The sequence below is a fragment of the Cryptomeria japonica genome, chromosome 11 (assembly GCF_030272615.1).
Source record: "Cryptomeria japonica chromosome 11, Sugi_1.0, whole genome shotgun sequence".
Lineage (NCBI taxonomy): Eukaryota > Viridiplantae > Streptophyta > Pinopsida > Cupressales > Cupressaceae > Cryptomeria > Cryptomeria japonica.
In genome coordinates this window covers 177,569,769-177,641,857 of record NC_081415.1, presented here as the reverse complement: position 1 = coordinate 177,641,857, position 72,089 = coordinate 177,569,769, and positions in this window count along the sequence as shown.

Below are 72,089 nucleotides of genomic sequence, written 5' to 3'. Positions count from 1 at the left end.
CATGAGTCAGTGGCTATTTCTCTAGAGTGTGGGAACCTATAGATTTGAGTACCAACACTCAGTTTATTGTAGATCAATAATAGATATCATTTTTTGTTCTGATCTCATTTTGTTGTCCATTTGTTATATGAGTTTCATATGATTACACCATTTTCAACTTGTCTTTTCAAATGAAAATGTATGTGTGTTGATGGGTTTCATTTGTAGCAAATGAACTAAATTCCGTCAATAACATAGTAGCATAATGTGTATGAGTTAATTGATCATTCTATTGATAAATTGAATTGTTTTAACACTTAATTGTTGTTGCAATATCAATTGTATAAGAAAATGATTATTACTTCTATATTTAATTAACTTTTCCTTCTCTGTGTATAAGTTGAATGTCCCTTTGTCTGAAACCTAATATCCTCCCGAGAAGAAGTCATGGTCTTATGGATTCATACATGTAACATCTGCCCTTTTAAATGAGTTTTGTTATGGTTACAATGAACGTACTTTACAAGTCAGTGGGCATTCAAATTTTTAAGAACAGGGCATCCTCATTTTTATCAATTAATATGCATTAGTAATGGCATTGTATCACATAAATAAAATCTTATTTTAAGGATATCAATGTCACATCGAGTTTGTTAATGACACCACATCTCATCAAAATTTTCATTATAACATGTTGTAAAGGAAAGATAGAAATAAATAATATAACATGTCGCGTTATTGTGATTTATGTAATTTAACATATCATGTTAGTGTAATGTATGTAATATAGCTATCGTGTTACTCTGATGTATGCAATATAGGGACCAATGGTGTGGTCTCTCTATTGATATTATTTTTGATATACATGGAATGATTTTTAAATTTATATTAATAATGTAGGATACATTGAAATTTGACATGTAGGTTGCACATGCAAGAAAACAAAATAAAAATGGACCAATCTCACTATAAATAAATAGTCATTCATAAAAACTATACGAAAATACCAAAAATATAAATTTTGTCCACAAAAATATACCATCATGTCCCTCTATAAACATAAATTTCAATGGTTTTATTAAAAACCATAGTCATACAACCAAGAAAGATAAAGATACGGTGTGTAAAAATATACCATCATGTCCCTCATTGCTTTGTAGAAGGCAAACAAATATCTAAAATAGCACTTGCTGAGAAAGATACGATGTGTAAAAACATTGGGGACAATAATACAAAGCATTACAATAATATTACAACAAACAAATCTAGTCCATATTACTAAACATGTTGAAAGATAAAAAGCTAAATATTGAGCTAAGAAAAATGTAATACGAAGGTAATGAATGGCACATGATTTAAAATACGATACGAATCAACACATCCCACACAAAGCGAAATAAAAAAATTTCACACTCAAAGCAGCATAACGCGATGTGTTATTTGTTGCAAAAAAATGTATCAAGAGACCTGTATAACACATCTTAGCTTTTGACACGAATATGAAAATGTCATGTAGTCGTCTGTAGATATGGAAGGTATACATAAATAATGCATATCCAAATCTGAATGAATAATACCAATGTTGTGTTAGCGAGGGACATTTTGTGATCCTTGTCTGGATTGAGCAAATTCAAAAGCCAATCGTCGACGAGGACTCCTTTGCCTAGATGTTGAGGGTGTAGTGAACATTGTCACACTTGTCTGTGGTCCACTTTCACCAACTACGAAACAAAACCACTAAGTAAGCATGCACACCATTGACATGTTTGGAAACCGCTTAAACATGACACACTTGTGTACCAACCTATATTGACCATTTTGTCTTAAACATGGCAGATTATTGACCATTTTGTCTTGAACATAGCATATTATTGACTTTTTTCATCTTAAAGTACATGGTAGATTATTGACCATTTTCGTATTAAACATGGTAGATTATTGACCTTTTTCATCTTCAACATGGTAGATTATTGACCACCTTGTCTTACACATGGCAGATTATTGACATATTTGGAAACCACTTAAATGTGACACAATTATGTACCAACCTATATTAGATACAATAGATCATGTGGTAAGGATGTGCAGTTCCAGTGCTTCATCAAATAGCCTCTTGCCCTTCTGCCTCCTAGTAGTCTCTGAGGGGAACTCAAAGGCCTCAGGGTCCATAACATCATTAAAGATCTCAATGCTCGTATTCTTCCTAGATTGCCTCTGAATCCAACCACGATCCCTACTTGCACTAAACCAAGGTTGCATTCGAACGGTGCTTGTAGCGGCTGGATCGATATGGGGACTAAAATCAAATGTCATGGCACCAAAATTGTCAAGATAAACCATGAACCTCTCCACACAACCTACAAATGTCATTATTTTTTCACATGACTGTGGCATTGTTCGCGACACCATCTTCAAATTTGTTCTCGCTTCATTCCACATCATGATGTCAACATCCTCTATATGTTCTTTTGCACTAGAAATCGTATCGACAACCAACAGAGGTGTTGGGTATTCATTAATGTTATTAGGTATTAGAGTTTACATAGGAATAGATTCTCCACAAAACAATATCTTAGAGTGAAGTGCAGATCTTTTAAATCACCATACATAAACATTGATGAACCAAACAAGTTGAGTTGCACTTGACATCGACTTACCTGAGAGATGCGAATCATTAAATGAGTTTTCGACCATTGTAACAACCTTCAAAGCATGCTTGCACATGTTTCCTTGCAAACTCCACATACAGTCACATATGTACAAGTGAGCACCGCATTTCGTAATCACGTACCAATTGCAAGAGGACTGCCTTTTCACTCGATACGAACTAGGATTCATCTCATCTGGAACAAAATTAGCATCAAGAATTTCCTTTGCCCTCTCCATTGTAGTTCATAAATGTGACAACCTATAGTTTCTAATGAATCCACAATGTTGCAACAATCGCTTTTTATTGTAGAATGGTTCCACTTTACAGGAAAGCTTGTGATACAGATTGTGCATCCTCCTTGTGCACATCTTCTTATTGTCTCTTAGGTGTAGCACCTTCACTTTTCCATGGTATGATTCGATGGCATTATTTGTGTCCTGGTTAGCATGAGGGAAATTCCTGAAGTTTTTCACCCACATTGCTACCCAAAAGACAAAAAAAAGGAAGATGTCAACGAACAAACGAATGCAACAACTGTCGCAATGAAAGAGTTAACAAGTCAGGGAGGGAGAATCTAAGGTAACATAAAACTCACCAATACGACCATCTCGACACCATGTATTGTGGAATTACTCTGGAAAACGTTGATGATCAATGAATTCAACAAAGAAATTGTGCACTTGCTGAGTAGTGCACTCTTCACTTTCATGCATTGCCATCATTATTTTCCCTAAACGACGAAAAATATCCATTGCTCTTTCCTTTGTCACATACTTGTAGACATTATTCAACCATGCTCGCCGCACGTGCTAGATACAAAGCATCACACGACATTGAAAAATGGTTCTATTTCGAAGTCAAGGGTTAATTGTGCCCGATCAATATACAAAAAACGGTAGAGAAACATATCTTATTATTTGATCTGAAGTAGACTAACAATTGAAACATGCATGTACTGTACCACTTGAATCTCTGCACTTGCATCATCTGTGATGAATGCATTGATCCTCCAATTAGGCCTCTTTTCCTTTGCTCGTCTTTGCAACTCCACCAACCACACCTCAAGGTCCTTGATCTTGTTCCTTAATGTCACTGCCCATGCAATGAGCACCCCCAATTGCTGCTCATCAAACATGAGCAACAAATACAATTGGCACTATTTTTAGTAACAAAAACGATAATTATTTCCATCTACAATTAAATGCAATGGGCAACTTCAAAATATGAGGAAGACTCATTACAAGGAGTTTAATGAGACTTGCCCCAAATATTGCAAATGTGGAATCCATCAAGATGGTTGACTCATGTGACTATTGAACCATCATGTCAAGCATCCAAGGCATTTGTATTCCCATAATGAAAGGTGTATCAGCACCTTCTGACTGCTGAAAAAAAAAAAAAGATTAGATGCTTGTGGCATTGTTTGCATGCTTTTGTGATTGAATGGAGCGGACCTTGCCGCTGCATTCATAACGTCCTTCCATGTTAGGAATGAATCTCTCTTCCTCAACATGCTACAAAAAATAGGATCATCAAGGTGTCTATCCATTATAGCATTGACACTGGCGTCCATCGCCAACAAGCTCTTTATATATGCTTTGCATTCGTCGAACATATTTGGTGCAAATTGTGAGTGCAACTCGTTGCTGGTATCATGTACACCATGAAAGAATGCACCATTGTTTCCTACATGCAATAGTTGCTTGTATATCAAGATGGCCACGTCTGACCTACCATATAACACCTTGACAATGGAATGGCATGTACAAACTTATTTTTTCTGATACACATGATTCTGCTTCAGAGGCGGTGACTTATTCCTATTGTCTTTTGGTCCGTAAGAACACCAATACCTTAAACATAAAAACGGTCATATTTTCAGCAAGAGTCGATATGTCATTAAACATAGACAAAGCATACCAAAGAATGTGACTACTAACCGGCTATACACCTTTGTCATATGGTTGTCATGCACACTACTATTATCATCTTCAGTATACCTCTTTTGGAAAAAAATGTTTTCAAAACCTTCAACCAATGATTCCCCCTTGATGAATGCATCCAATCTAGCAAGTGGAATCGCCACACAAAAGTCTTTAGTCAAACCATCGTCAATGCAAATTTCAGCCCACCAAATATCCCGTGAAGAGAAGTGATGGAGACCTTCACCACCATCTTGCACTTCCAATCCCAACATTTGCTGCCATTTTTGGTGAATCGATATCCTAGTGAACTACATATCAACATACAAATAGTCAGTTCATACTCAAAGTCATAGACACCGTAAGAACTGTAAAGAGACAAATTCGGTCCATGGCAACAGACAACATGGATGCACATACAATGCAAACAAAAACCTCTAATAATAATATTGAATTTTGATGTTGACATCATTGTGTTTGTGACTAATCACAAACCATTTATACACAAATAACTCATGCAAAGTCTTTCAATTTATAAAAGGTTTGGGGGATAAAGCACAATGGACAATATAGTTAAAAAAATAGAATTTTCTCCTGATTTATGCTTCTATCGGCATAACTTTGAATGAGATAATTGGACTTTGTTAAATTTTAGGATCATATTAGGGTAAGCATATAATTTAAATTTTTTATTTCACTATTTGCACTTAGATATAAGTTATATATTAATTCAATTATGAGAGGTATGAATTCAATCCGTAGTGTGTATATTGAATTCACAATGAGTGCATATAATGAACTATTGTATGAATATGAATTGTTGTATTTTTATTCAGTATGCCACATAATACATAAATGATCCAATCTACAAAGTTCATGTATGTCCATGACTTCTTTATTAAGACAAACTATTGTATTTAATTGACTTCCTCCAAGTTCGTGGTAATCAACTAACTGCTATATGTGCATGGATTGTAGTATATTTTTCTCTATCTTATTATATCTACCGACTGCTGCATAGAATTGCCAATCCCTCCTAGTTTGTAATAATTATGGATTGCTTATACACAGAATGCTATATATAAATTTCCTATATTATCACTATTACTTATCAACCTTCCAAGGGAAATGTACATTGCTAATATACAACAACCGATAGCGAAGTATACAATGTGACTCTAGAGAATTGAAAGGTGTCTTATAACCTTAACTGGTCACAAACTGATTCATAACACAAATTGTATTATAAGAAAAACAAAAACAATATGATCGGTTATGTAGAATAGATAAACTAAATCAATCATGCCATAATAATCGATGATTAATACAATCAGTTTCATAACCGATATTAACAAATCATATTTTGTTGTTCATGAATGGACTCGAATATAAATGAACGAATTGAAAAGGAAATACTATTGATTATGTATAATCAGTGATAACAAATAAACATTAACATATCATAATGCACATGTTAATGTTGGGTATAAAAAACATTATAATCAATAATCATGACAAGTACTCTGCTTTGATTTCAGTCAATAACATGCAGTCCAAAAAGGTGTTCTAAAATGTGCATTATTGAGTTTTCCAAAAATTTCCAAAAAATCACATCCATAGCTAAATTTGGGTTGTACCTAAAGTGGTTCCCAAAAGGTGCGTCAATAACACAATTTTTTTTTAAAATTACAGATCGTTAATCATGACCATCAAATTTAATTGTGGTTTTGATTTTTATCACGATCTGTAATTTTTGAAAATTTTTGTGTTATTGACTTTGTGTGTATTTTGTGTTATTGACTTTGCATGTTATTGACATACCTTTTTGGAGCCACTTTGCATGTCATTTCATGTTATTGATTGTGCATGTTATTGACATGTCTTTTTGGACCCACTTTGCATGTTATTTCGTGTTATTGACTTTGCATGTATTTTGTGTTATTGCCTTCATTTCTCTATTGACATCTTCTTGTTTTTTTTCAATAATGTCATTAACCAAATGGAAGATGGGAATTTGGTTTATGGCAACCGATGCTCTAGTTCTGGTAGTTGTTCATTTGTTTCAATGATCCAAACACGTTCCTTGCAAGTATTGTGTGATGACTAGCTTTTGAAATCAATGATCATTCAATTCTTTTATGTTAATACCAACCTATTAACTTAATTTTAACAGATTATAAGATAAATACGTCAAAACACACACTATCTAATCCAATTTGTATGCAACATAAACAATGCCTGTTAATCGCAGAGACCAATTAACCAAATAGTTGATTTAGATGGCTTAAAAAATTAGCCTTTAATCACAACAATTATTTATGCCGTTTGTTTGTTTGTTTCAATGATCCAAACGCGATGACCCGATTTTGCAAAATGACACACACAAATACAAACCCACAAATACATCCAAAACGTGTATTTAAACAAATGCATAAATAAAAACTCATGGGTTTTAACATACACATCAATAAAAACCAAAGCCGACCATGAGAACGCATACCTTTCATAGATCCAATGTAACCCTAGCTTGTGTTGTTGTTGCCACTCCTATAATCGACATTTTTAACTTCCTCTTCAAACCCTCTTGCCCCCTGCTGTTCCTGATGCTCCTATAACGTGCGTCTAGTCTTTGATTTCCAACCCTCTACACGAAAAAGCCAAAGGGAAAACGTATGGATAGAAGTTGCAAAGGAAAATTAAATGAACACATAAGGAAAAGGAAAATCCTATGAAAAATTTTCTTTGCATACTTGGTAGCTTTGACAACATCCAAGCCCTCACCCATGCTGCTGCTGCTGATCACGATCGTATAACATGCATTTAACCTTTCTAGATATCTTCTTAGCTCTTGTTTTTCTCTTCCTTGCCTTGCAAGTTAATGACTTTGCATGTTATTGACCACAAGTATATGATTTCTCTTTCTCACCTTCCAGGTTAATGGTTTGGCATGTTATTGACCGCAACATATGAAGAGATATATTAAATGCATTGTCATTGACCTGACCTAAGTCTCTAAGTTATTTTCCCCAATTACCTGCGTGTTATAGTATGATATTGTGTGTGTGAAAAGTGGACCTATATCTGTAATACACAACACTTCAATCAAGTCATTACATGCATGGTTAGACAGATATAAACATGAATATGAAAACCATAACAAATCGACCCATTGCCTTCTAAAAGATGCGAGTATAAGATTGCTCTCAGAATTGTATAAGCAATCTAGTGACTAGACAACACTAAGACGAAGGATTTTAATCTATATGAGCATGGATTTAAGCTAGATGAATGCAAGATTAATCTAACATGATTTAAGCAATAAATGAGCTAAGTGACTTAAACAATATGAAATAAATAATATGCAATATCTCAATGCAAATTCTCAATGAACCTAGAGCGAAAATGGCATAATAACAATATATTCTCCAGGATTTTTGAATGATAGATGAGAGCCTGAATTTATAGAAAATCCAGAAAGAAACCAAAGGCTAAGATCAAATGATGATGAGCGGTCAAGATTTTCCAAGAGGAAGCACAATCCAGTTGAATTGATGTGATTGGATGCTTTTCTCAGTTTTAAAGGAAATTGAACTAAAATTAAGATAAAATCAGAAAAAATTGATTTATTCTCTATTTCATTCAATTTTAATATTTAATTGTTTTAATTGCTTTCCTTGAGATTATCAATTTTTAATTTGTTTTTCAAGATTATCTCTGTAGACATATAAAAATGACCATATTCCTAAATGAATATTTTATGTTCATTCCTCTATTTAATTAAATCCAATTTAATTAAATCACTCACATTCCTCTATTTAAATTAAGTAAATTACTCAATTTATTTAAATTAAATTCACTAAACCTCTTTTACCATTTAATGGGATAAATCATTTTATTCAATTAAATCCCTTCTATCCACTTTTTAATTAAATTCAAATTTAATTAAATAGTTTACCCTAAATTGAATAAATCTAATTTATTCAATTTCCCCAATTGCAACCAAATTGAATTAAATTAACTTTATTTCAATTAAATCCTATTATCTCTCCATCCACTTGCAAAATCCTACATCTCCCACTTGCCTCCTAAACCCTATTCCTAACCCCCTTCTAGACTCTTCTAATCACTTCTAAATTAGCCTAACCCATCTTCTAAATATTGTCACATCCCTAAGCAAGGGGAAGTCACTTCTCAAACCCTCAAAGTCTTTGAAAACCATTAAAGGCTTCAACAACTTAACTTTGAAAGTCTTCCAAACCATTAATGGTTAACTCAACCCTCCAGCATGATTAAAGACTTTCTCTAAACTCAACCTCCATTTAACCCAAGGGTCTCATCAAGCATTTATTACTTTGCCCATGGTTATTCCTTAATCCTTTGCACAAGAGTTTATCCTTTGGGTAAAAGATTTATCCAATGGGTAATCCTAACCTAACCTTAACCCTTACCCCTTAAGGTAACCATGAGGTCTTCTCAAGCATTTAATGCTTCCTACCTCTCTTCTCAACCCAACCTTATGTTGACAATTGTCACCATTTCATTGGTGAAAATTGTGAACATGGATTGAGCAACTTTCAAACTCAACCCTTGATTAACTCTTTCAATCCTGGCCATCCATTGTCCTATTTTTGCTATAAATAGAGCTCTCATTCCTCCATTTTCATATATGCAAGCTCTTAGTATCATACTTATGCTCAATTTTATCACATTTAGTCTCTCTCTTTGCAAATAAGAATTAATCTAATAATCATTTTAGATTGTTTCTTTTATCAATAGCTTAAATACATAACTAGTATATCATGTTAGGATAGTATCACTACTAATCTTGTCATCTTATAATATAGTTCATTTCATTTGTAGGATCATGCATAGATAGTTAGCATTCTCATGTTAAAATCAACCAAAGCATCCCTCGTTCTTGCATTTGTCATCTCTAAACCACTTTGCTCAGTGATCTGAGAGCAAAGACATTGGTTTGAGGGACCTTGTGAGATAGAGAACCATGGCACCAACCTTGGGAAGCTGAGTCATCCTTCATGACTCCATAGCTTGCACCAAGAAGTCCTGTGGGTGTGTGGGCAAGCCTCTTGGAGCTTCATTTTTCACATTTTTAGTTCTATTGACTCGCTTTTCCCGCATACAATCTCCAATTGATTTCTTTTTCTCAATTTTTAATTCTTTCTTGGTCAATTAATTCCTTTTTTTGATTTATTTCCTTTTTTGAAGATTTGATGGCAAATTGATTTATTTAATTAAATATGCTAGGATATTTAATAAAATAAATAAGATAATTATTTTAAAAATGATTTACTTGGAATGATTTAATTAATTAAATAAATATTTAATTAATATTGAGTGATTAATTTGCCATGTGACATTTGATGATTAAAGAATTAGTTGTGCGCTCAAGATTTATTTAATTGCCTTTGGTTAGGACCTTGGTGACATTGTTGAGATTAGGGGCCCTTGGTTTAGATGACCATTTTTAGGGTATTACATTTGCCCCTCTTTGAATTGATGTGTGAGAAACGTGTTGGTTCAAAGAAAATTTGATGTCTAGGAGATACCAGTTCTGAACTTGATTGATGATGAACTAGATGAAAGCAAGGTGTTTAGCTTGATTCGAAGCGACAAAGCTGAATGAAGTCTGATTAAAGCGATACCGATCCCGAACTTTATTGAACTAGGAACGATAGAAAACAAAAGATACCAAACTTGAACTTGATTGATCAAGAAGTGGATCTTACTGATCTAGAACTTGATTGATCTAGACACAATGAGTGATGATAAAAATCGATCTTGAACTTGATTGATCAAGATACGATGAGTAAAGATAAACTATCCAACTTGATCAAGAAATGATGAAACTGAACACCTGCTTAGATTTAGCATGATCAAAGAAACTCTTTAAACCCTTGATTGAGTTTAAACGAATAATCAGCTTGATGAAAAGCGATGAAACTGATTAATGTTAAGAGATTGATTCAGATAAAAGACAAATATCAACTTGATTTGAAGCGATGAAACTGATATGCCCCTAGAGATTGATTCGATTCAGATGATTGAGAAATCTCAACTTGATATAAAGCGATGAAGTTGAGATGCCCCTAGTGATGAGGTCTTATTTGATTGATTTTCTTTGGTTGAAAAAGATTTTTTGCTCGACTTTCGATGAAGATTTGAAAATTTTCTCGACATTGAAGAATGTAAGGTCATAAGGTCACGAGTATGACCCCTCGAGAGCGAAATCAAAAAATAGTGAGGGTACATAATGATTATAGTTAAATTCAGATTCAACGTTGAAATTGAGCGCAAAGTTAAAGAAAGAGCATTTGATGAAAAGTGCTAAGTGGTCCAAATTCTAAAATTGACTAGCAAAATGATCTTGAATTTTGATTTCGATCCTGAAAATGGAATCAGAATGGTCAAATTAGCTAAGGGTACAATTTTTGTGTCCATCAGAGCAAGTTGAAAAATTAGGTTTTTGGCTATATATGGGACAATCAATTCATTTTAACCCTCCAAGTTTGAAAATTCAAAAAGTCTTTTGTGAAGAAAATGGTGGTCCCTACTCATCAGCATTGATTCAAGCACCAGAGGAGACATAATCGACCCCGAAACTATGAGCCAGCAGTAAGTGATCGATCTTAAGCCTGTTTATGTTTTCAATTTTGATTTTTTTTTTCATTTTGCAAGTTTTTCGCATGTTTGGGGTCGAGCATCACGGTTTATCATGCGAGACAAGATTCTGTCTCATATGAGTAACTAGCATAATTTCTTTTGTCATTTAAACCCATTAGATTTGTCATTCAGGATGCACCCTTGTATCATACGACAGGTTTGTTAAAAGACCATTTTGTCATGCAAAAGCCAATAGTATGCCGTTTGGGATTGTTTTGTCGTGCGAAAGCTAATCTTGGCTCGTATGAGGTTCTTCTTCTCTGTGTTTTTTCGTTTGAGAGACAGTGACCATTTTTGAAGGTCTAAATATGAAATTTTGATTTTGCATTTGACTTAGTTGGATTCACGTGATGTTTTGCTTCTCTTGTAGGCTCATGTGGAATGTTTTCTGATGCTTTGTTGTTGGGTTTTTGCAGGTTCAATTACCTCTTATGTTGTTTAGATGCATTTATCCTCCTACTATGGCATTAGTTTGACATTTATCTGAGGTTGAATAGGCTCATATTGACTTGTGCGGCTTGACCCATCTATTGAGATTACCTGATATCCGTGTGAACCACGGAATGCTCACGACATTAGTTGAGCATTTTCATTCAGAGCATAACACATTTCATCTACTGGTGGGGGAGTTGACTATCACTCTCGAGGATGTATATAGGATCCTCTGTATCCCTTTTGCTGGGGATAAGGTGGATTATGATTCAGGGCACCTTCCAGGATTACAAGCAGTGAGGCATGTCTTCAGTGATCTTGACATTTTGACTAGTTCCATGAGTTGGGACATACTGATGAGCAGGTACAACGAGGAGTTTCCTTTAGCATGTGTTCTAGCAGGGTTTATAGGTTGTTTTCTGATGCTAGACAGAGGGCAGTAGGGCTTCCAGTGTGGATGGGGTTGGATGTTAGAGAGATTGATAGAGACCCCTCAGAGACTTGGCTCGGGTTCATGTTTATTGGCCCACATTTATCAAGAGATGCATGAGATTGTGTATAGAGATGGGCGGAGCATGGCCGTTGGTGTATATATTTTGCAAGTGTGGGCTTGGGAGCACCTTCCTGTTTGTCGGCCCATAGTAGATGATAGTACAAAGCTCAGGCAGCTGATTATATATAGGTATGTCGGATACATTACACAGCCCCATCTGGGCAAGACATATTTTTAGAGACGGCAACTAGATGACCTAATAGCCATTGTATGGAGACTGTACAGAGATTTAGAGTCATGGGATGACTAACGGCTAGTTCGTAGGGACCTTTTTGTTACATGCCCACTAATCAGGAGATCACAGACTATTGTGGAGGGATTCGTCATTTCTCGAGTGATGAGGCAGTATGGCCAGCCTCAGGGGATCTTGCAGGAGTACACAACTTATGCTCGTTACGCAGATGAGGAGAGATAGGGATGGTCTCCACGGTTGTCCTATGCTTTGGCGATATAGGAGCTGACTGGTTTACATCGCTTGAGGTGGGATTATATGGATGATGTAGCAAATACAGGAGTATTGCCCCAGTATAGAGATTATTTTCAGTAGCATCCGTTCCCTCGCTTCATGGATCTGAGTGAGCAGGCTCCTCATATTGAGTATGTTGAGGATGATGCCTCCATACTGGCACATGGACAAGGACACAAGCAGGGATAGACATAGAGAGCTGAGGCTCGAATAGGTGGTGATCCTGGTGCTAGCAGCAGTAGGGTGCCAGCTGATGTTAGACAGCTGAGGGGTGAGGGCAGATCCCTAGGGCATGTAGGAGTGAGATTGGGTGGGACTGAGGAGGAGCGAGCAGCTTCGAGACATGTCCAGCAATGATGGGATGAGCAGGGTGGATCCATAGGTGGAGATGGGGGTGGAGAGCCTACGAGAGAGCAGGGGATTGATGCAGGGCGGTCGATGAGAGCACATCTTGCAGAGCTGCAGTCACAATTGACTATGGCTCTGACTGAGCTGGCAGAGTGAGACCAACAGCTTACCGAGGTGCGGGTCGAGTGTGATCACCAGATCACATCATTGAGGGCAAAGTTGAGAGCAGAGATAAAGGCTTTATGATAGGAGGTCCTTCTCCAGAGTAGTAGGGCAGCTTATTATGTGGCAGCATATAGTGTTGTAGTTCCTATTGCACAGCAGGTGATACCCTATTCATAGTATATGGCACGATTAGAGGGAGCGTGGGTGCCTCGTCAGGATCCCAGTCATCAGGCTCCTCCTCCTCCACCAGGCGATGAGGGAGAGGGTGCTAGCTAGATTATTTCTTTTTGTAGCTTGGATATTTTTTATAGACACACCCATTTTTTTGTAGCCTATATGATTCTTGCTCCGATGGGAGTTTGTATATGTCATTCGACATCATTTTGTACCTTAGACTTGACATGATATATATATACAAGATCCGATTGGACTTCATCATACTTGTGTTGATTTGTTTATGAGATGTCTTTATATGCTTTATTCTATATGTATGCATTTGTTTTCGGCATGAATGTATGAATGCAAATGAATATGGATGTCTATTTTTGTTTCTTTTCATATGCAAATAAAATGAATGAAAATGAGTGTCTAGTAATGCAATTTTTTATATTTTTCAATGCAATAAGATGAATGCAAATGAATGATAGTGAATGTATGAATCTATATAAGATGCTCATGTATGTAGCTAACATCTCAAAACACAAGTACTTGATCGGAGAAATGATGAAAAGAGACCACTTAGTGAAGAAATGATGAAGCTTCCAACTCTCATTTAGACGATACAAAGATTAGTGTTACCATGCCAAAATCATTCTAAATTCACAAGATGCAGAATGAAATGCAAGATGATATGCAAAATGCAACCTAAACCTAGTCACTGGACCTTGAAAAGCTTAATTTTCATCATTGAGTGTTTTACAATTATAGCAGGCAGATTAGAGTTCCTTGCTTTTCATGTGCAATATTAATTATCTTGTCCGCAATGACCCTTTTTTCGTTCATATCCTTGGACAGATTTCGTAGGGACCTGGATTGCATAATAAAGAAATTTCCTCAAAATAGATAAAGAAATGATATGGAACCTTCCTATAGCATTCAAATAAGTGAAGTTGAGGTATGTGAGGCGATTTCACCTTGATGTGAAGGCTCTTATCACAGACATTTAGCTAATTTAGATGTTTCCAGATCATTGGGATAATTCCTTCAAGCAGAAAACAAAGAAGATATTATGCCCCCAATCCTTGCTCCTCTTAGTCAAGATAGACTTCCTCGAGTTACTCAGAGGGAATAATAAGTGAAGGCCAATGTAAAAGACATCATACAAAGAAAATTTTCATGCATATCTCAAATAGTTAGTGATTGTTTTCAGTCTTTGTTGTTTTGCTTGTTAACTTAGTGATAAAACTCTTCAGTAGTCAGGAGACAGGTAACTGACTCGGAGTGGACAACCAAGTTTCACTGACGTAAGATTGACTTGGTTGACACTAATTAGGACATGTAATGTGCTCTTGTTGACTACCTAAGACTAGAATATTGATCGATTTCAAGCCACGAGGGTTCCAACAAACCAGGATGTCACAATAGTGACTGAAATATGTACAAGCGAAAGCAAATATGTAGGAAAGCGGGAATGCCAATGTTGCATTGATAGATGGAGCGCTTGAGTACAAGAGGTGCCTATTTACCAGGTTTTCACCTGCTTGGCAGAGATTCTTTTTTTTTTCCCAAGGTGCCTGTTTACCAGGTTTTCACCGAGGCATTTTTCTCTCTTTTTTCTTTTTTTTCTTCTGTTTTTCTTTTTCTTTTCTTTTTCTTTTTTTTTTTTGAATTTCTTCAGGACTTTTTCTAATTTTAAGGATTTCTTCAAGACTTTTTCTGATTTTTTAGAATTTTTTTTAAAGGAATTTTTCATTGTATAGGTTGCTGGAGCAGAGAAAATTTAAGTGAAGAATTTCTTTAGATTGATGGTGTTGATCTATTCGTGGAGCTGTTCTCCTTTCAATGTTGAGAGTTGATAGGCACCAGAGCCAAAAGTTGCAGTAACGATATAGGGACCCAACAAGTTGGATTCAAACTTCCCTTTGTTGTCTCGAAACTGTTGATTTTTAGGATTTTCTCTCAGAACTAGGTCACCAACCTGAAATTCTTGATGTCAAACCTTCTTGTTATATCCTTTGGATATTCTCTTTTGATACACTCTGAGATGATCAAATGCCACTTGTCGATGCTCATCCAATAATTCAAGCTCTTGCAATCTAGATATTCTATATTCTTTATCAGTAATGAGACCTTGCAAAGAAACTCTTAGAGATGGTATTTCCACCTCAATAGGTAATACTGCTTCAGACCCATACACCAAAGAAAAAGGTGTAGCCCTAGTAGGTGTTCTGATACTTGTTCTATAAGCCCATAGTGCAGGATTGAGTTGCAGATGCCAATCCTTCCCAGATTTGTTCACTGTTCTGTGCAAGATAGTCAATAGGTTTTTGTTAGATGCCTCTGCTTGTCCATTACCTTGACAGTAATATACTGAGGACCAGTGTTGTTTTATTTTGAATTTCTCACAGAGTTCATCTAGATCTTTGTTCTTGAACTGTCCTCTATTATCAGTTATAATGGATGAAGGCATACCATACCTGCAGATGATATAATTAAGAATAAAGAGAGCTACTTGTTTTCCGGTTGCCTTAATGAGAGGAACCGCTTCTACCCACTTAGTGAAGTACTTAGTGGCAGTGATAATGATTTTGTGTCCATTAGATGATGTAGGATATATTTGGCCAATTAGATCAAACGCCCACTATTGAAAGGGCTAATGTGTCACAAAGGGTATAAGATCGCTTGCTGGAGCGTGTATAAGGTGCCCATGCAACTAACACTTTTCACAGGTTTTAGCAAATTTTATAGCTTCTTTCTCCATGTCTGGCCAGTAGTAGCCAACCCTTAGTAGTTTTTGTGCTAAAGTTAGACCATTCGAATGGGATCCATAAACACCTTCATGAACCTCAGATAATGCGCATTGGGACTCCTCAGTTTCTAGCCATCTAAGCAAAGCATTATCTAAACCTCGTCTGAATAGGTCATTAGCAATGATGACATACCATGACGCATTTCAGATTAGGTTCCTTTTTTCATTTCAGGAAATATTAGCAGTGACAACTTGGTCACGCAAGTAAGAATAAATGTGGCTATAACGAGATGAGTCATGTCCAATAATAGAACAGACCATCTGGGACTCTGGGGAGTCATAGGCAAGATAATGTAACTCCTCCACCAAGAATTCAAAGCGAAAATTAGATTCTTGTAGCTGTGGTATAGAAGCTAAAGTGGCCATTGCATCTTCTGAAATGATACAAACGTAAAGTATTTCTTGAGATCATCCACCATTCTCTTATAAGGCATCCGTTTCTCATCTCTTGTCTGACATAGATCATTGATTTGGTTGATAATGAGTTGAGAATCTCCATAGATGTGTAATTCAACAATCTTCCACTTGATGGCCAGCTTGATCCCATTTACCAAAGCTTCATATTCTGCAATGTTGTTTGTACAAGGGAAGAGAATCTTGTAAGCTTTTGGAATTGAATATTTCTGAGGAGTAATAAAAAGTATTCTGGCACCAGAACCATGTTGAGTGAAAGACCCATCAAAGAGAATCTTCCATGATTGTTTAGTAAGGTGCATGATTGATTCATCTAGGAATTCTATATGCAGAGGTTGACTATCTTCAAGTGGAGCATCAGTAAGTTGGTCTGCAATAACCTATCCTTTGATGGCTTTACATTCCATATATTCGATATCAAATTCTGTAAGAACCATGACCCATTTAGCCAATCTTCCTGTAAGCATTGCTTTACTGAGAAGATATTTGAGCGGATCAATCTTGGCTACCAGCTTAATAGAGTGTGCCAACATATAGTGTCTTAATTTTTGTGATACAAAGATCAATGCTAAGCATTATTTCTCTATTATAGTGTAGTTCATTTCATACAACACCAATGTTCTGCTGATGTAATAGATAGCTCATTCCTTTTTATTGTCACCCTGTTGTGCCAGAAGTGCCCCCAGTGAAGTATCTATAGCTGATATGTATAGGATCAATGGCTTACCTTCAATTGTTGGCATTAATATGGGTGGATTAGAAAGATATTCTTTGATTTGTTGTAAATGTAGTTCACAATCTTTATCCTAGTTGTATTGAATCCCTTTCCTTAATACCTTCGTGAAGGGTTGAGCTTTGTCTGCTAGTTGAGATATAAAACACCTTATTGACTGAAGACGGCCTTGTAAACTTCTCATTTGACTGATATTCTTGGGTGTAGGCATTTCCATTATAGCTTGGACCTTTTCAGGGTCAACCTCAATTCCTTTTTTTGAAATTATGTAACCAAGCAATTTTCCTGATGTTACTCCAAATGCACACTTTTTAGGATTTAATCAGAGCTTGAATCTTTCCATTCTATCTAGTATGAGGCCTAGCTCTTGAATATGCATAGATCTCTTCATAGTCTTTACTAGAGTGTCATCAACATAATCTTCCATGTTTTTATGCATCATATCATGGAAGATAGTGGTTACTGCTCTTTGGTAAGTTGCGCCTGCATTCTTTAGACCAAACGACATAACATTCCAGCAGAAGGTTCCCCATGCACATGTGAAAGTTGTCTTTTCTTGATCTTCAGGTGCTATCTTTATCTGATTGTAACTAGAGAATCCATCCATTAATCAATACATCTCATATCCAACAGTCATATCTACTATCATGTCAATGTTGGGTAATGAAAAATCATCTTTCGTACATGCCTTGTTGAGATCCCTGAAGTCTGTGCAAACTCTAATAGATTTGTCCACTTTTGATACAGGTACTATATTTGATATCCATTCTGCATAGTCTAGAGCTTTGATAAATCCAACTTTTAGAAACTTCTCTAGTTTGGCCTTGACTAGCAGTGTCACATGAGGATGTATCTTATGAAGTTTTTGCTTAACTGGTTTAACTCCTAGTGTAATAGAGAGATGATGCATGATGAGATCAGGATCTAGTCCTGGCATATCTAAGTATGTCCATGCAAAGTTGATCTTCTTTTCTAAAAATAAGTTGCTGAAATCTTTTAACTCTTTTGCTGATAGTGATTGAGCTAAATGAATGATGTGTGGTGTCTCTTGACTCCCAATGTTCACTGGCTGAGTTGGCTCAATCAATATGGAAGATCTCTCCTAGAAGTGACTTGGTAGTATATCAAGTATCTCACCTTCAGGTACCTCAGAGAGGTTTTTCCCTTTAGGTACGTCCTTTATTTTCTCTTTTTTAGATTCTAACACCTCCACAATGTGGTTTTCGCCATCAGATCTTTTATTTTTATTTTTCTTGTTTTTGCAACTAAGATACTTGATATCCACTTTAGTCATGTTTTCATTTTGTTCGCTGGGGGAAGAGTACATGGGTTCAACTGCATTGAGATAGTGGGCTAATGTATAGTCATTGGCAAAAGTAGGTACATTCAAGGGTTGGTTATAAAGAGTGCAATTGATCAGTTCCGGATGCATTAAGGATAAGGTTGGAACAAGCTCAAGGGAGTTCACAGTACTATCATCATGGCTTCAGACCGACCAATCGAGTTTTAGAAGACTACCTTGTGTATGTGTCTCGAGACCAAGAAGAGTTAGGACACGATTATCAAAATTCATGTTAGTATTTGTTGGACCTAACCCAACCAACCTACTTCTAGCGTCATCACCTACTTCAGGCTGGACTACATACCGTGGTGTGACAGTAGATAGTATCTCATCATTCATGACAGAGTAGTCATAATGCATTGTTGAATAGTTGTTGTTATAAATAGAGCTCCTGTCTGAGTCCTTAGAGTCATAGGATGAAGTTGCTGACTCATCTTCAAGTAGCTTAGTAAAGTTATATATAGTATCAACACCCACATTTTTTATGTTGCAAGTTCCTTCGTGATTTGGTTCATTGATTGCTTGCATTTGACACACTTGTGGACATGACTTTGACGGTTCTGTTAATCCCCGTCATCTATTCTATTCAGCTTCCTCTGGACTGATGACTAGTTCTGTTTCTATAGCTTCTAGTTCTTCTTTTGTAGTTCTGTACTTGATTTGCCCTATCTCATTAGAGGTAGAGTTAGTAGGTGAAGAAATTGCTTGTGTCCTTTCTTCCTCCATCTGTCGTTCATAGTCTTCTTGTCTTTTTAGTTTGATTTATTCCATTTCTTTTTGCATTTTTAGGCGTATCAGCTCTTGTGCATCATCTGTGATATCACTGGATTCTTCAGGGGTTTCTGTAGTAGATGTATCTAAGAGATGGTCAGGACCCCATTCATACTCATTTGAATTAGTTTTTGAATCATCTACTTGTTGTTTGCAAATGTATATGACTGGAATGTTCAGCGGTGCAAACAATTCTCTGATTTTGGATACTTCATCTCTCATATCCTCTGAGACTTCTGCTCCCTGTGGTATTATAGCTGATTTAACTGGAACTTGATTACCATCTATTTCCTCTCTCTAGGCAGGAAATTCTTTTTGTTCATCGTCACACTCTTCCTGAGTTTGTTGAGTATTAATTTCTTGTGTTGTTAAAGGTAGTACCTTTTTCTTCCACTTACATTGATGGTGGGACATGTACTTCTGATCTGATTGCTTTCTTGGATCATATCCCAGTCCAACTTTATCATTGACAGACTTAGTTTGTAACTGAATAGGTTCAACAATACCTTTTTGATGTTTGCCTAGAGGACCAGTGCCTGAATATCCCATGCGTTGAAGTATCTTATAGCCTGGACCATATTGTGTCGGAGAAATCTCACAATGTCATATTTCTTTATTTGCATTGTCTTCTTTGAAAAGTGACTTGAGAACATCATCCTGTTCTATTTAACTTGCAAGAGAAGTAGAGGACTGTATAAAGACACCATCGTAAATGACTTTTGGAGTTGAAGTTTGTGGCTTCATAGCCTCTGATGGTTTTCTCGACTGTCTTGGTGATGGAGGAAGAGACATTAGTGAGAGTATAGGCTCTATTTTGTAGCCATCTATGCTAGTGTTTTGTGATTTTCAATTTCTTTTGTAAATATTTCAACAAAGATTCTGAACTTTCAGTTGTGGAGGCCACTCTATTATGAGGAACAAAAGCATCAACACTCCGTGTTAATGCATTGTAGGTATAACTTGTATTGGCAGGAATACTGACTTCAACTCCATTATAAGGAAACTTTAGGCATTGATGATATGTAGATGGTACTACATTCATTTCATGAATCCATGGCCTGCCTAGTAAGATGTTGTATGACAGATGAAGATCAAGGACTTGAAAAATGACATCTCTTTCTATAGGTCCTACCCTGATTGGTAATCACACCAAACCCTTAGAGGTTCTTTCTTCTTCATCATAAGCCTTGATTGTTATTTTCTTTGTTGGATCAATAACATTTGTAGAAAATCCCAGCTGTGTCAGTAGATTGTATGTAGAGATATTCAACCCAGTGCCTCCATCTATCAAAACACGTTTAACTCAGTGTTTATGGATCATGGCTTCAATGTGTAATGGCTGATTATGTGGGTGACTCAGTGAGTTGTCATCTTCTTCAGAGAAAGTGAGATAATGAGGTGAAGTCAAGTGACCCACCATAGATTGAAACTGATCTATGTCTAAATATTTAGGGACACTGGTGGTAAGTAGAGTCTTGTCCAGGACCTCTCTACGAGCAGAAGAAATCTTAAGCAGTTCCAAAATGGAGATTTGAGCATTGGTTCTCTTTAATTGTTCGACAATACTATAACCAGGAGAAGACGATGAAGCCAGTTTCTTTGATTTAGCCATGATTGTGTCTATTTGTCTATTTGGTAGATTTGATGTTGTTTGATTGAAAGTTGAGGAACTAGCTCCTAGGAGAGTAATCTTCCTTTGAGCGCGAGTCATGGCATTAGCAGCTTGTGCTTGATTTTGGTGATCTAGGACTATGATCACATTGCAATATTCAACTTGAGCAGATTCAATCATGTTGATCACCTTATCATTGTTAGTGTAAGTATAATTGACTCTAGCTCTTCCCTTGGATTTTGAGGAATCTCCTTGTTCATAAGTGGGTAAGGGATCTTTAAAAGCCTTATGATCAGCATTAGTTGCGTGATTTACAACAACGATCTTGCCTGCGTCAATGAGATCTTGAATTTCATGTCAGAGTTTCATGCAGTTGTTTATGTTATGTCCCTTGTTCCGATTGTAGTCACAGTATTCGTTTTCTCTCCACCATTTGGGTCTAATTTTTGGGTCATATGGTCTAGAATTGTCTGGCAATGTTATCAAATTATTTGCCAATAAATTTTTAAAAGCCGATTCATATGATTCATCTAGAGGAGTAAAATCACGCTTAGGCTTTGAAAGCCAAGGTTTTTCTTTAAACCATTCTCTTGTTTTCTTTGGGGGATTCTCTATTGTAGTTTCAGCTGCCTTGAGTGCTTGCGTGCCACTAGCCAAGTTAAATATTGTGGATTTTGTTTTTACTTGGATAGTATCTACCACTCCATCATTAACGACATTCTTGTTGCCATCCTTTCCATATTTCCAGTATTTACTCTTTTCTTTAGAGCTAGAACCTTGCACTGTTTCTTCCCAAAGTGATACATCTCCCTTTTTGATAAGCACGTCTTCCATTCTGAGGGCGTTATCTACCATTTTATTGAATGAAGGGTGTACTTGCATCTGGACACTGTACTTCAATTCAGGGACTAAGTTGTTGACAAAGATATCCATTTTCTCAAGATCTGGGATAGTCTGTGATTATCTAGAGAACATCTTTCTCCATCATTGGAGGAAAGTGAGAAAGGGTTCTCCTGCCTTTTGTCTGGTATTGCAAAGCTCTATCATAGTGACTAGGTGATGAATGTTGTATGAGTATTGTTGTAAAAATAGTTGGATTAGTTCTTAAAATGTTTTTATCCCTTTGGGTAGGCTTGCGAACCATTCCATTGCTTGACCCCCTAAAATCCTTGGGAAAAGGTGCATGAGGTACGTTTGATCGTGCATGAACTCCATACAAGCGGCAAAAAATTCTCTAATATGATCTTGAGGATCTGAGGTACCTCAACTCATGAAGGAAATGGAGACATGTAAAGGTTTTTATCAAATGGGAATGGGCATATTATGTCCAGAGAATATTATTTTGGCATTTTATCTTTGTCTTCTATTCTTGTGACCGCAATTTGTAATGCTTGCATTTGTTTGCTTATTTTTCCCCATGGTGTCTCTTCCTCTTTAGCGACGAGGGCCTCCACATTATAACCAGTAGGGAGTTTGGCACCTTGCTTTGCTAATTCTAGGAAATCGTCTTCTTTTCCCCTAGCCATGATGAACTTCATCAGTTTTCAAAATTGTTTATCATTCTGACATCTATGTACTTCAGCTTCAGGAGGTTCAGGAAGCTCAGATTCAGTCAATGAGGAATCACTATTAGTGGCATGATTGCTAAAGTCATCGTCAGTGTCTCATTTATTAGCTTCTCTTTCTTGTCTTTCCCCAGTCATGGTGGGAGATAGGGGCTGACCAAAGATTAGTATGTTGTAAATTGGTATCTATGATGAGGACGGTTTATTGTAAAAGGGGTCTTCCACAAAGAATGGATTGTCTTTTGACACAAAGGGCATTTCTTTTTCTTTGTCCCTTTTGCTATGAGAATTTCTGGTTTGAACAAGCATTTGTAACCGACAGGATCGAGAGCCAAATGTTTTGCAGAAGTCAAAATCAAATTGTAGCTAGTAGTTCATTTAACATAGTGATTGAGAGAACTAACTAAGATCTGGTCTGGTTTCAGGAATGATCTATCTTGTGTAAGAGGTTATCTAAGTTAACTTAGGTTTGATAAGATATTTGTTTGAACTAGCTTAAAGATGATTGACAAAATCGTGCAACACAACAACAGAGGTACACTATCAAGGTTGTTTATGCTCGGGATGATGATAACCAAATTTAGGCTCATTGTAGACTATTTTAGATAGGTTTGACTATTCTGGACTGGCAAAATCAGAGACTCATATGATAGAATTTTTGAAACCGTATGACAGTATAATAGGTTCAGGATGATGACAGTTCTATTTCGTATGCGTTGCTGCTTAGTATCGTATGACAAATGGGTAGGTCCCGAATGACAAATAATTCTGAGCAGCTATGTTTCGTACAACACAGGATTTAGCTTGAAACGACATACTTTTGGGTTTTGTACGATAGATAATTGAGCTTTGCACAATAATTTAGTAGACTCATATGACATAGAATATGGTGTAGGACGAAAAATGACTAGGCTCGTACGACTGTTAATAGGACAGAGACAAAATTCTGAGTTTTTTAATGGCTGGGTATGACAATTAAGCATGACCAATTTTGAGATGGACTAATTTTTGACCAGGATAGACTAGTTTGTGACACGGACAGAGTTTTGATCACTGAGTTTGTTGATTTTTTTTCTTCAGTTTTAGTATTCCAATTTTAGTTTGAGGAATGAAAACATAGAAAACACACAGTATGAATAGTAACTCCAATCACAGGATGCAAACCCTATGGAAGTTGGCTTAGAGAAGAAAACATTTTCTTGCTGACTTAGGTACACACCCAATAGCTAATCAGAATATGGCCGCTGAGTCTCACACAATGGATTCTCAACACCGTATTAGCCGACTCCAAATGCTAATGGGGGCACGATATGGCAAGTGTTTTGGGAGAGTTAGTATCTCTCTTGCAGAAAGATTATCAACCTTTTAGAGGTGAATCAGGTAGCTTCTAATTTTAATTGGATCTAGTAAGGGTTTCGTTCGGCACGTCGAGGTATAAACTCAATTAAGAGGTCTCCCAACCTTGAAAACCAAGGTTTAATATACCCGAAGGTACTGAGGAGAGCTATTCTCGAGCACTGCCGTTGACTTGATTTTCATCAAATCACGTTTATTTTATAGTGGGTTGGAGTACTTGGCGTTTAGCCATTCCCACTTAGGTCGTTCCCCTCACACCAGCTGTAACGGCTTTAAGAGTTTTTCAACCCCTCGGGAAGGCAGGCCTGCTAAAGATGTACAAATATCAAACAAAGAAAAAGCCTCAAGGGTCTAGATTTCTAATTGTCTTAGAAAGACAAGAGCATACTCTCCTACCTATCAGAATTTTCCAAAAAAGCACAAAAGACAGATTTGTTCATTACCCAGATAGCAAGTTAGGTGCCTAAAAAAAATTAAAGAATATATGATGTTTGATTGATTTCTCTTTAGGCAACCTACAAAAACAATGCATCAGTAGTCATGTTGTTTTTATTCTTTGACAGGTGTATGTTTGATTGATAAATTCTTTGACAAGCGTCCTACAAGAAACTGGTCAGGTTGTGAAAATCTCAGGTAGACAAAACACAATTCAGGGTTAGCGTTAGCATAATCCAAATTTATTTTAAAAAAAACCTCGAAAAGTGAAACTTGCTTTTAATATAACAAAGAACATAATCGTACGACAATTCTCATAAAATAGAACGACAGAAAACTTTTATCGTACGAGTCAGAAATCAATATAGAATGACAGAAGATAATAGAAGAAGTATGTTATACGATAAAATACAGGCTTCAATATAATGTCGTACGATGCAGTGAAACTGCTCGTACTATATTTCGTAGAGACTGTACGGATGAAACCTGCGGGATAAAAAGAATGATTCTGAAGCCGAAAAAGTAGTTTTCTACCCCACGGTGGGCGCCAAAAATGTGTGTGTGAAAAGTGGACCTGTATTTGTAATACACAACACTTCAATCAAGTCATTACATGCATGGTTAAACAGATATAAACATGAATATGAAAACAACAACAAATTGACCCATTGCCTTCTAAAAGATGCAAGTATAAGATTGCTCTTAGATTTGTATAAGCAATCCAATGACTAGACAACACCAAGATGAAGGATTTTAATCTATATGAGCATGGATTTAAGCTAGATGAATGCAAGATTAATCTAACATAATTTAAGCAATAAATGAGCTAAGTGATTTAAACAATATGAAATAATAATATGTAATATCTCAATGCAAATTCTCAATGAACCTAGAGCAAAAATGGCATAATAACAATATATTCTCCAGGATTTTTGAATGAGAGATGAGAGCCTGAATTTATAGAAAATTCAGAAAGAAACCAAAGGCTAAGATCAAATGATGATGAGCGGTCATGATTTTCCAAGAGGAAGCACAATCCAGGTGAATTGATGTGATTGGATGCTTTTCTCAGTTTTAAAGGAAATTGAACTAAAATTAAGATAAAATCAGAAAAAACTTATTTATTCTCTATTTCATTCAAATTTAATATTTAATTGTTTTAATTGCTTTCCTTGAGATTATCAAATTTTAATTTGTTTTTCAAGATTATCTCCAATTGATTTCTTTTTCTCAATTTTTAATTCTTTCTTGGTCAATTAATTCCTTTTTTGAAGATTTGATGGCAAATTGATTTATTTAATTAAATATGCTAGGATATTTAATAAAATAAATAAGATAATTATTTTAAAAATGATTTACTTGGAATGATTTAATTAATTAAATAAATATTTAATTAATATTGAGTGATTAATTTGCCATGTGACATTTGATGATTAAAGAATTAGTTGTGTGCTCAAGATTTATTTAATTTCCTTTGGTTAGGACCTTGGTGACGTTGTCAAGATTAGGGGCCCATGGTTTAGATGACCATATTTAGGGTATTACAGATATCAGTTGTGGGAGACAACTGTCTCCCACTACCTTCCCGACTTCCCAACAAAGCACTATGCAATCTCCTAGCAGTTTGACTAATTGTGTGTTATACGCTCCTCCAAAGCCAGCTACATGACATGCTCTGTGGACATCCTTTTTGGTGAGTCCACGTCATCACAGCCTCAGCCCACACGATGTCTCGCTATGTCTACATCGTCATAGCCCGTGTGGGGGCCTACCTACAACTGGGCATGGGTATGCATGTATGTTATGCATTCCATTAGTCCAACACTAACGTTTTGGAGCCACAATAGTTGCGTCCAGATTAGGCTAATGGTGCAATGTTATAATAGACCATTAAGAAAGATCTTTGAGTAATGATAGTTTTATGGCTGATTTATGAAGGGCAGTACATGTAGATTTGAGTAGAGAATTCTTAGCAGATTGGTAAAGTATTTATAGTAAATCTATAATCAGACTTATAGCAAGATTGAGAGCACATTTGTGAAAAAAATTTCATAGCAGATTAGAGATTAATTAAAGAAGAAAAGGTATAGCATAAGGTGTGAGGATTGGGATCATCCTTGAAAATGTGGAAATCTGAAGGAGAGGTTGGTTCCTCTAACTGAATGAGAGGTTGGTGCCTCTAGAGGACAAGTGCTCACAAATTAGAATGAGGGGTCGGTGCCTCTAGTGGGAAAGTTTCTCACAAACAAAATGAGGGGTTGGTGCCTTTAGTGGGTTGATACTTACAAATTTGTAAAAGAGTTTCTTGTATATAATGAAGCAATTTTGTCATGGTTTTTGTAAGGGTTTCCATGTATATATCTTGTGTTCTACTCATGTTCAAAATAATTAGATCACATGTGAATGCTAATATGCATTGAATATTTTTTGGGATAAAGATATGTATTTATAATATTAAGTTGAGAAAGTAAAAGTTTGTTATACTGATTAACCCCCTCTTTCAGTATAACAACGTTTTCAACAATAATCTATGAGTCTCCTCCTCACTTATTAATTGTTGAAGTGCAATACAATCACTACTTATGTTACTAGACTTTCTTGATGAGTTGGCCAACATCCTTAATATTTTTCCAATCCGTATTTATCGTTGTTTTATAATGGATCACTATCTTTTATAGAATATACAAATTGTTGCTTTTTGATATGTCTTGTATTACTGGATTACTATGGTATAATGACCTGTAATGATCTTGTTCAATCTTGTATTCAATCAACCTGTCCATCAATTAGTGGTCTATGACCTTTTACGATTTCTTTGACATAGGTCTCGTTTGACATCCAATTCCTTCCTTAATGGCTTTGGCACCGATGGTGATTTTTTCTTTAGCATTGTCTTCTTACCTTCTTAACATCAATGAAAATATTTCCAACATTGTTATTATTAGTTGTTATATTATTTATATCTATAAATTTTCAATTAATAACACCTCCACAATACCTATATGTATAGTTTAATTACTACATGTTTAATATATTTCTAATTACTTTATTTGTCTTTGTATTTTGTGGTATACTTTATGAGGTGTTTATTATTAATTGTTATTTTCATATTATTTTCTATTATTTGAGGTATAATTAATTAGCTACTTATTATTAGTTATATATTATTATTAGCTATTACTCATTATGTATACATATTAGTAGAATCTATATTTATTGGTTTCATTAGTCATCATTAGATTCATTATACTATCTAATTTTTTTATTTTTTTTTTGTATTTATTCCCCTCTTCTTTTGTTTTTATTAATTACTCTCATTTCTATCTTCTTCATTTTTATCTATTTTTTTGCACCCCTTTACTTTGAAAGTTGGGTCACACACCCTCTCCCCGCTTATAGGTATTGTGGAGGTGTTATTAATTGAAAATTTATAGATATACATAATATAACAACAAACAATAACACATCTAGATAGTATTATAGACATAAAGGTGACTAATGCTTATAAATAAAGACAATACTAATACATAAGAAACTAGCAAAAACATGAGAAATTATAAATAAGGTGCTAATATAAATAAAATAACATTTAATAATAAAACAAATATATAGTATTAAATTCACAAAGGAATTAAAGATATATAAAGATACAAAAATCCATACTATAGAAAATAATAAATTATACATGTAGTACTTATATTAAGCATAAATATAGATAATACATATTATATTATCTGATGTTTAATTAATATATATCTGAGATACACTTAATTAGCTACTTATTAATAATTGTTTATTATTGTTAGGTATTATTCATATTATGTATTTCTACTATCTGTATATTTATTATTTTAATTAGTTACCATTAGGTTTATTTTACTATATATTTTTATTAATTTCTTTTATAGTTCTTCCTCTCTTCTTTTGTTTTTATTAAATACCCTCTTTTTATCTTTTTTTTTTTGCACCTTTTTGCTTTGAACCTCATGTCACCTCCCCTCTCTCCTCTCCTTTTTAGTTTTGGTCCTTGTCTGTAGCTAGTTATCTTTTGTCTCTGTTAACTCTCTATTGTCCTAATGATGGATCACATAGTGTGATTCAAAACATTGATATAATAACTTATGCACGATTTAATCCACAAACAATAACGACCAAATCATTGATTGTGGAAGTCTAGTATCATTAGTGAGTTGATAAGTCAAACATCACCATTGGACTAGTTCAATCTTGTCCCTTTACCCTTGTAAATGGTATTTAAGTGAGCCTTAAAAGATAATTCCTTCCTAGCACTATTCAAGAAAATATAGTATTATTTTTTCACACATATTGATTGGTTTAATAAATCCATCTAATCCAAGAGGTATAGTTGTGCACTTAATTTTGGGCAGATCCTTTCTAACTTTTTCTTCTCACATATTTATTTTAGTTACAATATGTATATTTTAGCATAATTTTGTTGAGGGAGTTCTTCTTGTAATATATTTTCCTTTATATGATAAACTCAATCCAAGTCACTTACATATTATCAACATCTAACATTAACACATGTTTCTTTCAATATACTAGAAGGCATGACATAATTCTTAACACACTTAGTTGCAAGTTAAATATTTTAACACAATTCTTCCCATGGGATACTTCTTTTGAATTTTCCCTTTCTTTGACATGGTCAATCACTTTCAAATTTGGTTGCTTCATTTTACATTTAAATGCATCTCTCAACTTATTGGTTAAGAGGCATACTAATTTTTCACACTAAAGTACTTGATAACACATTTTTTTGTTGTTGAGTAAATTACTACTATAGGGGTAGCTCCTTTCATTTATTTAAAAGAGAACATACATTTCAAGAGTAGAGAGAGAAAGTAGGATCTTGATGGCCTCTTTGACCTCATGTGATCTCTTAATCTGCTTAGATGGGAACATACTCCCATTTACAACCATCATGTGTTCATATGTCTCTAGATTGTTTTTTTTTAGCCCCTCTTAAAACCATCAAATTATCATATTTTTCTCCATTATCAAGAATCTCCTCCACCTTGAAAGCATCAACAAAAAACCCCATGAGCACTTTGGTGTTCAGTTTTCCTAGATTAGAAACCATCGAATCCTGTAGTTGTTGAGAAACCAAACATCAAATGGCAAATTTGGTAGCCTCATGATCCTTGGAGGTCCTTGGAATATCGTAGAAAAAGTTCTCCAACAACTCTGCATTATGGGTGTGCTAACTAGACAACAACTTCTCTCCTATATTCATTTGAACTACATCTTCTTCCACATCCTCGTTGATCATGAGCCACCATCGAGCATTCATCTGAGTTCTACTGTTGATGGTTGTGTCCCTTTTGGTGGTATGAGATGTGGTCATACCTTAGTTAGACGGTCATCCCAAGAAGTGAATGAGTGATGAAATTTACTTGCCACACAGACATTGACATGCTCACAGATGGTAATCTCCATCTTGCTAATTATAGTGTTCAATTTCATCTCCTTACTCTTAAAAATCTAATAGTATCTCTCCTTCCACAAGTGCTAGATTAGAGTGGCAGAAATAGCATACCATAAACTATTCCAAATTTCCCCTTGTGTAGTGTGGGCTAGCACATAAATATTTCTTCAGTGTAGTGGGCAAAGGACCAAAATAATTGAGTTTATTGAGGAAGAAGTTCCAACATGTCTGATCCACTTTGTACTACAAAAATAGATGATCAATGATATCTTTGTGGAATTTACACATCAGACGCCTGAAAGGGCCATGAAATCCCAATTTTAAAAGTCTCTCTAATTAGAATATGGCTTTGAAAGATCAACCACATGAAGGGCCCAACTTTAGGAAGTATGTGAGTGTCCCAACATAATTTAATTTTCTAGTCGACACACTCCCAATCACCCCTTAATATTTCATAGCCCATTTTTGGTGAATAACTACTTGATTTGGCCAAACACAAAAAAAATTCATCTCTTCCCTCCACCAATATAATGTGCCTCTGTGACAATTCATAATGTAAAGATTTTAAACATCTTTTGTCCAACGCATCCATGATTCTCCATTCAAATGTCAAAACTCCATTATTCTGAGAGACTATCATGTAATCATTGACTTTGTTCCCATACATGGGAACAAAAATATCTATGGCTTTGTCCATCCCTGATAGTACAATTAATGGTATGTAACCATTCCACGAGTCCATCCAATAATCTACTCTGCTACCATCTCTAATCCTCTAGTATAGATGATTGGAAATGATGTCTCTCACTAGTACATTTGGAGTAGTTTTTCGATGACCATTCGTCACAATTCAAACAACTAAACATCAAAATTTTGACGTATTTGTTCGACGCTATTTTTTTGTCAGTGATTCTGATGATAGGTTTCATGTCAAAAATCAGACGACACCATGTCGGAAATTTCTATGCACCAACGGTATGTTTTTTTTTACGAGGATACATAAAACTTCCGACCTCATTGCATCCTTTATCACCATAACCTTTGTCGATGACCATTTATTTATCGTCGTAACCTTTGCCAATGCATTTTTACTTTGGCAGTGTCCATCGGGATAAGTCTTACCAATAGCCTCATCAGCTATCGGCAAGACAAGATTTCTCCATTGTTGCTAGTGTGTGTTCTATCGATGGACCATGTTCAAGGATATGTCAAAATTTTGATGATTAAGACGAAAAATGAGGTTGCATCATGTGACATTTTTGTCATAGCAGGTATGGCAACATCATCGGTTCTCTTGTGGTGTTCATCAGAATTTCGACCTTCCCCAAGATATTAAAAAAAAAATCCAGACTGCTTTTGTCTACACCAATGACCCTTTATCGTCGTAACCTTTGCCGATGTATTTTACTTTTTGCTAGTGTCCATCAGGATAAGTCATACCGATAGGCTCATTGGCTATCGGCAAGACAAGATTTCTCCATTGCCACTAGTGTGTGTTGTGTCGATGGACTTAAACGATGTATGTTATCCCGATCACATGCTTCTACTTGTCAGTGTTATCATCAAGTTGACTTTTGCTGATTACAAAGGATAAAGCGCAGTAGGTACTTCATTATCAGGAAGATAAAGATGAAATAGCTACAAGAATGCATGCAAGAAGACTTATCATAAGGAATCATAATAGTAAATGCCAAAAATGTCTTGTAGCCAGTACATAAAACATTCATAAATAGTCATACAGATAGTCATATTGTTGTTTAAAAATACTATCAAAGGAGGATATTATAAAGATAGAGACCTATAACTTAGTATGCAGTCATGGATAACAATGTAGGGTTAGGTATATTTATAGACCTTGTTTAAAGGGCAACATGTCATAATTCACGTGCCTAAGGAAAACTCTATAAAATAGTGAGCAACAAGACTAGAAAGAACAATATTTCAGTCTAGGCATACACAACTCAAGGAGATAATGATTAACAAAGAAACCATTTGCAAAGATATATCTAGTCATAAAAGATAATCATCTGAGTTGGAGACATGAGAATATTGTAGAACATAAAGTAGACAGTGTCATCATAAGGCATACACTCCATTCCAAGGCCCCAAACTTAAGGGCAATACAAGGAGATTCCATCAATGACAATTGTAGTCCATAAAAGGCTTGTCGCAAAGCAAATCAAAGACAAAGTATAGTCATAGAGAGATAAGAAGATCAAGTCTATCAAAGAAAAAAAAGAACTCAAAGGCATTCAAAGATGTAATAGTCATAAGGCATGCACAGAGGCTCAGTACAATGGTGATACAGTGTTGTAGACCAGCAATGAGGATTGAAGAATAAGGATTGTGATAGAAATTAGGATCTAAATATAGAGGCACATGATAGTAAGTTTGAGATTAGACAATGTAACATGGAGATATGATCACCTTCTATGAGAAATGAAAGTGCAGTCATGATAGTATTTTTTAGTAGATTGGACTACCATAAACATGCACATGGAAATGACTAAAGGGTGGGAGTTTAAGTTAAGTGGACTTCAAGTTAGAATTCAAGTTCTTTGTATCATTCATCAGTTCAGGCATTAGTTTTTAGAGAAAATATGGATTTCTAAGTTCATCATCAGTTTGAGGCCTAAAAAGGTGGAGTTTTGAGTATAATTTCATTAGTTCTACATCAGTTAGAAGCCCCTCATCGGTCATACATGAGACAAGATGGCTTTTAGATAATTTAACAGCTAAGTTACCAATTCAGGTATGCATATAGATACAAAATCGGGTATGGATTCACGAAATTGACAAAAAAAAATCCTTGGGTATGGGTATGTCCGTGCGCACACACACACACATATGACATAAAATCTACTCCAATGATATAAAAGCAGTTGAGAGAAAATATAATCTTGAATTTATTTAGTTTATGATAGATTGAAAAATCAAAGTAAATACTCATATAGTGAATTGCATAGATGCAGAAACTGATTTGATTAATGATGCTCAATTAGGTCTTGAAACCCTCAGAAAAATATTGACAATACCAGATCTAGTCCTCAAGATAGTAGGACGACAAAATCTAGTGATAAATAATGTCACTATAACTATTGGAAGATCTCAGAGCTAATTATGAATCAATATGATAAATAGATGACCAATAAGAAATCACTAATAGAAGTTTCACATCCTTATGACAGTATGAAGAAATCAACAAAAAAAGAAATAAATATCAAATTGTACCAATGATGGCAGGCTATGTATTTATGAGAATTGCAATTTGAATAGGAGTTTGGGTCAGATCACACCCCTTAAAAAATGTTGCAACGTATACGAGATAGCAATTTAAATTGTACACTTTGCAGCCAACACCACTTTATTAATTTTCCCCAAAATTTGGCACAATAAAGGATGAATAATCATTGAGGACCCAACCACGTAAGAAGGACCTTGGAGGAATCCAAGGGGAATCAGGCTCAGACCATGACCCAAGCAGAATCAAAATTAGAATCCAGGGGTTTTAGTGAAGAATCAGTAACTTAGTTTAATAGTCAGTTTCCAACAGTTCCACCTCCTTTTATGCATGCTCTTTCTTCAAATTCGACCCAAAATAAACTCAAAATGAACAATGAATGAACAAAATGAGGTAGTGTGTCTATTCTAAACCAAAATGAACAAATGTTAAGGAATGAATAGAGAAAGTTCTTAGAATCCAAGAACACCGAGAGGGGGGGGGGTGAATTAGTGTTCTACTAGAATGATCAAATTTAACCTTATTAAAAAATGCATACACCAATCGGTATACCGGTACATATAGAATTAAAAGAAGTAAGGCAACCAATAAGCCAACCACATAAATGAATACCATAACACACAAAATTATATGTGGAAAACCTCAAAAAGGAAAAACCATGGTGGGGTTTCTGACCCACAAAATCAATCCACTGGCCATATGAAGAGATATTACAAAATATAGGGGCCTGCACTTGCAGGATGGCTTATAGCCTAGAGCACACTACTCAATCACAAAAGGAGCCTCACTGAATACAGACAAATCTAGACTACAATCCAAAGAAATGATTGAACTACAAAGATAGCATCTTTTATGCCTGAATACAGTTCCACTTAAGCTCTGTCTGTTATGGTCTGAAACCTTTAACCCTATACCAGAATAACCCTTTACAAAAATATCCTCACATACATATTCTCTCTCATATAATTTGCATCTCCTTCGTTATTTCCTTCCTTATACATATTCTCATCCATATCATATTTCAAAATGATCTAACCAACTGACCTATATACTCTTTATAAATTATCACGCCTTATGTTAGCTTACAAAGATAATTACAATATGAATATACATGTTGGCTAGATAACATAAGTACATGAATATAAAAAACAATTGTTGATACCAGATCCAAAAGATGTCGGCCTCCAATACCGATAGCTTGATTCTAAACCATGTTGGTCTGCATTGTCGATAACTGAAGAATTCATTCCAACCTGTCGGTGCCGGTGCCGGTGTTGGTGCCGATGTCGGTGTAGTGTTTGTGAAGTGCCTACCATTACACAACTAACCCAAAAAATGAAGCCGGAATAAATTACCATGTTGCCATCAATGACCACATATTGAAATTAGCCAATTTAGTGTCAATTCCCAACAATCTCCCCATTTGGCATTGATGGCAATACACGTGTGAAAAATGGTCGTGGTTTTCAACTGTCGGTTTCATCCTGAACCTGCTCCCCCTGAGATGAATATCCATCAATACAAAATACTCCATACTTCCATAATTTTCTACATATACTCCCCCTAATGTATACAACTACCTTTTACTTTTCACATCTATATCACTCCCCCTTTGACATCAATGCCATCAAAAAATACCCAAAAGTACCAAAAAGCTAAAAACTGGGATGAAGAATTAAGGACTATACAATGAATATGTCCCAAAATACTTTATCGAAGCTGAATGTATTTGAAAATATCTGGATAGGACTTCTCCAATAGCTCTAGATAAGTATCTCAACCTGATTTGAAAGTGTGGATATAGATACAAGTGCATTTAACATATGGGAAAATGACTCTTTCTCATTAAGCTCTGCTGGTGTGGGCTTACCAACCAGATCTATACACTTCTTATGTACACTAAGTGAATCCAACTAGGGACTCACTAGTCCTCTAAGACTTCTGGCTCTCCTTATGATTTTATCTTTTTCCTTCTCAAGAGCAAAAACTTGGGCTTCCAAAACCAAAATTTGTCCATCTATAGATGTTAATGAATTCAATCCGTCAAAAAAATTGGCTATACCTACAATCTCCTCTTGGATATCCTTAATCTTTTTATATGTCTTAGCTGTGAGAAAACCTATATTACAACATACTCGATAGATATTAGTACACTACCTCAATGCATTATCTATCAATTTCAACTTATCATTAATCTTCTTCCTCTCAGACTCAATCACTTGATCAAATGTAGCTCTTTTTGCCTATGTGAACCTCTCCAGTGCTTGTCGGTTTGATAAATGCTGTAAGGATTGAAAATCCTTTGAAATGTGTTCAGTGATTGTCTTAAGCTTGTCGGATGGGCTTGCTTCTCTGTCAAACTTGCACTTTGAGACTAGTCTATGCAAAACAGTGATAGACTGATCAATAACCCCTTTATCCATAGATCCCTCCTTCAACATTTTTTGCGCAACCATCATCATGAGTTCAGTAGAACTCATCTCGGTTATGCTTTTCTTTTCAACCTGCGAGGTGTCAATTGACAACAATGATGTAATCACTACCGGTTCCCTGTCAGATTCCCCTTTCTTCTCCTCTGATGTTTTAACCTTTATAGCTTCCTCACTTACATCGGTGGCTTCACCACTTGGTGTAGTCTTAGTAACTATTGGTTCCTCCCTAGGAACTATAACCTCATCTCGTACATTTGTATCTGGAGGACTATTGTCCTCAATATTAGAAACATGTATATTATCAACCTTTACACTCTCTGTATCTATCGGTATCTCAACATTTTCCTATACAATTGTATCTACCGGGGGCTCAATATCCACTATCTTAATGTTTTTTAAAATTGAGGGTGAAGTACCCACAATATCCTATCCTTTTCCTTCAACCAGGCTATCTACAATATCTGTCATTGGTTCCAGTGAAGTATAAAAACCATGATTCTCTTCAAAAAAATTAACCCATGCCTTGTAGGTTTCCTTGATTATCTCATTTACTCTACCTAATATAAGACTGATTATTTTATGCTTGTTGTTAAAGATTTTTCTATCTACCACCTCAAGTGTCTTATCCATCTCCTGTGGAGCAATAGAAAAACAAACATATAACAACTCTTGTATTTTTATATGTTTGTCTTCTTGCATTGTTGATAGTCTTCTAGCATCTAAAATATCATACAACTATGTTGGTATTCGGTTTTCAATTTCTATTAAGGCTTTTTTATAGATATCCAAATACAACAAAACTAATTCCTCTAACTCTCTTTGTTCATCATTATCTAAATGTTCATAATAAAATTGTACATTCTTTAACATATCATCTTTAGTAATCTCATCAACTAATCATCTTTAGTAATCTCATCAACTAACTCTGCACAAGTCTTTGGTGCAATGATAGTTACATTACCAGATTCAAGTGCAAGATCAATGTCATCCTTCTTCTTTCTCCTTCCAGTACCGAATGGAGCTGAAGGTATTTCTTTTGGTGCTCTTCTCTGTGCCGATACCTTGATAGTAACTTTCCTAATCAGTTGCTTCTTATCCTCTACCTTATTTTCTTCAATTTTCTTCCTCAATACCCTTTTAAATTCCAAGGGTGTGTCATCTTCATATGCAGATTCAGCTGCAATAGGTTCAATGAACATTTCCAGTTCTTTTCTCTTCTTTCCTTTCTCCGAGACAACATCAATCAATGCTTTGATGTCCTGTGAAACCTTTTCAACAAACTTACTTGCCTTTCCTTCCTACTTCTCTCTCTTCTTCTGGTTTAACTCAGTTTCAACCTCTTGCATCTTTTTCTTAGCAGTGCCAAAGGTTTTTACAGTTTCATCTACTGGTGCATCAATTAGCAATTGTGCATAAGCATCAAGAATCTGTGCATCAACTTCATAACCCATTTCCTCAATCCAAATCTTCTGGGGCCTAACAACTTGCATCAAAATTTCATCTTTCTTAACAATGAAGCATATTTTAGTTGAATATTTCTCAACAATGTACTTTGGAACCCTCATCCTAAAATTCATAGCCTTTTGAAATGCTTTAAAATAACCCCACACTTTGTCATCTCTTTGACTACCCAATTTAGCAATTGATTGTTTTAGTTGTCTCCCTACGGAGATATCGAATGCCCATTTTCTCTTCCTAAAACTGGGAGTCTCATTGATGAAAAATAGCATTAAATAGACAATTAGGTCACCATACCAGAATGTTCCTTTATTTTCTCCTTTAATCTTTCCTAGGTTTATCAAAAGTTCATCCAACATCCAACCTCATAGATCGAACTTCTCATTCTCCCTCATCATTTTATGAGCTACATAAATGCAGGAGCTAGAAACATAATTCAGTCAGTTTGATTGTGTGACCTTGTAACCAATGACCATGCTTCCGAATCTGATATCTGTGTCGGTGATAGTACCGATCCTCATTGACTGGTTGCTTCATGTTACGCCAGTAATCTTGTTGACCTGATCATTTGAAACTTTCTTCTCTAGACATTGTCCAACCTGTGGTAAACCAGTGATTGATCTGATGGCCTCCTTTGTAATATTATAAGGTTTATCTAGCCAAATAAACTCTCCACTCACCCTTCTCAAAATATACCTAACTATTTCATCTTTGAATTCCAGAATATCCAAAATATTGGTAAACCCTAAATCCACAATATACTGGTATTTGGGCTTAATCTTTCTAGAATATCCCATTAGCTCATTCATGTACATGCTCTTAATATAAGGTGTTCCTAAATCCTCAATATGATAGTGAATGTAAGCTCTTACATCTTCGACATACATGACTCCTCCGGGACATGAGAAAAAGCTCCAACCGAATCATCTAGGGTAGCAACATGCAGATATCGCTCGAAAATTGGTCTGGAATGGTCCTTAACCTCAACAATAGTCAAATTTGCAACAAAGATAGGCATAGATGATGATCCCACTTCAATGATTGAAGATAAATACCTATGAATCGCTGTCAGTGAAAAATCATAAAGACCTCTTCCAATCACTGGTGAAATCACTCAAGATGATATCGATTGCTCTGATTTGCCTTAGACTTCCTATGAATCGCTCTGAATGCAAAGTGATCAGAAATGAAGTGAATTCGACCTTTTATCCTCCAATAAACCCTAATATTTTATTGACATCAATGACTTCAGGTGGAAGATACCAGATCTCAATCAAACATCTCCATGCCGAATAAGCATCTCCAATGTCTGGAACATCTTCTAGAACCTCTTCCTAGGGCATATGCAGTATCTTGATGAATTTTACCTATCCCTAAGGCATCTGCCTTAGTTATTGGATGAGCTTCCCATCAGTGCAAGAGTGACCTCCTCTATCAATTGAGTAACTGGTGCATTACCACTTGCTAATTGATCTTCAGTCTTCCTAACCCATCTCTGGGCATGATCTTGTCGAATTTCATTAACCTTCTCTTTTCCTTTCTCATTTAATCCTCCCTTACCAACTGGTGGATTTTGTTTCTACATAACTTAGCAATATGTCCAACCTCATTACATGTATAACATGTAACATTGTTCTTTTGAATTGCTTTGCTAAAACTAGTGTAATTGCTTGACTTGCAATGATTAGCCATATGTCCAAATTTTCCACATACATAACAAAAAAATTCATTCTACAATTTTCTATCTTATGACCATACTTATTACATTTAGAACATTGACCGGGAGCAGAATCAAGGTTTTCTACATTGCCTAGCCATGTGACCAAATTTATTACAAACAAAGAATCTACCATTAAATTTATAAGCATTAAACTGCCTTATCGATGCCTTAAGGTTTTGATCTTCATTTGCAATACCATACCTCTGTCCTTGTTCAAATCCAAGTCCACTCAAATCTCCATTTTGCCTTTGTCTCTTCAATAACTCATCTAGTTGTGCTGAACTAATCTTGAATTTTTCTTTATACTCACTTGCAATAGTCAGATCATCTCTCAGAATTATCATTTGTCTTTCAAGCTCTTGTTCATTACTCTGGGATTGTACTAAATCAGTTCTTAACATATCATTATCATGAACCAACCTTCCACATTCTTCAAATTTGTTCTTTAGAGACACAACAAAATTTTCTTCATTTTTCTTCTGGTCCTCTATCTCTTTAGACATCCTCATAGTTATAGCTTGCAATTCATTCCTCATAGCCATGTTCTCCTGACTTAGATTCAGACATCTCTCATTAAGTGCATCTTTCTCATCATTATCCTTATTCTACAAAACTTCCTTCCTCCTAGCCTGAACAAATGACAGTCTCTCATGTAGGACAAGAATAAATTCCTGAGTAGAATTCAATTCATCTTGTAGCTTCAAGTTCTTCATCCTTTCAACATCATAATCTTCAAGTGCCACCTCAAGTTTCTTCTCCAAACTCATATCCATGGGTTCTAGATTCAGGATCTTCATCAAGATGTTAAACTTCCTCTAAGGCACAAGCATCTGATACCAATTGTTGCAATCCAAGAACACTAAGAGGGGGGCTGAATCAGTGTTCTATCAGAATGATCAAATTTAACCTTATTAAAACATGCATACACCAACTGGTATACTGATACATATAGAATGGAAAGAAGTAAAGCAAGCAATAAGCCAACCACATAAATGAATACCATAACACACAAAATTATACGTTGAAAACCTCAAAGAGGAAAAACCACGATGGGATTTGTGACCCACAATATCAATCCATTGGCCATATGAAGAGATATTACAAAATATAGGGGCATGCACTTGTAGGAAGGCTTATAGCCTAGAGCACACTGCTCAATCACAAAAGGACCCTCATTGACTACATACAAATCTATACTACAATCCAAAGAAATGATTGAACTGCAAAGATAGAATCTTCTATGCCTAAATACAGCTCCGCTTAAGCTCTGTCTGTTTCGGTCTGAAACCCTTAACCCTATACCGAAATAACCCTTTACAAAAATATCCTCACATACATAATCTCTCTCATTTATTTCGCATCTCCTTCATTATTTCCTTCCTTATACATATTCTCATCCATATCATATTTCAAAATGATCTAACCAACTGACCTATATACCCTTTACAAATTATCATGCCTTATGTTGTCTTACAAAGATAATGACAATATGAATATACATGTTGACTAGATAACATAAATACATGAATATAAAAAACAATTGTTGATGCCAAATCCAAAAGATGTCGGCCTCCAATACCGATAACCTAATTCTAAACCATGTCTGCCTACATTCCTGGTAACCAAAGAATTCCTTCCAACTTGTTGGTGCTGGTGCCGGTGTCGGTGGAGTGTCTGTGAAGTGCCTGTCGGTACACAACTAACCCAAAATATGAAGCCAAAATAAATTACCATGTTGCCATCAATGACAACATATTGAAACCAACCAATTTAGTGTCAATTTCCAACAAAAGTGTGTCTATTCTAGAACAAAGTAAACTCACATAACCAATGAGGTATGAATTCACTTGTAATGGGGGAACTGTCTCATAGAGGCATTTTCACAACCTACAACACTGAATATGTAACCTGCAAACAAGATGCTTAGCATCAATAAGATTAACAATGGAGCATAATGAAATATTGAAAAGTGTGTTACTTTATTGAGGTTCTCTTTGTTTCAAGAATAGTTTAATATTCTCTATTTAATAGGGCCAACCATGCGAAGGTGGAAGTTGATTTGGCCCCTGCCCCCCCCCGCTAATATCACTCTAAATTCCCCGTTAACGTCTAAAATTCTTTCATCCATTAATGAAACATAACATTCATTCATTATCACGTAACATTCATTAACACATAACATTCATTGACACGTAACATTCATCAACATTCATTAACATTCATTAACAAGTAACATTCATCAACATTCATTAACACATATCATTCATTAACATTCATTAACACATAATTAAATTCATTAACACATAAAATCTAGTTGTTAACATATAATAAGATTACAATCATTTTTATTTTCTTTCTTTTTGAAGCTTGGAGGTAAAGACTAAGTGGACGATCATTGTCTTCATCATTTGTCCCCTCTTTAGTTCTTCTACCCTCTTCTCGTGATCTAGTTAATGTATGCCTAGTCTTGTACTCGCGATGAGGACACGTATGCAAAGGGGGGTCTACTGCAATAACAAAGAATTGGGTTAAATTCATGAGTTTTATTATTATTGTTACAAGTATTTCATTAATTAAAAGAAAATTATGGGGGTGCTCTTTACCTAACGGGGCCACATCATCTTCTTAGTCATTTTGTCTAGCCTCATCCTCAACATCCTGAACACCCTCTAAATCCTCTAGAGTTGAAACATGAAAGGTTACATTATTCAATACACCAATTGAAATTAAATTTGTTTAAATGAATAACAATGGTCCTCTTTACTTGGTGGTGCCCCATCACGTTCCCGATGTTGTCTACCTGGATCATGCTCAACTTGCTCACCATGGTCTACATGCTCTAAAATAAAAATAAAAAAGGTTACATTAATTATTACACCAATTTGAATTAAAGATGTTTAATTGTAATAATCATTACATTCTCATCCTCAACATCCTAAACACCCTCTAAATCCTCTGGAGTTGAAACACAAAAGGTTACATTAATCAATACACCAATTCCAATTAAATTCGTTTAAAAAAAAATAGTAGTCCTCTTTACCTGGAGGGGCCCCATCACGTTCCTGATGTTGTCTACCTGGATCATGCTCAACTTCCTCACCACGGTCTACATGCTCTAAAATAAAAACAAAAAAGGTTACATTAATTACTACACCAACTTCAATGAAAGATGTTTAATTGTAATAATCATTACATAAAAAAATTTGTTTAGCACGTGAATACCTCCAGCACTGGGATGCTCACCACAACCTTCAACATGTGTAGGTTGTGTTCCACCCTGTGCGGGTTGCATTCCAATGTCATATGCATTATTATGATTGTTTGATTATTTAAAAAAAATATAGTCACATTATGTTGGAAATTAACATCGAATAGATTATTGCTCAAGTATTCAATTTTAAATAATTTTCATTTAGCTTATTTACATGATTGACGAATGCACTGGATTCTTCTATTTACCCACTCAATCCTTTTAGACATTAAGTCACGACTCTATAGCCCTCCCAGAAGGTAATTTTCATGTCATCTTCTGTGGGCACTCTATTGAATTTAGAGACCTGCATTTTTTGCTTAGTATCATTAATTTTGTTTGTATTATTTAATGATTAAAAAAATTGTTTGCAATTTATTATTTTGATGCGATATTTCATTTATTGATACTTACAATTCATGCGGCAACTTTCACATAACCACCACACCCGACTTTGTGTTGCCTGCACTTTTCTAGTCTTGCCTTAGTTGCCTTTGATGTGTCGAACAGTCTATGAAAAGTTTGAAATGTGATAGATTATATAAATATAAAGAGTAATTAGTACATAATTACATTCTTAATAGTATCACATACCTTCTTCTGCTTGGTGTTGTATTTCCTTTTTTCCTTTCAACTCTCTCCTTTGCATCCAAAATCAGGCCCTTCCACTCCCTCTTTGGAATCATGGGGGGATGCTCGGACTTTTTGTTCTTTTCTAAATGTGTCCTATACTAGTCCCTCACATACTTTAGATATTTGTTAGCTTGGTCAAGGACCTTGCTTTTCTTTAATGTGTCATTTCCGAACAACCCAACTAAATGGTTTCTGAGCTCATATTTTAGCTTTTTTTCTTGCTCATTCCATCATTTACATATGGTGGGCCCGAAGATCTCCAATGTAATTTCATTAAGATTTTTATAAGAAATATCATTTCCTACAAATAAATCATGGGATGATTAGTCCAAAATAAGTGATCAATAAGTAAATTACAATTACTCTATATAGCATAATAATTTTAAAGTACCTGGAACCTTCTCTATCTTTATGGGAAGCAAATCTTCGGTCACCACAAATGTGACCGACAAAGTTCCTATACTAGCAATACGGGAAGATCTAGGAAATGCTGCTATGGTATCACCACTAGTGGCCTCTACATCCTCATGTACATGTCTTGCTACAGAAAATGAATCCACTATGAAATGTCACCAAGAAAGAACACTTCAAGGGAAATAAATATATAACAAAAGAGAGAGAAAAAGAGGGATCTACCAACCCTGGGGTCAGTATGACATGCACTATTGGATGTCTACATGTTGCGTGTTGTCAACATTGCAGTTGGTAATATAGGTGGGGATGATGGGATCTAATGAGGTGATGTTTGCATAGGAACATGGATATCACCTGAAAAAGAATACATTAAATATACAAAACATTAAATATATGAGCAATAACACAGTGGTGCAGGAGCACCAAGAGCACAATGAGGTACATGGACATCACCTGGACTACTTGGAGTACCCTGATCATGGCCACCAACTTGATGAGGATGCAATATTTCCTTTAAAAACAACACATACATATTTTAGTTCCTGACATAAAAGAGTATAAAATATAAACCATTTTTGAACTTATGTTATAATTAAAGATTTCATTACTGCTTACTTGCATGTTTTGTGCTCTCTGCATCAATTGTTGCAACCTCTCTTTTATTACATCAGTTTGATGGACTTGGTATGCTAGAGCAATAATTTTTCTATTAATTTTTTTTGGATCTTTCTCATCATTGTGACAGGGTCTGTGGAATATGTGATGTCATCATCGCATAATAGTGAGTCCATCTTTGTATTGTCATCAGGTAATGTAGGTGCCTTTCCCTGAACATCCATCTATGACAAGAATATTAGTAACATTATCAAAATTACTCAAAAAAACTTAAGAAAAGAACATAATAATATAACATTTTGGTTCTATTTAATTTCTAGAAATACAATGAGGTTTACTTGTTGGGTAGAAGGGATGGGAGCTACATCCATGTCTGTGCTATGTGTCGGATGAATGTCGCCCTGTGACAAAGATTAAATATAAAAAAAACATTAGTGAAATGAAACCAATAGACTTAGCAAAAAAACTTAATAATAAAATGGTATTTTGGAGTCATTAATTGAAGGCTGGTTTAAATGGTATATAGTATGTACCACCCCCATGATAGTAAATTTGTTTGTATCTATGCGATTCAAATTGTAATCGATTATCAGCTCTTCCCCTATGCTTTTTGATTTTATCACACATACAAATACTTAATTTCCCTCGCGTGCCTCAAATATGCAATTGGGTTTCTTATTTCTTGACCCAAGTCGTGTACTATTTATAAAACCTACAATATTCCCTATTTCTTTTGGCCTTCCGTCAATGTACATAACCACTCTTTTACTTTGATCATTATCTTTCCATTGTATATAATTCATTGAGAGTGCATACCTACGCATAATTTTTTTATATCGAACAATATGCATCCAATTTTTATAATTGTAACAAGGTCCGACATACTCCATCAATTCAACAACTTAGTTGTAACGAACCTTTATATTGTCCATGGAAAATAGGCCCAAACCATGTAATGATGATGGTGCTATGCGATATATACTCTCATTAACAAAAAAATCAATGTTTATCAGAGGAATTTCCTTGGGTACCCATTGTTTATATAGATGTTTGTACCTCAAGGGCACCTTGATGTCACCTATGCTCTCATCATCATACAAAAATGACCCCCCTTGAGCAAGAAAAAATTGCATGCATTTATTGAATTTTCTCCTAATCTTTTGACCTCTAGTTTATCTCCCTCTTTTAGATGCACTACATGTCTCACTTTCATCTCCTCTTCCTAAATTTCCCTCGCTCGAGGAAGACAAATCTGACAAATAGCTATTTGGTGGTACCTACACTCCATCAAATGAAGAGATCAGCCCTAAAGTTTATGTTGAGATTAAAATTTAAATAAGCCCAACTGGTGCCTCAAGTGTTGATAACTATATTAGATTTGTTTCATATAGGAGGGCCGAGAAGATGGAATGAGCTATAACATGTGGTTTCAATGAGAAAAAAAAATCAAAATTTTGACAAAATATTGTTGCTAAAACCTGGCTTATTATTAAACAGAAAGCAAGCAATTAATAAATGGTTTCTATAGGGTGTATTGACTTATACCTGTTTTTCCATGACACTGTTAAATATCCTCATCAAAGGGGTTCAGGTTCCTACATATGTAATTCATTTATCTTATGTTAGCTAAAAATTACATGATATGTATGCTAAAAATTACATAGTAGACAATATGAACAATATGCAGGGTCCTCAATAAAAGGGTTGACTATGTCTGTAGTCAATTACTTGTTTCCACCAAGGATGATAGAATCAGACAAAATATATACATATAATCAACACCAACAATTGAGCATCATAAGCATTACATGATACATATATTTTACCCAAGTGTATATTTCAAAAAGAATCTCAAAGATCTTGGCAAGAAACAACAAAGCTCCTATGTGTGTTAGAGGTTTTGTTTAGTTTATACTGAATCCATTAAGCAGATTATAAAAATTTGTATGCATAAGATGAAGTAAAAGTTGCAAATAATTGAAACTTGTACTATCAGCCAACATTATCCTGATGAAAACACTTAGACAAAATGAGTAGCGCATGGTCTGGATATCATATAGACATGTATAAGCATGATAAGCCAAAGTTAGATGCATCGGTGGAAGTCGTATTGATCATTACCAAGGAGCCAAGGAAGTCAGGTAGATCAGGGAAACATATATTGATTATGGTCATCGGCAAAACATACACTGGCAGCAAAGGAAAAATATTGTCTTGCCAAAAGCTATTGAGGCTATATGTAAGAATTATCCCAATGAACACAACCAAGGACAAAAGTGCATCGACGAAGGTTATAATGAAGAAAGATCACTAGCGTAGCCAAAGGAGTCGGGATGTGTCATCTTGAGTCTCCTGGATGCCTGATGAAGTGATTGGTTAGAAGATCATTGGGAAAGATTATGCTGATGGAACATGATGTAGAGGGAAAAGATATGTCAAAGGAAAAGGTCATTAGGAAAACTATGCTTGTCACCATGACACATTTGAAGTTACCCTGATGCTCGATGATAGAATCAGGTTGACATATACTGATAAAGAAGAAGGAGTGTCATCGGCTTATGTTACCCCAATAGGAAAGATAAAGTTTCTAAAAGGAAAAGAGATTTTGCTAATGGTGCCAAATATAAAGTTTCCTTAGAGAGACATACGCCTATGAGCTGTTGTCATATCAGAATTTAAAACTGAAACATTGAGCTTTTATTGAATGCTTGCATTAGGTAGATTTATTTATGGTTCACACGAGGTACATTTATGAGAGGATCATCATTACATTTTTTACACAACAAAGCAATTGATAGAATAGAGAATTGAATTCCTAAGAGTTAGAGAAAAAAATTGTGATTGCAAAAATGGAGTCTTCGAGTTCCACACGAAAGAATAGAGCGACAAAAAGATCCGAATCTAGGGCTAAGAAATATAAGAAAGAAGAGGAAGCCTTGATTTGAAAATTGAACCAAGATATGATACAACAAATGCAAGCACTAGGCCCTAAGTCTAGAAGATCGAAACAAGATTTACCAGGGAGGGACCAATTGGAAGATAAATACAAAAATGTCAGAGATGTGTGGACCAAAGTGAGAGGATACGAATTGTTCCCATTTCACTACCTGAGAAGAGACAAGGAAATGCCACTTTGCAACCCATGGAAGACCAATTTGGGTAAGTTGATTGTCCCAAATGTGTTTGTAAGTGTGAAATTGCTAGAAACCCTAGTGAAAAACTATAATTTTGTGGGGAGATATATTCAGGCCCCCAATGGAGATGCCTTTATTAGGTTTTTTGTTGTTACATTGAATGAAGTATTTAACTTGGATCCCAACCCTGATAAACCCTTGTCTTTCCGAGAATTGGAAGAAAAATACCTCAGAATGGATACAACATATACTGGGTGGAAGTTAGCTATCCATAAGAAGGAGGCAGGTATACTAAAAAAATAGGACAGGCCACCATTCAACATTGAGTTATTCATACATTACCTACAATATACTTATATGTCTTGTGGGCAGTTAGGAGGAGTTGAACTTCCCGATCTAATGAGTACTAGGTCATTAGTCTTAGCCTTAGATATCCAAATGTATGAGCCCAAACCATTTGGTTACGCCTCTTATTTGGTAGAAACATTACATGATGTTTTCCTAAACCTTAGGGATAACAAAAGCCCTAATTTCAAGTTTTATTCATTGTTGATGCATTTACTATTGTTTTATGGACGTTTCAGGGGTATGTGGCCCGAGGAGTTAGTGCTTAATATCATAAATAGGGAAGAGGAGGAACAACCAGTTCAATTATGGACTTCTATTTGGGACTCTCGTTATGTGAGATCAAACTACCTAAAATTTTAAGAGTGGATAGCGAAACCATTATACAGGATGTATGGAGTTCTTTGTGATGGATCAATTTCAAATGAGATTAAGGCATTTTTAAGGCCTAAAGATTTTGATGATAGGCAAATTGTGAATCATAACTGGGGAGATTGGTAGGTGCACCAGAACTTCACCTATTTTAGGATCTATGAATTTGAAGGAATCCCATACATGTTACCAAAATGTGTTCCTGATAGAATAACATATTTGGAGATTGTAAACCAATTAAGTGTCTCAAATGCTAAACACTTTGGAGATCAACATAAGCAGGATTTCTTGACTGGAACTCTTAGTTTTGGAGATTTCACTATTGTTTCTACAAAGGCATGTGAAATAATTCGCAGAAAGTTAATGGAGCATTATAATTTGTTTGAACATATTGCAAGAAAAAACTATGATCTGGAGGGGTACATCCACTCTTGTAAGAAAAGACAAAATCTAGGAGGTTATTTGTACTTGAGTTTGGAAGCAGAAGACATCTTCAGAAATATGGAAGATGTAGAAGCACAAGAGGTAACTAATAAATTGAATAGAGAAATGGAAGAAAAGAAACAAAGGTTGATGGAAATGGAGACAGAAGAAGAGATGTCAGAAAGTGAACCAGATGACCATGAAGTTGTTTCTAGATATCGGGAAAAGGAACAAGAAGAAGAACCAAATGAAAATTAGCAAATTATGACTAAGATGGAGACTCATGTAGATTCAAGGTTAGAAGAACATTATGCTTTTGTAGCAGATGATGTATTTGTGAAATGTAAAGAATTTAAATCTTTTCTCTATAATTTCAAATGCAAAAGGTTGAGGGAATCTATCCCACATATAACACCTAAAAATGAGGCGGAGTTGTTGAATCGATTAAAGGAGGATATAGAAGAAGAGTTGGTTATAATGACTCCCCCAAAAGGGAGGCAATTACTTGCAGAAGTCGGAGTAATTATGTTTCCAGGATGGGATTTGAGTGCATCTTTTATTTTTGACAATCTATTACACTTTGACAACAAGGATTTCAAATTGGACATTCAAGGAGTAAATGATGTGTTTATTGGATCTAGGTTTGACCACAATGAGGAAGCCTTACTTCTATGGGCATTGTATCCTCTAAATAAAAGGCCTAAAATTATTGATGTGGATAAAGCATTTGGCCATATGATGAAATTAAAAGTTGGGGAAATTGATCCCATTGTTTCAACAGACATTGGAGTTGACATTTAAAAGTTTAACATAGCACAAATAATTAGAATAGTAAGGGAAAGAGATCAATACAAAGGATTGTATGAGAAAACCATAAAGAGAAGTGGACAATCTGTGCCAATGATACTTTCCCTTGATAATTTGAAATGGAAAAAGAAATGTGAAGAGCTGCAATAAAAAAATCAAAGAATTCTTAAACAAATGCGGAATGTAAGAGTTGATACTACCTCTTTTCTATTGAATAAAAGATTTAAAAATTTGAAAGGATATTTGGAAGAGTTCTAGGTTGTTTTTCAAAATAATATGGACAATGCTATTTCACATAATAGGATAAAGAACGGATTGGGAACCAGACTACATGACAAGACTTTGGAAGGGACAAATGCTAAAGAAATTGAGAAGATCAAAAGGCTACTTGTAAAACATGACAAATTTGATGCAGAGTTACAAATTGAATATGATGAATGTAAAGACATAGTCCAGCATGGTATCCTAGTGCTAACTGATCAAAGGGGAGAAATCAAGGATAAAGACAAGCGGATTTCAGAATGCCAAAATATACCTAGCTGCCCTTAATGCTGCCTGATCAGATGAAATTGATTTCAAGGAAACAATTACATAGATGGAACAATTAGTCACATGGGAGATCATTGTCAGGGACCTGATCCATGATGCAGACACCTACAAATCATAAAAGTACTTGGAGCATATTAAAAAATGTGGCGAGATACTTGGGGATTGAAATTGTTTTCAAATATTTTTAAATGTTATCTTCAATGCTTTTATGTAATATGTCTAGTAGTTAAGTTAGTTTTAGTCAGATAGTTTTTAGTTAGGAGTTTAAGTCTTAGTTAGTTTAATTCCAAATGAAAGGGCATGCCCTTTCATTTTGGAATTGAATCCTCGTCTATTTATAGGGGATCTTTTTGATGAGAATATATTCATGATCATTCTGTTCAAGATGTATTTTATGCAAGTCCTTTTGAAGTTTGTTTTCTGGAAATGCCAAAACTGGCGAATGAAATTACGTTGCATTAAAGCTTGTTGATTATCTTACACTTATTTCAATATAAAGATCAAATGTTCTGCATCTTTGATGGAATCTATCTTTTCAATTGTTTGATTAGTTCCCTATGATAAATCTATTTAGTTAGATTGTTTAAATGTGCTATCTCATGTTATTATAATTTGAATTAGGTTTTAGTTTGAATATCAGTTTCAGTTTGAATTATCAGTTTGATAATTCATGTAGATTCCTTTGAAGTGATGGCCTTGTTTTAAAGAGCAAGTTTAATAAGACTGTCTCTGGGGTTATATTTTGGAAATGCCAAACTGGTGAAAAGACATTGTGCTATATGTAATCAGTTGATTATCTTATGTTTATTTCAATACAAAGATCAAGTGTTTTTCATCTCTGATGATATTTATCTTTTTGCTTGTTTGATTAGTTCCCTGTGATAAATCTATTCATTTAGATTGTTTCAATGTGCTATCCTATGTTATTATAGTTTGGGTTAAGTTTCAGTTTGATTATTAGTTTGAATTATTGGATGTCAAGATTCATTTTGTCTTATTGGTATTTCAAAGCAAATTTAAATTCAGTAAGACTAACTGCAACATTATGTCAGGGGTGAAGGCACTGGTCTACTATTGTTTGAAGATAATTTAATCAGGTGTTTTAAGAGTAATCTCAATTAATAAATCATAAGTAACCTTTTATTTAAAGCATTCATTTACAAGCAAGCAATTCCAAGTTTTCAGTAATTATTTAATTGAAGTGACAATCTTAGGAATCATTTGACCTCTAATGCACATAAACTAGGGAAACATTCAATTCCAATCACGCATACTTGACAACAATGGGATTAATACCCATCAAAAGTCTCTTCTCGATCTTCAAAACACCCTTACTAGAAAACAACTTAATAGATACCAACCATACTTTGAGGAAGACAAACATGACAAAGGCTGCCCTTACCTTGTAATGACGCCACTCACTTCGGTCAGTCTCTTGATATCATTGTTACAAACTTATCCTCCAATTTATAGAAAGATCCAACAATTCAAATGAAAGATGATAATTCTTCCAAAACTCCTACAGGATACAAGAAAGACAATATTAAGATAAACTATAGAAGATACACATTATGAAGAAAAGTAGTCAAAATTGTTGATAACATCAAATGAAATATAGTGTTTGATTAGATTCTACTTTCTTTTAAATTTCTATACAATACCAATATTTCTATTAACCCATACCAAAATATGCAACTAACAAATAAAATGAGATAAATTATTCATATTTCAAGCCTCCAACTCAAAACGATTATGCATGATAGAACCAATATCCATTAGGACTCGTTTCACCTTGTGTTTTATGATGATGAATTCAATATGTAGGGAAAATTTTATGGGATTGTGAGGCGTGTTGTGGCTCTTGGTTGGTATCTTTTGAATCCATTGGCCATGGTTGCAACATTATGTGCTCCTGGCAAAGAGATATTACCATCGAAGCCTCATTCACTGGAACATTTACTTAGTCCAGATGACAAGTATGAAGTTGTCGAATAGTTAATGGTTATAGTAACCAACCAAGTTGGTGTTGACATAAACCTAGCAACATCACATGAAGGGATTTTTTCTCCTCTGCAATTTTTAGTTGGCCTTGGACCTAGAAAGCTTCTTCCATACAAAGGGCTATTTTGAGGACTGGAAGGGTTTGCAATTGTAGAGAACTTTTGACCCCTATAGAAGCTATGAAGCAACTTGTCTTTATAAATGCTACTAGTTTTTTAAGGGTTAGAGGGATCGAACAAGCAGCTTCTGGGAACCATGTTATGGATCCATTGGACTATATTAGAATTCATCCAGAATCATATGAACTAGCCAAGAAAATGGCTGAGGATGTATACTATGAATATACAAGACATGATTTAGATGATATGGATGAAGAAACACAAGAAATGGTAGTTGAACATGTCAAAAAATATCCTCATGTGTTAAAGGCCCTTGATATTGATGAATATGCTAGAAGTGTGGAACAATGGACATCCAATAAAAAGATGGAAACTCTTGCTGACATAAAGATTGAATTGGTACATGGATTTAAGGATTGGCGAACACCAAATAAAGAGCCATCCTAGGATGAGGAATTTTATTTGGTAACTAGAGTTTATGAAGAGACCCTTTCAGTGGGGAAAATTGTACAAGCAACTTCCCATAGAGTTCTAAATAATCATATAAAAGTTGCTTCCATACAAAGGGTTATTTTGAGGGCTGGAAGGTTTTACAGTCACAGAGAATTTTTCAACCCCTCTAGAAGCTATGAAGTGACTTGTCTTTATAACTGGCAGCCGCAGAATGGAGAGGTTAAGGAGGTTGAGGATCCATATTTTGCCAAAGCGAACACCATTAAATAAAGTGAACAAGAGAATGCAAGGAAAGCAAAGGAACTTGCAAAAAAATCTTGATGACAAGAATGAAAGGACCAACCTCTTGTACAATTGCTTCTGAGAATCTATCTGTAGCAATTGTGCCCTAATATTTTCCCTAATTTTAAGTTTTACTCATTATTAATGTATTTAATCTTATTCTATGGATGTTTTAGGGGTATGTGGCCCAAGGAATTGAGGCTTAACATCAGAAACAACCAAGGGGAGGAGCAACCTATTCAATTATAGACTTTTGTTTGGGATTTGCATTACACAAGATCAAATTATATCAAATTTAAGGAATGGATAGTAAAGCCAATTTATCGAATGTATGGATTTCCTTGTGATGGATCAATCTTAGATGATATTAAAGATTTTTAAGACCTAAATATTTTGATGATAGAAAGATATTGAATCATAACTAGAGAGATTGGTATGTCCAGTGACATGTCTTTATAACTGGTAGCCACAAAATGGAGAGGTTAAGGAAGTTGAGGATCCATATTTTGCCAAAGTCGATACCATTAAAAAAAGTGAATAAGAGAATGCAAGGAAAGCAAAGGAACTTGCAAAAAAATCTTGATGACAAGAACGGAAGGACCAACCTCTTGTACAGTTGCTTCCGAGCATCTATTCGTAGCAATTGTGCATGTTTCCTCTCAATTTTTGCACCCTGAGCTTGCGTATAATGATGGCGTGTGATTACTTTTTTTTTTAAATACCATGTTTTCGTCGGAATTCTGACGTTAAATATGAAATTTGCACTATTGGCAAAAGTCAACCCGATGGTAACACACAAGTAGAAGCATGTGATCGGGATAGAATAGACTGATGAAGTCCATCGATAGAATGCACATGAGCAGAAATGGAGAAATCTTGTATTGTTGATAGCCGATGATGCTATCGGTATGACTTATCCCATTGGATACTAGCAATAGTGAAATGCATCGGCAAAGGTTACGGTGATAAAGGGTCAAATCTTATGCTGAGAAGACAACATATCAAGAGGAGCTATGCCGAGGGAAAAGGCATTGGGGAAATTATGCCCATTGCTTGAACACATTTTAAGCTATCCTGATGCCCGATGAGACTAGCAGGATAACTCCCACCGATGAGTAAGAAGAAAGGTCATCGGCTAATGTTATCTCGATGAGTAAGAAGAAATCAAGAGGTTGTGAAAATCATCAGACCAACATATGTCGATCAATAGGTAAAATTCATGTTCGTTGAGATGTCAACGTGAAATTTCAACAAGTCCAAATTTCGACGAACACGGGGTATACTTAAAAAAATAAAATAATTAATCCGACAAAGCAAAAGAATCCCCATAGTCAGTCGGAAATGTTCATCGGTTTTTCATCTTAATTCCGACGGGAAATTTTAACACATCGGAATTCTGACGAACACGGGCTAATTTAAAAAAACAAAACAAAGTAATATGACAAAATAAAATAAATCACATAGCTCATCAGAAATGCTCATCGAAAAATTGCTCGAAATGTACTAGTGTCTACATTTATTCATATAATTCCATATCATTGAACTATGTGGGGCATTACCAACCATTAGAATACACTTTGGTGTATCTTCATCTAAGTATTTCTTCTAAAGAACATGACACCATAGAGCTTGTAGTTCATTATACATTTTCCATATCAACTTAGCCACCAGAACTCTATTCTACATCATAACTTCTCTAATTCGTATCCTTCCCACCTCCTTTGTCATTTTATTATGTCCCAGGCCAACAAAGGAATTTTGTGTTGGTCTTTAGCCCCTTCCCACATGAATGTTCTAAACTAGCTTGTGATGTATTAAGCACATTTGCTAGTAATTCCCATAATTGATAGCATATATATAGGAATAGTGGCTAAAAATAATTTAATCATTGTAATTTGTCCTATCCATTGTGAGTCATCTCTCCTTCCAACACATTTCATTTTAGTTTGCATTATTATTATTATTATATTGTAGGGGAACATATTAAAATATTTGATCATACTGTACACTCTTTAGTCTAGGGGATAAATTTATGTTTCTTCACATCTTTGTAGATATCTTAGATTCTACTTACATTCCATAGCACACACATTGATATGGGGGCCAAGTTGAAATTTGGTGAGTTAGAGAGAAGTGGAGTGATTTAGAATTTTTGGTTGACCTAAGCATCTTGGATCTTGCTAAAGTAATGGTACAAGTCATAAAAGGTTAGATGGAAGTATGATTCTCACAAGATTGTATGATTTTGTATGGATTCATCTATTCCACTATTGCATAATGTGTCACTCTTACTAGAGACAAATGGATGATTCATGTGTCACTGCAAGAAATTAGGAGGCATTTTGGTAAACCATTGTCATTCTCTATGAAGTCTGATACCTGCAGCTACAACACAAAACACTCAATAGATCATTACAAGAATGGTTAGAAAATTATAAGCAAAAGAATGATAAAAACCATGACAAAGTGACCTATCGCCTCCTAAGAGATGTGAGTATGGATTTGCTCTCAGATCTAGATAATCAATCTCAGTGACTTGACTACACCAAGATGGAGGATTTGAAATGATAATGATATGAAAAGATGAGATTGATTAAGCTAGATTGATCCAATAGACTAATTAAGCTAATGATATGCATTATTAAGCTATGATGATGATGCAATTAAGCTAGAAAAGAGATTGATTAAGCTACATCTAAGATGCAATTGCCTATAATAACAATGCTCAAATGATATGCTAAAAGATATATGCCTATAGTAATGATGCATAAGATGAGATGAGAAGGGATGCTTTGTGCTCCAAAATGGGGGATATTTATAGGATTTCCAAGGCCAGGGGTGAGGTGGCATGGATCAATAGTCAAGATTGAGTCTGAAGATACCAAGGGTGAAATTGGAGGAGGTTGGAGGAAGAGACACTTTTCATCTCTGTGATGACAAGTGTCAAGGAGCCTTGTTCATGAGAGGGAAAGTGTCCAAGGGAGGAGACATGTGGCCAAAGTTCCATGTGTCTTAAGGAGAAAATATCCACACCATAGGAGGTTAGGATAAGGAGTTTAGGATGTGCAAGATAGGATAGGGTTAGTTAAACCCAAGGTTAGGTGGAATGGGTTAGCTTAGAGGGATGGTTAGGTTAGGTGGTTAGAAGTTAAGAGGCATGGGGGAATTTGAATTTAAAAATTCAAATAATAGGAAAAGACTATTTAATTCTCAACAACTCATAAATTGATTTGTTTTAATTAATTAGAGGATTGGAAGAATTGATTAAAGATGGGAGAAGGATTAATTAATTTGAATCAATTAATCAAAGGGGACTATTGAAATGAACCTATTAAATAAATCCTTAGATTTATTAATAAGTAGATGAAAGGGAGAATTTAATCAAATTGCTCATAATTCAATTAAATTAGGAAGGGGGATTAATTAAATAATTGCTTATTTAATTAATTAGCTTCAGACCATTTTTAGGTGTATACATTTTGCCCCTCTTTGAAGCGAGGTGTGATGATGCATTGATTCAAAGAATAATCTTATTTTGATGATGATATTAGTTCGATAAGATGCTCCAGCTATTGATTGATAAATTGTGATACGGTGATGCCCCCTCGGGAGATCAATTGAGATAATTAACCTTTGGAGTTTTTGGATCTTTGTGAAATTGATTTCCTGATTAGATGATTTGATTTCTGCAACTGTGGTTGATGAAAATGCGATTTCTATGATCACGGTGATGTGGTTTTTGATTATTGATTAGGTTGATAAGATCTAGATTCAGTCTGGTTTCAGGAATGACACCTCTGATATAAGACAAAGATGATCAAAGCGTTTGGTTTCGGGAACGATATATCTTGTATAAGACATGATCAGAACATCTGGTTTTAGGAAAGATACATCCTATATAAGACATGATAGAATCGATTAGATGTGATTGATTAGTCGAACTGATAAGGTTGATTGGATAAAGAACTGACAGTTTTGTTGATATCAAGTTGCAGGAAGATTCAGATATGCTGATGTTGGTTCCGTTGGGAGGGGAGTAATATAAGATTTTCCCTAGGTTGACAATATCTAGAGAGAGGTGAGTCATCATTCTGATTGTGTATACACTTGTGATGATGCCTTGATGATTCTTGTGATAGAATTAACCTTGTATAGAATGAGCATGCGGGATCCCATGCAAGAATGAAATGCAAGTCAAATGAAAATGCAAAGCTACAATCGGACCAGTCACTGGGTTATTGCGTTTTGTCATCATTGAGCTTTTTAAAATGTGGGAAGTGAGTGCAAACACCAATGGTAGAATTAAATCATGATGACCTGAGCATGACTTTCCTATATTTTGATATGGCAAGTTAGCACAAGCATCGAGGTATAATTGACCCAAGATGACCTAAGTGTTTCTTGCGTAAAACAAATAGTATTAATAATTTCTATACACAAATTGGAAATGTCTTCGATGATACTCCAATGATCATGTCCCGAGACAAATTTGCACATATTAATGATTAATGTACAGACATCCGAAAAGAAAAATATCATGTTCCTTCCTTGTTCCTCTAGTCAAAGACATCCTGGAGTCACTCAAAAATTATGATAGTGAAAAGCAAGATGGAAAAGTTGAATAATCATTTTAAAGTCATTATCCAAAAGATATCATCCATTGAAATGTGTGTGATATGCTTAGATTGACTTTGTGAAAGTTTGATGGTTGATAATTTGATCTCGTGTTCAATGTTGGATGTGTCTCAGTTTTTGTTTGATAAGAATTGCCTAATTGTTGTTCTACTTATTTGATTAAGCTCTTAATGATTAAAAACTTTTTCCCCCAGCTAAGTGTAGGATTTTGCCCCAAGCCTAGAAACAAATTTATTATGATATATCCAATGATCCAAACCATGGCAAGAAGCCACCCGGGATGCCTGCATATGTACAAGGCTTTATTATGGATATGAACAACGCTGATAGACAATGAATGAATTCAAGTGGAAGGATGCATGAACTAATGGATGGAAGAGCTAGCGGATAGATAACGCCTATTTGCTAGGTTTTCACCATCTATTTTTATTGCACTTTTTCTCATATTTGATTTTATTTTTGGATTTTCTACTTTTTCACTATTTTTGATTTTCTATTTTTTCAGACATAAAACTTCTTCAGATGCATGCTATTGATGGGTTCTTCAAGCTGATCTTTGTCTTGTGTTGATAGTTGATATGCTCCTGACCCAAATACTGTGGTGACTACAAGTGGACCTAACCAGTTTGGTTCAAAGTTCCCTTTCTTTTCTCGATCTGCTTGGTTGCGTGGATTTTCCTTTAGTACTAGTTCCCCAATTTGAAAGACTCGTGGTTTGACCTTGTGATTATAACTCCAGCACATTCTTTGTTGATATACCTTTAAATGATCAAAGGTATTTTGTCTTCATTCATGCATCAATTCTAACTCCTGCAATCTAGATACTTGTTGTTCTTCATCTCGGATAAGACCTTTTAATGATACGTGTAGAGAAGGTATCTCTACTTCTATTGGTAATATTGCTTTTGATCCATAAACAAGAGAGAAAGGTGTGGCACCTATTGGTTTGTGGATACTAGTATGGTAGGCCCATAGAGCAGGGTTTAATTGAATATACCAATCTCCGCCAGCATCATTTACTGTCTTTTTGAGGATTTTCAAAATAGTTTTGTTTGATGCTTCTGCTTGTCCATTCCCTTGTGGATAGTAGGGTGTGGAAAATATTTGTTGGATCTTGAATTTCTCACATAGTTCTTGTACATCTTGATTCTTGAATGGTCATCCATTATCAGTGATAATGGTCATGGGTATTCCATGTTGGCATTCTACACTCTTATGAGAATGGTTGATGTTTTCATTGATGGCAACTAAGCGACATTCATCTGGAAACCAACTAGCAGTTACCGACACCACCAATAGACTTCTACATACACCTGCAGACACTTCACTAGCATCGTCTATAATGCATACCTGCACTCGGGCCGACATGTAATAAACATTTATTGTTTTGAATTGTAATTATCTTTTGTAAAAGCCGACTTGGTTTATTGTAAAAGATTCATATATGTATGAGGTCTTGTAAGTCATTTTGAGATAGATATATAGACGTATGTAAGGATATGGATATGTATATGTGAAGGATAAGGACAATGAAGGTTTTGGTTATAGACTGAGCTTAAACCGGTATTGAACCTGGCATAGTTGATATTAATTTGAGAAGTACATTGTATTGGATTTAATAATCCAATTTTGTAAGTCAGTGAGACTTCTATTTTGTGATTAAGCTGTGAGATTTAGGTAGTTGGCCTCCCTGCATGTGTAGGCCCCTCATTATAAGTAATATTTATTCATTGGCCAGTGAGTGAATATTGTGGGTCATAAATCCCACTAAGGTTTTTCCCACACCAGGTTTCCTTGTTAAATATCTTGTGCTATGGTGTGTTCTCTATGTTGTCTCTGTTATTCTTATTTGTTTCATTAATTCTTATTTACCAGTACACTGTTTTGGGATGCAAAGTTATTAATAAGTTTAAATATAATGCAAACTAGTTAGACACTGATTCACCCCCCTCTCAGTGTCTTTGAGACTGTCATTAAATCTAACAATTGGTATCAGAGCCTGGTCCTCTATTTGAAAAAGCCTAACAACTTGAGGAAGATTCTGACACCAGTACAGATGGAGAGCTTAAGACAACAATTGGAAGGAGCTCTTGTATACTATGATGCAGAAAAAGTGAAGAACATCATATTGGAGGATGAACTTAAAACTGCTCAAGAATTCATTCTGGCACTTCAAAATAACCTGGTTATTGCAAAGAATAAGAGAAAAGAACTTCATATGTAGATGTAGAATGAGGATGATGAAAAAGAAACTCTTAGAGAACTTGCAGATAAGTTGAGACAAGAGAACAATAATATTAAGAATGAAATGTAGGATATGACTATGAGGTTATGTAAAGATATTGAAATAGGAAGAAGAATGAAGAAGACTTGGCTAGGAGACTTAATGATGCTGGAAATAAAAATATGAGACTTAGTCATGAGAATGATATGCTGAAGAGAGATCTAATTCACATGGAACATGATAAAACTGAGCTTATGAGAGAAAAAGGAATTCTGGAAATTGAATTGGCTACTACAAATAAGAAGAAAGACAAATTCAAGAAAAGTTCAGAGGAGCTTGAAAACATGCTAAAAAGTTAGAAACCTGATGGAATTGACACCAGATGAAGAGGATATGGAAGCCATGAGTCTAGAGGTTCTAGAGGACATAATGAAAGCAGGGGATCCGGTTCCCAACACTCAATCTAGAATGAGTCACACTCCTTCTAACTTAGATGTCAAAGGGAAAAGCATTGTCTTTGGGTAACTAGCAACACCATAGAGACTTATCTACTATTCCACTTTTTAATTGTTTATTGTCTAGTTGTGTGTCCATATCGTCACTCCTCTATTTTTGGTGGTGTAGACACCTCAAATTGTCATGTCTAATTAAATAAATATTTTATTTATTTAATTATCTAAGCCTAATTCTTCTATTAATTAAATAAATCTTTATTTATTTAATTAATTCATCTATCCTCTTCTAGCCTTATTTCTCATTTAGATAAATACATTTATTTATTTAAATTATCCTTTTCCTAAATTAAATAAATATCTTATTTATTTAATTATCCCATTTCTTCTATTAATTAATTAAATCTTTATTTATTTAATTAATTCATTAACCTTTTCTACCCATGACACATGTCATTCATCTCTTAATTCTTACACCACCTACCTCTTTCATTATTTTATTATTTCTTCTACCTACCCTCTAATCATAGCCGACCTCTTTTTACACCTCTCAATCTCATCCCTCCATTTCATATTGTGTCTTCTATTTAAGGAGATGCTTTCTTCATTATCAAACCCTAATCATCTTTTATGCAATTGACTACACTATGATCCTACTTGCAACCACATTCCGTTCTTTGTTGAGCTCTTGTGCACATAAAATCTGAGAGCAAATATATCAAGCAAGATCAATGGAGATAGGAAGAATGGAGATCAAAACCCTATTGGACATGTGATGGTATAATCTTTGTGATTTCATTTGATTTGCATTGTCTTAGGTAATCTTCATATGTTATGGTGGATCTTTGTTGTTGTTAGGCTAGGGTTTGGTGGTTGAATTCATTTAGCCTTTCGATATTGTTATTATTGTTATCCATTTTCACCATACACATTTTGGCATGCCCAGTGGGACTCTAGTCCCTTTGCATTTAATCTCCTTGTTGCAGATTTTGTGTTTTTGAAGTTGCAGATTGGACGTTTTCGACAGCATTTTTGGTATTTCCACGTCTATATACTTTCGGATTGCTTTTTTGATTTTCTGGCACATCTTCAACAACTTAAATCACGTCTGTGTTATCAGTGACATTTTATTTTGCAGGTTTTGGAACTTGCATTTATGCCCTAGAATCGCGTCTGTGATTGTTCAAGCCGCGTCTATGTTTTATAACCGTGTCTGTGTTTTATAGTCGTGTCTGTGTCTCACATAACTGCGTTGGCATCTCAGAATCACGTCTACGTCTGGGATAGTCGTGTCTGTGTTTAGCAATTTCAAAATTTTGAAGTTTATTCATTTAAATTTCAATTTTGCATTTTGGGTTTCAGATCTGGTTTATTTTGAGCTAACATTTTCAGATCTAGCTAACGAAATTGGTGCAACTTGTCTTGAAAGCAAAAAAAAATGTTTGGTTGAAGGCCCCTATTTTCACAAAGTCTTTTGGGTTTTAAAATTTACCTAACTTGTGTGCTTGTAGGAAGGGGTGATTATTTGAAACAATCCAAACTACTAACAACCTTTTTTTGCAGGTCCTTGGCAAGGGTTTTGGATTTTTATTATGTGTCGTGTTTTCATAGAATAGAAAACACTTCCATTGGTGCACTAAAATTGAATCATTGTCTTTTATGTCTTGAGCAATAGGCTCTTTTTGTTTAATCTTTAGAGGGCCTATCTTCCCGTGTGGTCATTAGGACTACTAGTGAGAAGAGAATGACCTAAGTGGTAGCGAGGAAAACCCACCTCTTCCGAACCACTATAAACAAATGTATTCATGGTGAAAACTATGAATAATGTGTGCTGATTAGTTCATACCGACACTATGTCTCCCCATAAACCCATTTGATCAAATTTATTTGATCAATTGTAGGGCGTAACCCCTACCAGCTAGGAGCCTTCTGTATTTACAGAGCTGAAAGTGCTGCATGTATGGCCACATGAGCGGATGCCCTTACTAGAACCTTTTTGTTTTAGAAGCCCAAATCCTTCTAGTTGTTGGGGCAGGAGGTCGGACCTCTGGTAGCAGCCCACACACATACTGTTCTTAGTAGAGATACAAAGTTCACCACGGGGAGTTTTCGTGGGGACTGATGCTTGGCTGACCCGAGAAGTGAGTGCCGAGGGTGGAGCTAGTGAGGTCAAGCATCTAAGTATCTGCTCTGAATAGCATAGCCTCAGGGGTAAAACCCTATGTGGGATCAACAACTATTGTCTTGGCCAGCCATAAGAATTGTGCTTGACTTATTTTAAATATTCAAACATTCAAGACCAAACAACAAAACATTGTGTCTTTTATGTCTTCAAGTGTATGCAAAACAATTTTACATCAAACAACACACTTTTCTTGGAGTCATTTTTGAGTCTAGACACTTGCAAACATTGAGTCCTCATCAACATTATGTCCTCTTGTCATGAAAAACAGTCAAACAGTCAGATTTGGTCACAACAAAATGACTTCACAGATTGGAAAAAATCACACAAATTTTATAGAAACGCCTCTGTGTCTGTTCTAATCGCGTCTGTGTTGTCTAAGCGCATCTGTGAAGGGCAGAATCGCGTCTGTGTGTCTAACAACGTCTGTGTTGAATAGAGACATGTCTGTGTTGGGGAACTGCGTCTGTGAAGTATACAGGCGCGTCTGTGTTCAGAATTGCAAAAAAATTTACAGTCCAGCAAACATAGTCAGTTTCAGAATTCTTGAGCTTCCTAGGTTGTCTCTCCAGGTTTTCATCTAGCATTCAACTTGTCTTTGGGTCTCACACAGTCCATCATTGCTTCACATCTTGCTTTACATTCACACTTGTCTAAACTTGAGTTACAAGGTCACTTGCTTGTCCTCATCATACTTTGTCAACACACTACATACAACAACACTTTGCTAAGTGGTCCCTCATCAAGGTTTCTTACCTTTGGGTCTCATTTGGTCTTACTTAGAGTCAAGGTCAACTTACCTCATCAAGAGAAACTATCCTCTCTTTGGAAGTCACACCTACTCTACTACATACATACTCGATCTTACACTTTGGACATTGCAAGTACACCTCAGATTCATTTACACTCCATCCAACTCTTGGTCTTCCATACTTTTTCCAATTTCATCTAGTCTCACACATCTTCGTCAATACCTAGTTCATGGTTGAAACTCGTCTTCAAAAATCTAGGAGAGAAACTAAAGAGGCTCAAGAGTCTACAAACATGAGTTCTTATGAGTATGAGAACGATATATTTTTCAATACTGATCACACTACATTGCCTGACATGGATGTCTATAGAAACATTCCAAATGTTGAGAACACGGACACTACAAACAATAATGTTACACACAATGACAATATGGACAATTTTTCAATACATTCAGCAGATGTGGAAGAATCCATTATGAATCCCCATTTCAATCGGTTGGTTGAGGAAATAATGAGGAGAGATAGGCAATACTTCCTACAAATGATGGCACAAAGTGGAGCCAAGATACCTCATGATTTTGACATGTCTCAAATAATGGAAAATCGACCTTTGCAACAAACTCACTCCAACATGGATCAAAGGAGACCTAATAGTGGAGGAAATAGAGGACCACATATGGTGCCTGAATCACCATCATCTTTGCTTCAAAAACCAGAAGTCCCACATACACATGGTCCAATATATGATACTCACCTTCGCAGACCATTATGGAAGTCTTATGCAGACAGATATGCTCAATCACATACTCAAGCTACGGATCAACCAAAGCAATTGGATATTCAAAGGCATGCTCAAAATTTGGACACAAGGAAACCCCATGTCAAATTTGGGGGCAACACATTAGAACATGACATGCCTGTAGAGTATGGTATACATGCACAAAATAGATATGGTATTCCTCAACATGAATCTATACCAAGTGGTCCATATATGTAGCATCACTATAGACCTCCTCCATATGAACATGTGTATGATCAATATCATCCATATATGCAACATGCTCCTCCTCCAATTGGTGCCTCAAACATGGGGTATGCTTCAAGAAGTCGATCTCCACCTAAGAGCAATTTGGAGCAACAAATCAGGGACTTACAAAAGAAAATGGAGGACATAAATACACCGAAGCCAACATACACAATGAGAGACATATGTCCTTATCCATTCGACAAGAGCATTCCAATGCCTCCATTTCCTAAACACTTTGTGATGCCTAAATTTGATAAGTATAGAGGAAAAGGGGACCCTAAGGCACACATAAGACAGTTTTTCATAGCTTGCATTGAAGTAGCTTCAGAAGAGACATATTTGATGAGATTATTCCCACAAAGCTTAGGTGATCAAGCTATGGAATGGTTCTCCCAACTCCCACCTAGTATTAAGTCATGGGGTGACTTAGCAGAGGCATTTATTCAACATTTCTCCTACAATATAGAGACAGACATATCAGTTACTACTTTGTGCAACACCAAGCAAAAAGAGGGAGAGTCTTTTGCATCATTTTTACAAAGATGGAGAAATCTAGCCAGCAGATGCTCTTGTGAAATTCCACAGAAACAAATGGTAGAAATGTTCACCCAGAATGTTAACAAAGACATTGGCTATGATCTAAGGAAAGCTTGTTTGTCCACCTTCAGGGACGTTATTGAAAAAGGCTTAGCAACAGAAAAGGTCCTAATCGAGCAAGGAGTCATTAAGATATTCAAGGAAAATAAAGATGACTTTAAAGGAAAAGACAAGCCAAGATTTTGGAATAAAAACAAGAACACAGTCAATGATGGTGTTGTTGATGCCAACATAGTGCGACCCAAATTCATCTTTTTGGGATCAAGTTCTACAAACAATCAAGTGAATACTCAAACAACTTCTAGATCATGAAGGAAGTACACTCCGTTGGGAGAACCACTTGAGTCAGTCTTCAAAAAGCTAGTGGCAAATAAGGTAATCACAGTATCAGATTTTCCTCCATATGAACCAAAGGTTAAACCAAATTGGTGGAATGATGATGAATATTGTGAATTTCATAAGAGCAAGGGTCATAAGATAGGAAATTGTCATTGACTGAAGAACATCGTGCAAGATCTCATTGATAGAGGTGACATTGAGATTGAGGGACACTCATCCAATCAAGAACATGAAATGTTTAAGGAACCATTCCCAAAGCATGACAAGGGAAAAGCTAAAGCCACAGATGATCAAACCAACTATACCAGAGCACCTTACAACTATGATTCAACCATCAATCACATCTCGATGGACAATTATGTCTCTACTATTATCATCAAGGACAAAACTCCTGAGAGTTCTACCCAGTGACCCAAGATTGTCCTAAGAGGTGTTGGATCTTCTTCCGAACCTACCTCTGAATGTCATGTTACAACTTGTCAAGGTAAAATTACTTTGCCAGGTGCCTCCACTAAAAATACCACTTCTTCATCAACCAAACCTGAGTATGACCTTGTAGAATAGTTAGGGAAGACACCCGCACTCATCTCCATACTTGAGCTCTTACGTATATCCCCCGCTCATAAAGCTATTCTTGACAAAATCTTGAGAGACACCACCATTCCTACTGATCTGAACATGGACCAATTTCAAGCCATGGTGGGATACCTTTCCATTCCACACTCCCTTACATTCACAGAGGCCGATGACGCCTCCGTAAGTCAGCCGCATAAAGGACCACTACATGTTGAAGCCTTCATACACAAACATAGAATCAAATGAGTCCTGATAGATGGAGGAGCTGGTCTAAACATTTGTACATTGAGCACCATTAAACAATTGGGATATTCTGACAAAGCTGTGAATTCTACAAATCAAATCACCATCAAGGCATATGATGATGAAGAGCGCTCATCCAAAGGCACGGTCACCTTACCTCTAAGAATTGGGCCAGTTACAAAGGATGTGGTTTGTCAAGTCCTAGATCTAGACCTGACTTATAATATATTGTTAGGACATCCTTGGATTCATGAAATGAGGGCAGTCCCATCAACATATCACCAATGCTTTAAGTTTCCTCATAATGGAGTCGAAGTGATGGTTAACGGTGATCCTAATCAGTTCATATATTGCAATAACTTGAGATCACAAACTGAGACCATCATTCCCAGTAATCGTGAAGCTATTTCTTCTTCAGCATACATTGATCCTAAGTCATTGAAACCTTCAACATCAAAGCAAGGTGAGCTTAAAGGCAAATTTCAAGACAAAGGTATGGGAGAATACACTTTGAATCAGACCATGTACTTATGAAAAGTCATGAGTTCCCCAAAAGAATATGGAAGACCACATCCTAACAAGCAAGTATCCATTGTGGTACTTGAATGGGACCCTACTATCTTTCAAAGATGGGGCGAACTAGAAGAGGAAGACTTATACAAAATGTTCTACAAAGACATTGAAGATGACACACAAGATCACATCAATATACCCTATGAGAAATATGGCAAAGGCTTCAAGATTCTAAAAAAATTCGGGTATGATGGAAAAAGCCCTCTTGGGTTACAAAAGGAAGGCATCATGAAACCTTTACAACCTGAATTGACTGTAAAAAGGGAACGCTCGAAGGGACTTGGTTTCCTGACTTCCAAGGTCCACACTAAAAGCACAGAAGAAGCATTACAAATCAAAGCTGCCAAAATTCAACAAGAGGATCACTATTCTACAGACTCCAACGAATGGGAATGGGGTTCAGACAAATCCTCCAGTGACTATGAGCTCACCGAGACATTCAGAGAGCCAGATGAACCCACAAAAGAAGAGGAATTTTATAAAAAGTTCAGATTTGGTCAAGAAACAACCTATGAGGATGCCACACAGTCTTTGTCTCAAGGTTCTAGGTTGAAATCACATAGGATGAGAACACCTATCCCAGAATGTGCTACTAGTGACAACAATTTGGATTCGCTCGCGATCAAAACTGATGAGGAGAGTGCCATCGATGACCTCGATGATTACCTTGACATACCCGAATATAATTGCATCTTCACTCTTAGCCCTTCTAACTCCAAAGACATTAAAGGCCTTCCCCTTGTTCACCATCAACTCATTGACCGTGATCATGAAGGACCGGCACAATTTGACACATTCCAAAATGATGAAGCTATTATTGACTATCTTGGCATACGAGATGATCTTCCCCTTAGGGACCATAAAGCAGGACACACTATAGAACTCAACAACATGGCATATTTTGGTGAGGGTGTCGGACCTTCCAATCGCAAAAATGTGAAAATAATAACAAACCAAGGGTTTTATGGCAAAAACCACATCGTGGCGCTGTCTGACCCCAAAAAAGTAAAAAGAAAGGACGTATCTGAGGGTGAAAACCTCTCTGAGGCACCCGAAGATGGAAGGCTCGACATTCTCCCAGCATCATATGAGGAAAAGTCATCCATGTTGGTAGAGGAGACTATCAAAACAAACATTGGCACAGAAGAGGTCCCACACAACATATTCCTGGCTCAATCATTGACAGAGTCCGAAAGGTCAAAATTCATAAGTTTCTTCAAAGAAAGACAAATCAACTTTGCATGGTCATACGTTGATATGCCTGGACTAGATCTGGATTTGGTAATGCATCATTTGATAGTCAAACCAGGGGCAAAGCCAGTGAAACAGAAATTAAGAAAAATGCATCCACAAGTGGCATTACTAGTCAAAGCAGAACTTGATAAATTATTGGATGTTGGATTCATATGCCCAATTGATTATCCTGAATGGATCTCCAATCTAGTGCTTATCAGTAAACCGGATTGTAGCATTAGAATATGTACAGATTTCAGAGACATCAACAAAGCTTGTCCAAAGGATGACTTTCTTTTACCAAATATTGACTTGATTGTGGATCTCATCGCAGGCCATGAAATGTTATCATTGATGGATGGATTTTTTGGTTATAATCAAATAAGGATCGCACCTGAGGATCAACACAAAACATCATTCACTTGTCCTTGGGGAACTTTCTGTTGGAATGTCATGCCCTTCGGGTTAAAAAATGTAGGTGGTACATATCAAAGAGCCATCACTACTATCTTTCATGATCTCGTACATGTAACGGTGGAAGATTGTGTTGACGATCTCTTGGGTAAATCAGTGGACAAAGATACACATTCGGACATACTTTCAGTCACCTTTGATCGGTTGGAAAAATACAAAGTAAGATTAAACCCCAAGAAATGTGTCTTTGGAGTAACCTCTGGGAAGCTCCTAGGATTCATTGTGTCCAAAAGAGGAATTGAAGCTGATCCAACAAAAGTCAAGGCCATCTTGGAGATGCAACCCCCTAGAAATATCAGTCAACTTCGATCCTTACAGGGAAGACTTCAGTCAATAAGGAGATTCATAGCGCAACTTACAGAAAAGTGTAATCCTTTTCAACACCTGCTACATAAAAACATCAAATTCAAATGGGATGCTAACTATCAATAGGCTTTCCAGAGGCTCAAAGATTACCTGCTGAATCCACCAGTTCTGATGCCACTAGTTCCAGATTAGCCTCTGTTACTATACATATCAGCTACTCCAACAGCACTGGGGGCACTCTTAGCACAACAAATTGCTGAGAGCAAGGAAAAGGCAGTATACTATATCAGTCGCACATTGGTGGGATATGAGCTAAACTACACACCAATTGAGCGTGCATGTCTCACCGTGGTCTTTTCTTCACAGAAATTATGACATTACATGCTCACTCATAAGACTAAGTTGATTGCAAGGATAGATCCGTTGAAATACCTTCTCAATAAAGAAACACTTATTGGGTGACTGGCCAAGTGGGTAATGATCTTGAGTGAATTTGACATCGAGTATGTGGACAGAAAAGCAATAAAAGGACAAGCCATCGCAGATCAGTTAGCAGATGCCCCCATGATTGATGATGTTCCTCTAAATTCAGAATTTCCAAATGAATCCAGTTTAACAATATCACATGCAAAGCCATGGCAATTGTACTTTGATGGCTCATACACACAGCATGGGGTAGGAGTTGGTATCCTCTTTCTAACTCCTCAAGGGGATTCTATACCAAAATCATACCGCTTATCATTTCCTTGCACTAACAATATAGCGGAATATGAGGCATTAACAACTGGATTACGAATTGTAGTTCAGTTGAAGATCCAGGAACTTCGTGTTTTTGGGGATTCTCAACTTGTCATCCATCAAGCAACTGATGATTACCAAACAAAAGATGAAAAATTAATGCCTTACAAACAAATGGTGGATGACCTAAAACAACACTTCACAAAGATACATTTTGAGCAGATACCAAGAGAACAGAATCGTGCTGCAGATGCCATGGCTACAATTGCTTCACTGATCGATCTACCTCCAAATGAGACTTGCTATGAGTTCTTGGTGGATAACCTTTTGGTTCCTTCATATGAGATCACTCCTACTAAGATGATATGTGTTGTCGGTCCCGAGTCTCAGTTATATGGTTCCATCTTCACATACCTTCATGACAATATCCTACCTCCTGATCTATCAAATAACCAATGTCGCACCTTCATTCGCCAAACCTCTCGATATGTCATTTTAGCTGATATCCTATACTGGTGAGGTCTAGATGGCACTCTTCTTAGATGTTTAGAAAGCAACGAAGCTCAAATTGCGTTACGCGAAGTACATGAAGGGATATGTGGTCCACATGCTAGTGGTCTTGCCTTGACCAAGAAACTCATTAGGACTAGATATTACTGGCCCAATATGGAAAAAGACTCATATCAGTTTGTCAAGAAATGTAAGCAATGTCAAATTCATGGAGACCTCATACATGCACCCGCACAAGAACTACAACCACTTGCGTCTCCTTGGCCCTTTTGTCAGTGGGGACTCGATCTCATAGGCAAGATTCACCCTCCTTCTTCTAATGGTCATAAATTCATTATCACTGCCACAGAGTATTTCACAAAATGGATTGAAGTCGTGCCTCTCACACAAGTCACTGGAAAACAGATTGCTACTTTCATACTTAACTATATTATTTGTCAATATGGTATTCTTGTTTCCATTATCACTGATAACGGGCGTCCCTTCAAAAATCAGGATGTTTGTGAACTATGTGACCGCTTCCATATTTCTCATCATTTCTCCACACCATATTACCCCCAAGGTAATGGCCAAGCTAAAGCGTCTAATAAAACAATCCTTAAAATCCTCAAGATGACAGTCGACGACGCTGGCCATAATTGGCATATCCAACTTAATCCTGCACTTTGGGCCTATTGCACAAGTGTTCGCAGACCTACAGGAGCTACACCTTATTCACTTGTCTACGGCACTGAAGCCATCTTGCCTATTGAGGTCGAGTTACCCTCTTTACGGGTCTCTTTGCAAAATATCATCGGTGATGAAGATTATAGGGTCTCTCGCTTACAAGAACTTGAACTACTGGATGAACAGAGACAAACTACTTTTAATCATCTCAAGGTTTACCAACAACGAATGAGTCGTAGCTACAATCACAAGGTCAAACCTCGCACATTTGAGGTCGGTGACTTAGTTCTCAGAGAAAACCCCAAGAATCAGCGAGATAGAGAGAAGAAGGGCAAGTTCGAACCAAACTGGCTTGGTCCTTACATCATTACAACAGTATATTGATCTGGGGCATATCAGCTCTCAACTACAGAAGGTGAATCTTTGGAGGATCCTATCAACAGCATGCACCTTCGTAGGTTCTACACATAGCTCTTCGGAATATCCTAATTCAAAAATACAAAAAAAATTATAAAACAAAAAAAATCGTTACTTGGTGAAAACCTAGCAAACAGGCGCCTTGTGACATAGAAGAAATCAAAAAAAATTGAAAAAAGTAAAGAGAAATAATTTTGTCCAATGGTGAAAACCACTTCAGTGGCACCCTGGGCAAGTACCATGGTGAAAACTGGGTCACCAGCGCCATGCATAGAGACATTGCTCCTCCCTCCTTCAGGATTCTCTTTTATCACTTCACTTTGCACACACTCATGACCAATTCATCCATAATAAACTTACCCATTCCCATCATGGCTTGTTATTGATCTACCCAAGATTGGTTAGCCATTCATAATAAACCTCCCTTTTCACTCCCTTTTCATCCATAATAAATCAGATCCTATCTGTGGCTAAGGCAAATCCTATGTCTAGTGATGGGTGTGGAACTAAGAACATCACATGTTTCGAGGAGTACAGTTTCTTCCAACTTCCTTCAGTCTATCCACGCACAATCCTCAATAAAACAACATCTGCATCGCCAGTCCGCAATAAAGTTTCATCTTCTCCGCAATAAAGTATCAGCTTCATGGATTCAGTCAGTTTCAGATGAGACAGCAGCAGCAATGAGCTTCAACAAATCAAATCTTTCAACAGACTCAGACAACATATGGCTCAGTGCTATCTACCCTTTTTGTGAAAGTAAACATTGTGACCACAATAAAATAAGACTTATACAAGTGACAAGAGACACTAAAACTTGAGGACTACAGTGGATGTTGGTGTCGAGTCTTGGTTTTCTTTTGATTTTATCTTTTGGTGACATGTCTTTTAGCTTTTCCAGGATGTCTCTAACTAGAGATTATATCTCCAAGATGTCTTTGACTAGAAAGGCAAGGATGGGGTATCGTCACCTATTTGTATTTGTTGTCTATGGATTGTCTTTTAGTAATGCTATGACTTGTCCAAGGATATGAGGACACTGTGAGTCTAGTGTGAACTGGGGCATTCCTTGTTTGTAACTGTCTTATCTCCATGCAAACAGGTACAATGACTTTCTGGGTCCAACATATACCTCGATTGTCATAACCTACTTGCCATAATAAAGCTCAATGATGATAACGCACAAGAAGCTCTTTCACATTCATATCTTCTCTCTTTCATCCCCCTTTCTTGATTGACTTCCATCATCCTTCTTGAGTCCGTGTAACCTACTATCACATGACTGAGTATAATGCCAGACCAAAAACATTTGCATTTCATGTAATTGCACCTGCATTACCACATATAAGCATTTCATACATACATATAGATATCACAATTGCATCACATCCTACACACAACACCTATTAGCACAATTTACATTTGCATTATCATATTCATCTGCATTATATACATTCACATTTGCATCATGCATACACATATAAAACATAAAAGAACAAAAATATATATTGCATTGCATCATATACATATTTGCATCCATATTATAAGCATCACACAAAACATACATCATAAGAACATCTCATCACATAGGTACACATGCATATAGTTGCTGCAAAGATGAATCATCTCATATATATATAAAGTGTCATGATACAATGATGTCAAAATCATATGGCTACAATCACCTGCAGGTGTCTACATCATCATACAAAAAAAGGTACAAAACCGATACAAAGGGAGCCCTCTATGGCTATGATGAACTCCCTCCCTCAGAGCCACCTGGCCTCGGTGGAATCTGAGCCCCTGAAGGACCCGCCCCAGGATCATCCTATCTGTCCCCTTTATCTGGTGGTGGTGGAGGGCCCATAACCCCACCACTCGATGCCTGTCTCCTCTGACTCCCTCCCGTAGCTGTCGTTGTACGTGACGGTCTATGGAAGCTCCTCACCCGCTGATCTATAGGCACTGCACCATAGTAGAGGTCCCTCTAGTAGGCTATCTCCTCTCCTGCCCGTAATACATAAGCGTATCCTGCCCCTGCATCCTCAGCTGCCTA